Source organism: Phyllopteryx taeniolatus, chromosome 5 (assembly GCF_024500385.1).
Source record: "Phyllopteryx taeniolatus isolate TA_2022b chromosome 5, UOR_Ptae_1.2, whole genome shotgun sequence".
NCBI lineage: Eukaryota > Metazoa > Chordata > Actinopteri > Syngnathiformes > Syngnathidae > Phyllopteryx > Phyllopteryx taeniolatus.
The window spans coordinates 4,170,483-4,241,731 of NC_084506.1; the positions used below are offsets into that span (position 1 = coordinate 4,170,483).

General features: G+C 45.2%; 3 protein-coding genes and 1 non-coding gene across 13 annotated transcripts in view; 1 reads left to right on the forward strand and 3 right to left on the reverse strand.

The window, feature by feature from the left end:
* Nucleotides 1–2,881: 2,881 nt before the first annotated feature.
* Nucleotides 2,882–22,384, reverse strand: cotl1 (coactosin-like F-actin binding protein 1). Of its 2 annotated transcripts, none has more exons than XM_061772912.1 (5): nt 22,253–22,384; nt 22,055–22,132; nt 21,454–21,536; nt 11,920–12,077; nt 2,882–9,031 (listed from the first exon to the last, which is right to left on the reverse strand). In XM_061772912.1, exons 1-5 carry the CDS (start codon nt 22,327–22,329, stop codon nt 8,921–8,923), a joined length of 507 nt encoding a protein of 168 aa, XP_061628896.1. In that variant the 5' UTR covers nt 22,330–22,384; the 3' UTR covers nt 2,882–8,920. The 2 variants fall into 2 exon arrangements, with proteins under 2 accessions (XP_061628896.1, XP_061628897.1); XM_061772913.1 differs by having other exon boundaries at nt 22,229–22,362.
* Nucleotides 22,385–25,527: 3,143 nt separating this feature from the next.
* Nucleotides 25,528–39,011, reverse strand: zgc:56622 (uncharacterized protein LOC326033 homolog). 5 transcript variants are annotated; one of them, XR_009788762.1, is made up of 11 exons: nt 38,752–39,011; nt 33,946–34,122; nt 33,407–33,523; nt 33,016–33,093; nt 32,590–32,706; nt 32,403–32,515; nt 32,089–32,170; nt 31,933–32,016; nt 30,246–31,504; nt 28,860–30,148; nt 25,976–26,058 (listed from the first exon to the last, which is right to left on the reverse strand). XR_009788762.1 is itself a non-coding variant. In XM_061775252.1 (10 exons), the coding sequence occupies exons 1-10, from the start codon at nt 38,839–38,841 to the stop codon at nt 25,727–25,729; spliced, it is 960 nt and encodes a 319-aa protein (XP_061631236.1). In that variant the 5' UTR covers nt 38,842–39,008; the 3' UTR covers nt 25,528–25,726. The 5 variants fall into 5 exon arrangements, 2 of the variants coding, with proteins under 2 accessions (XP_061631236.1, XP_061631237.1); XR_009788761.1 differs by having other exon boundaries at nt 28,860–29,134; nt 29,227–31,504; XM_061775252.1 differs by lacking the exons at nt 28,860–30,148; nt 30,246–31,504 and adding an exon at nt 25,528–25,745 and having other exon boundaries at nt 38,752–39,008.
* Nucleotides 39,012–41,794: 2,783 nt separating this feature from the next.
* Nucleotides 41,795–41,877, reverse strand: trnal-cag (transfer RNA leucine (anticodon CAG)). Its single transcript has one exon. It is a non-coding gene; the product is annotated as a tRNA-Leu (tRNA).
* Nucleotides 41,878–54,550: 12,673 nt separating this feature from the next.
* The window catches only part of wwp2 (WW domain containing E3 ubiquitin protein ligase 2), a 118,569-nt gene continuing 101,870 nt past the window's right edge, over nt 54,551–71,249 (forward strand). For 2 of the 5 annotated variants that reach the window (XM_061775243.1, XM_061775246.1), the window contains exons 1-5: nt 54,551–54,627; nt 55,726–55,804; nt 65,747–65,900; nt 66,122–66,243; nt 70,808–70,945. In XM_061775243.1, coding sequence (XP_061631227.1) covers nt 55,738–55,804; nt 65,747–65,900; nt 66,122–66,243; nt 70,808–70,945 — 481 coding nt within the window. In that variant the 5' untranslated portion in view covers nt 54,551–54,627; nt 55,726–55,737. Of the gene's footprint in view, nt 54,628–54,683; nt 54,815–55,079; nt 55,143–55,725; nt 55,805–65,746; nt 65,901–66,121; nt 66,244–70,807; nt 70,946–71,249 lie in introns of those variants that run through there. The other 3 variants (XM_061775245.1, XM_061775244.1, XM_061775247.1) reach the window with 3 other exon arrangements.

Sequence of the window (71,249 nt, forward strand, 5' to 3'; positions counted from 1 at the left end):
CGAATTGAAACAGTGTGGCGATGCAAATGGTCAAAAGTATCCTGCAGTTCACATTAGTTCTCGCAGCTAGCTGGCTGCCTTCTTCATCCATGCAAGTGCTGCTAATCCCAGTTTGGTTGTGTCAGGCTGAGCGGCGGCCTCACTGGCTCAGCGCAGGGCCATAGCTCGTTATTTGCCCCCCCACATCCACATTAACTGAAGATGTACTTTAGTTACATTTTGACCGAAGTTGAGTTGTGTAATTTCGACCAGTTTGCCCTACTTTTGAAATCTGTTACAATTGTCTGACAGTTTAAGTTAACCTACTAATATTTACCACTGATCTAGATAAAGTCCTCAAGATCCTTCTTGAAGATTATTACAAGGGAATTATCTCAACACGTTTACCGTAATTGATGAGAACATTAATCAACGTTTAGGATAGTTTACCATTTCAACCTCTTTGATACTCCCATGATGGTGATGAAAAACATCACTTGTGTCACGTTCCACTTAATGTACACAGCACCCCATATTGACAGAAAAAAAACAGAATTGTTGAAATTTTTGCAGATTTAAAAAAAAAGAAAAGCTGAAATATCACACAGCCATAAGTATTCAGACCCTTTGCTCAGTATTTAGTAGAAGCACCCTTTTGAGCGAATACAGCCATGAGCCTTTTGGGGAATTAAAATTTTTTTCACACCTGGATTTGGGGATCCTCTGCCATTCCTCCTTGCAGATCCTCTCCAGTTCTGTCAGGTTGGATGGTGAACGTTGGTGGGCAGCCATTTTCAGGTCTCTCCGGAGATGCTCAATTGGATTTATGTCAGGGATCTGGCTGGGTCATTCAAGAACAGTCACAGAGTTGTTCTGAAGCCACTCCTTTGTTATTTTAGCTGTGTGCTTAGGGACATTGTCTTGTTGGAAGGTGAACCTTCGGCCCAGTCTGAGGTCCTGAGCACTCTTGAGAAGGTTTTCGTCCAGGATATCCATGTACTTGGCCACATTCATCTTTCCTTCGATTGCAACCAGTCGTCCTGTCCCTGCAGCTGAAAAACACCCCCACAGCATGATGCTGCCACCACCATCCTTCACCCTTGTATTGGACAGGTGATGAGCAGTGCCTGGTTTTCTCTACACATACCGCTTAGAATTAAGGCATAAAAGTTCTAGCTTGGTCTCATCAGACCAGAAAATCGTATATCTCACCATCTTGGAGTCCTTCAGGTGTTTTTAGCAAACTCCATGCAGGCTTTCATGTGTCTTGCACTGAGGAGAGGCTTCCGTCGAGCCACTCGTCCTTAAAGCCCCGACTAGTGGAGGGCTGCACTGATGGTTGACTTTCTCGAACTTTTTCCCATCTCCCGACTGCCTCTCTGGAGCTCAGCGACAGTGATCTTTCGGTTCTTCTTTACCTCTCTCACCAAGGCTCTTCTCCCCCAATTGCTCAGTTTGGCTGGACGGCCAGCTCTAGGAAGGGTTCTGATTGTCCCAAACATCTTCCATTTCAGGATTATGGAGGCCACTGTGCTCTTAGGAACCTTAAGTGCAGCAGAATTTTTTTTATAACCTTGGCCAGATCTGTGCCTTGCACAATTCTGTTTCTGAGCTCTTCAGGCAGTTCCTTTGACCTCATGATTCTCATTTGCTCTTACATGCACTGTGAGCTGTAAGGTCTTATATAGACAGGGGTGTGGGTTTCCTAATCAAGTCCAGTCAGTATAATCAAACACAGCTGGACTACAATGAAAGTGTACAACCATCTCAAGGATGAGCAGAAGAAATGGACAGCACCCAAGTTAAATGTATGAGTGTCACAGCAACGGGTCTGAATATTTATGCCTCTGTGATATTTCAGTTTTTAATAAATCTGCAAAACTTTCAACAATTCCGTTTTTTTCTGTCAATATGGGGTGCCGTGTGTACATTCATGAGGAAAAAAATTAACTTAAATGATTTTAGCAAATGGCTGCAATATAACAAAGAGTGAAATATTTAAGGGGGTCTGAATATGTTCCATACCCACTGTACAGGGCGAATGACTGAGCTCGTACTATGAGCGTGAAATTAGTTGAATCATAGTGAGGGAGAATAAAGTTGGGACTCTTGTGAAAAATTTAAGGGGGTCTTAATACTTTCCGTACCCACTGTAGACCGGAACAGCAATTCGCGCTGACACCATCACTGAGTGGGAACTTAACCCATGCTGCCTGCACCAAAGTCAGGCAAATGTACCACTACACCATCAGTGACTTTACTAAAAAGATTTGTTATTACAATCAATTCATCATAACATTTAGGCCTGACCTCCAGGAAAGGGTTTGTTAGCTGTATCCAATGTCATGTTGGTCGTACATTATCATACAGAATTGCTTATTTCTTGCATTTAATGAATAATTCTGAGGATAACAAACATCCCCCCAAAAAGTTCATGCTAAATCAAAAAATGTTTAAACCTGAATTGATAGGTGTATTTCTGTAATTATTTTCCAGTCTTTAAATGTAAAATTGGATGTTAACAATACAATGCAAAAATCCCCACTGGAAGTTAAAAATAGTTTGAGTTAAAACAGAAAAGTTAAATAAATGAGACATTCAAACATCATAAAAAAATATGAATTAGATCTATACTGAAAATACCTTTTTAAAATATATTTTTAGAAGCTTTATTTGTCATTGGCCCTACAGCAAGGTGAGTGTGAATTTCTGCTTGAGGGATTGTAATGAGTATAATAAATTAAAATCATTAAAATAGACTAGTCACAAATGGGGATGTTCGACCTTCGGGTAAAATGTCTTTAAATGTTCTGTAACCGTTATGTCACGGTTGGTTGGCGAAGGCGAGGGAGGCAAGGCAAAAACATGGAGGACCCAAGTGCAGGGAAGCAGGGAGGCAAGGTAGAAGTCCCAAAAATGATATTTAATTCCAAATCAAAAGGTAAGCAAGGGTCATGGAAAAAGCAAACTAAACTGAGTCCCAAAAGTGATCATCAAAAAACAAAGAAACACTTTGAACAAACCTAAAACTGGAACAAGATATGACTACTGAAACTCCAGGCGACTTTGACATGTGACACAGACAGACTACAATGACAACTGATAATGACATACCACAAGGACAATGAACTGAACGAAACCGGGGAACTAAATACAAACAGATTGACGAGACGAGGAACAGCTGGACAAGACGCGAGTGGCTGGAGAGAGCTGATTGGTCGATACAAGGCAGAATATGACGACAACAGGTGGACACAATAACTAAAAGAGCACACCACAAACATGGAACAAAACTAAACACAAACCAAACCAAAACACAGACCATGACACTTTACAGAGTAAATTAATTTGACCTCTAAACTTTTAAATGTGCATGTCCAACGGTTCAATATTTCTTGCACAATTTACTGTTCTCTAACAAAACGTGTCGTTTGCTTTCATTTTCCAGTACAGTATCACAATGTGATGTCAGTTTAAGGTGTACTTTTAAGGAGGGGGTGGGGGGAGGGGAAACAAAACCCCACGAAGTGTTTAGATTTTTATTTTGAAATGACTTTTCCCACCAAAGTATAGAAATAAAGACTTCAAATTCCTAAACTCTGCAGACACAGTTTAATCCAAAAACATAGAAGACATAAAAGATGCTTTAACTGAGAGATGGCCAATCTCCTCAATTGGCTATGACCTTTATGTTGACGGAAGCGCTGCCAAACGTGAGGCGTCAACAATCGCAGTGTGCTGTGAACAAGGTTCCATGATGCCTCTTTCCAAGGGAGACAAAGGCAGTCAAATATGATGAGGAGAGGGGGGGGGAGGCCGTCGTTTTATGGAACATTACATTAAAACAAGAGCTGCTGTTGAATGAAAAATGACTCAATGTAATCATTGTATTTCTGTAGAATAGTATTTACAGATATCCCTCTAAATTACCACTTGTACTTCTTCCTAACAGATTAACAATATGGAAATACAATATGCAATTAAAAAACACAATACGAAGCACTAGTCAAAATGTAGAAGCAATTACAGATTGAGACTGCCCAAACTCTTAATTTGTGCTGAGTGGTCTGAGGCACACACAAAACAAGATGACAAACATCAGCAAGGATAATATTAGAAGACCTTTTTGTTATGATGTACATTGTATGATAACGAGTGGCATACTCGATATTTCAGACGTGCTTACATTTCACAATTTGTGGCATTATTCTGATATAACAGTGCTTAAGCCTTGATGTGCATTCACTTCTTCCTGGCCAACTGGATCCCAGCTGAGTATGAGCTTGAGATGACAATGCATAGTTAATTAAATAAGCAACCATGTGGTGGCTGGTGGCTCCCTCCCACCAACTAACTGTAGTAATTCTTAAATTAGACCATTTCAATCTTAAAATGTGTTTGTGTCAAGTCAAACAGAATAGTGAGAATTAGCATTTTGCGACCAACTCTTTAAAGTAGGGCTGCACATTATGGCCCCAAATCAATATCTTATTTTTAGGCTATATCGAGATACCCCATGTATGTCATTTAGGATGCTGTATCCCGGTAATTTAACTCTCTGTTTTAATCTGTAGACATTTCTGGACACTTGTATAATGTTTCTATAGACTAAAACAAATTTAAAGATTACTATATTGATTTTTAACCTCTTGGAACTAGACAGATGTTTGGCTAGTTGTTTCCGTTTGTAATTGTTACGCTATGCTATGCTAACAATTAATGTAATCCATCCTGTTTCTATACTTGTCCTTATTAGGGTTACGAGTCGGCAATGGACAATTTAGAATCTTCGATTTCTCAACGTGCATGTGTTCGGAATGTGGGTGGAACCATGACATTTGGTATCTCACCAAATTGCATGAGGATACTAAGAACGTGACTGGAAAGCCGCTGTTTAAAACAAGCCACAGTCAGTCAGTTTTATGAATTCACAAATACTAACCTTAGCCCAAGGAATGGCGAATGCGCACACACACACTCAAAACAATATTAGCAGAAACAAATGCAAGCAAAGAGCAACGTTTAGCCTGATTTTCTGTAACTCCAGTACTGTTGTTAAAAACACTGCCGCAATGAATTCTGGGTTCCCATAATGCTTTTCGTTGCCAGGACCTTCAGTGTGAGAATCGGTGCCAATATTTAAGGCAGGCAATCACTTTTTCACACCATGTCCATATAGCCTGTTGTACACATCACTCAAGCATAGCCTTTAATAGGCATGTGTTTGTGGATGGTGACCTCAAGTGAACAAAATAAAATACCTGCACCTCTCTGAAGTATCACGTATTCGCATTGAATTGCATATGAAATTTATATAATTGGTCCCTGCTTTCTTTTATGGTAGGGTTTTCTGAAATGTAACCCCTGCAATAAACGAGTTTACTGTACCAGGAGAATACAAGTAGAGGTGCAACAATTCATAATTAACCAATTATCAATTATTTGTATAATAATGAATCGTTTAGAGACCTTTTTGCACTGCAAAATTGTCCAAATCCTCAGAATTTTAGCTTCTCAACAGTAAATATTTTCTGATTTCTGGTGTACTCCATGAACGCAGACTGATTATTGTTGTTTAGTCAAAAAAAGACATTTGCAAACGTGCTTTTACTTTGGAAAACAATGATCAGCGTGTTTGCCCATTTTCTGTCATGTTACGCATCAAACCAGGAAGTGAATTATAATCAATTTCAGTTTGTGCACTGTCAATTTGCACTGTCAATTTGAAATAATGTTTTTTAAGAAAGTGATCGAAATTAACTGGCTCCAGGTACGTGGAATGTCACCTCTGTGGCAGGGAAGGAGCCCGAGCTGGTGTGTGAGGTTGAGAAGTTCAGACTAGATATAGTCGTGCTCGCCTCCACACATGGCTTGGGCTCTGGTACCAGTCCTCTTGAGAGGGGTTGGACTCTTTTCCACTCTGGAGTTGCCCACGGTGAGAGGCGCCGAGCAGGTGTGGGTATACGTATTGCCTTCCGGCTTGGTGCCTGTACATTGGGGTTCACCCCGGTGGACGAGAGGGTAGCCTCCCTCCGCCTTCGGGTGGGGGGACGGGTCCTGACTGTTATTTGTGCCGATGCACCAAACAGCAGTTCAGAGTACACACCCTTTTTTGAGTCCTTAGAGGGGGTGCTGGAGAGCGCTCCCGCTGGGGACTCCATCGTTCTGCTGCGGGACTTCAATGCTCATGTGGGCAATGACAGTGAGACCTGCAAGGGTGTGATTGGGAGGAACGCCCTCCCCCCGATCAGAACCCGAGTGGCGTTCGGTTATTGGACTTATGTGCTCACCACCGATTGTCCATAACGAACACCATGTTGAAGCATAAGGGTGTCCACACGTGCACTTGGCACCAGGACACCCAAGGTTGGCGTTTGATGATCGACTTTGTGGTCGTGTCATCGGACTTGCGGCCGCATGTCTTGGACACTCGTGTGAAGAGAGGGGCAGAGCTGTTAACTGATCACCGCCTGGTGGTGAGTTGGCTCCGATGGTGGGGGAAGATGCCGGGCCGACCTGGCAGGCCCAAACGTATTGTGAGGGTCTGCTGGAAACGTCTGGCAGAATCCGCTGTCAGAAGGAACTCCCACCTCGCGCAGAACTTCACCCACGTCTCGGGGGAGGCGGGGGACATTGAGTCTGAGTGGACCATGTTCCTTGGTGGTCGCTGAGGCAAAAACCCGGGCGTGGGAGGAGTTCGGTGAGGCCATGGAGAACAACTTCCGGACGGCTTCGAGGAAATTCTGGTCTACCATCCGGCGTCTCAGGAGGGGGAAGCAGTGCACCAGCAACACTGTGTATAGTGCGGATGAGGCGCTGCTGACTTCGACTCGGGACGTTGTGAATCGGTGGGGAGAATACTTCGAAGACCTCAATTCCACCGACACGCCTTCCCATGAGGGAGCAGAGTCTGGGGTCTCTAAGGCGGGCTCTCCTATCTCTGGGGTTGAGGTCACCGAGGTGGTTAAAAAGCTCCTCGGTGGCAAGGCCCCGGGGATGGATGAGATTAAGCCTGGAATTCCTAAACGCTCTGGATGTTTTAGGGCTGTCCTAGTTGACACGCCTCTGCAACATCACATGGACATCGGGGACAGTGCCTCTGGATTGGCAGACTGGGGTGGTGGTCCCCCTTTTTAAGAAGGGGGACCGGACGATGTGTTCCAACTACAGGGGGATCACACTCCTCAGCCTCCCTGGTAAGGTCTCTTCAGGGGTGCTGGAGAAGAGGGTCAGTCGGGAAGTCGAATATCAGATTCAGGAGGAGCAGTGTGTTTTTTTTCGTCCTGGCCGTGGAACAGTGGACCAGCTCTTCACCCTCGGCAGGGTCCTCGAGGGTGCATGGGAGTTCGCCCAACCAGTCTACATGTGTTTTGTGGACTTTGAGAAGGCCCTTGTGGAGTCCTGTGGGGGGTGCTTTGGCAGTATGGGGTACCGAACCCCCTGAATAGGGGCTGTTCGGTGCCTGTCATCAGGCCGTGATCTCCAACTCTCACTGGAGTGGTTCGCAGCCGAGTGTGAAGTTGCTGGGATGAGAATCAGTACCTCTAAATCTGAGACCATGGTCCTTAGTCGGAAAAGGATGGTGTGCCCTCTCCAGGTTGGAGATGAGATCCTGCCCCAAGTGGAGGAGTTCAAATATCTTGGGGTCTTGTTCACGAGTGAGGGAAGAATGGAACGGGAGATCGACAGGCGGATCGGTGCAGCGTCTGCAGTGATGCGGATTTTGTATCGGTCCGTTGTGGTGAAGGAGCTAAACCGAAAGGGGAAGCTCTCCATTTACCGGTCGATCTACGTTCCTACCCTCACCTATGGTCACGAGCTGTGGGTCGTGACTGAAAGAACAAGATCCCGGATACAAGCGGCCGAAATGAGTTTCCTCCGCAGGGTGTCAGGGCTCTGCCTTGGAGAGAGGGTGAGAAGCTCGGTTATCTGGGAGGGGCTCAGAGTAGAGCCGCTACTCCTCCCCATTGAGAGGAGCCAGATGAGGTGGCTCAGGCATCCTAAACAGATGCCTCCAGGACCCCTCCCTGGTGAGGTGTTCCGGGCACGTCCCACCGGGAGGAGACCCCGGGAACGACCCAGGATACGCTGGAGAGACTACGTCTCTCGGCTTCCCTGGGAACGCCTCGGGATCCCCTCGGAAGAGCTGGAGGAAGTGGCTGTGGAGAGGGAAGTCTGGGCTTCCCTGCTGAAGCTACTGCCCCTGCGACCTGACCTCGGATAAGCGGAAGAAAATGGATGGATGGATGGATGGATCGAACCTTGGTTGCAGCCCTAAACATAGGCAAGCACAGGGAAATCATGAAAACGCCATACACAGATTTTTCAACAGATTCAAACCCAGATGTCCTGACTGTGAGGCAGCTCTGCTAACCATTGTTTCACCGTGCTGCCGTACTGCTTTTATCTTCACACTTACATACATGCATGTTCCCGTTCTTTCACATTGCAACATTCTTTTCCAAACTGGATCTATGCATGAGTAGTATCTCGGAGATACTTTACAGTCTTCAAAGGAGAACTTCCAAGATTCTACACAATCTAATCACTATCTAAGTAAGCCAACAAGTATAGTATCGCAAATCTCGGTTTTTAACTCTTCCATAAAATTTTAAAGATCTTGAAATTGTATTCATGGCCTTGTAACGGAAAAAAGGGCCATCAGTACAGAAAGAACAGTGCTTGGTTTGTACTCTTGAACTGGATTTACATGTCACCTGGTATGAGTCCACTCTTTTGGATGACCCTGTACTCTTCAAAGTCCTTGCCGTGAGGCTTCTTTTGTGGGACTAATTTTAAAAGTTAAATTCTATGTTCTTTGTATGTTATTTGTGTAGGTGCTGTTGTCATTGCTGTTCGCCATCTTCAATCCCGAATCCTCTCTAAAAGAGATAGCAATTTTTAAAACCATTCCTTCTTCCATTTGAATTGTAGCACTTCTCTACTCGGCCTGAGCATCATAGTTGGCGCCGCCCGTCTTCTTCAGCTCTGTGCGAAGGTAGTCCTCATCCACTTCTTTTGGATCGCTGATCATGAACTCCTTGGCAAAGTTCTGTACAAATGGATAAGGAGCGGAAAAGTTGACTGTCGGAGTGAGTTTAGCAAAAAATACAGTACAAAATAGTAGTGTGTTTTAAAACAGTGAGTGATGCTTGAAATCCGGATAGTTTTTATTTTAATGCAATGCGAACCGGCATTAAATTTCAAAGAAAAAGATTAAGAATTAGGAATAGTTATTATAATTATTATTATACTGGGCTGCTAAAAACAGCAGTGTCTTCATTCTTCTTTCCAAACTATAACTGTATTAACTGAGAAAACTATGATTTAGCAGTCCTGTGGCTCACTAAACTAACAGTAAAACCAGTGTTTTTGCGAACTGCTTCACATCTGTGTTCCATGAAGTCGAACTTCTTGAACCTGTGACTTGCTATACAAGCCCACGATGGTTTGACAACATTCCACAATTCCTTCGCATGTGTTGGTTGTGCATCAGAAACAACATTACTGGATGTCACACTATAAGCTTTATATTGGCCCATTTTGTTGGTCTGGACCCAAGACATACAGTAAAATGAGGCTTCAAAATCATGAAAAATCATGCCATTCTCTGAACTCTGGTACGCTGTGGGCGTGTCCGGTGAAAGTGCTCAAACTGCGCCCTGTCTATGATCAGCTGTCAATCACATACCACTACAAGAAAAGTGTTCTTCTCCCTACCTGTTCAAGCCGAAAAAATATCTGCTTAAAGCCTCGAGTGGCTGGAATATATCACATATCTTTGCTTGGGTTGAAACACTCAAAGTAGACCGCCATTGGGTCATTTTGACTTAAGGCTTCGTAATTTGCAGTCTTTGCTTGCGGAAGACGTGACATCGTGGCGTCGCCACTTTGGGTCACTCCTTCGTGGCTTTGAGCAATCGTACAGGCTTCGGCTTGTCCTCGAGTGCCCCCTTGCGGACACTCATGCCATTACGCAGGTATTAGGTGTTAGCTCATCGAGACATCGTGTCCCCTCTTGATCGCTGCTGGTGAAATAATAAACTTCAGCTTGCCTCCAGCACCGCAGAGTGTTTTTTTTCTCCTGCTGGTTTTAAGCTTACATTGTGCGCTAATCTTCCATGAGTGCTCTGCTGCGAGTGACCGACCACCCCACGAGAGCACGGCTAACTCGCCACCTCCACCCACGTTCGCCATAAAGTGCTCTTATTAATTAAAGCCTCCATTTTCGCTCGCTTTTCGAAACGGCAACACCATGTCTGTGTTTTAAAGGTTTATGCCTGGTATTTTTAACCAGTTTTGCGATTTACAACGCGACGATTACAACAAGCTGTACCGACAAAAGGCGCTGCATTGCTAACGCAATAACGCCACCTTCCATTCACAGACGTTCCCAACACAACTTAACTTGATTTAAACACTGCCTCACGTTAATAGTAAACAATTACTTAACGGTTTCATTTCCTAAGGGGAGCTATTAATTAATTGCTTGTTTAATTTTGGTTTTGGTTTAATTTTTAAACTGGTTTTGTTATCCAATAATGAATATTTTATCCCACTGGTTTTAAAGCACAAATAATCCTAGGATGGAAAAGTAACATTAAGAGGCGGTATGTCCCCCTTTCGGCTGGGCATAAATGCCAGAGCCCCCCTTTTGGCTCTCGCTCGCTCGACCACTTTTAAACTGGTTTTGTTATCCAATAATTAATATTTTATCCCACTGGTTTTAAAGCACAAATAATCCTAGGATGGAAAAGTAACATTAAGAGGCGGTATGTCCCCCTTTCGGCTGGGCATAAATGCCAGAGCCCCCCTTTTGGCTCTCGCTCGCTCGACCACCTTTCCGAAGACTGGCTCAGCCAGGAAGCCACACCTCTCACTACGAGATGGCGAGGACACATCAGACCTTTTCCCGCAGAAGGTCATCCTGCCAGTGCCCGAGCTACCCTGCCGTGTGCTGAGGGGCATCTTACGGAAAAAGCTCCCTTAAGAGGGAAACGGGCGGCGCACGTGTGCTCCAAGCACTTCCAGGCTTCGGCCGCCTTGCGCTTGGAACTCTTCATCTCACTTCTTTTTTTCTTCCTCCTTGCAGAAGGGAGGATCTGTATTTCTTTTATGTCGGAACAGTTTTACTGTGTCACACTGGAGTTTTTAAGCTACCGCTGTGCTTTCTTAGTATTATAATTGATGTTTATTGAGAATCACAATCGATCAGTCGAACAGAACAAAATTTCTAGAGGGGGAAAAAGTAACGAAGACAAAAGACAAAGATGGGTGTGTGTGATGCATTAAAATCGAGGGTGGCAGGCAGGGCGGAGGGGCAGGGCGCCCGGACCGGGAAACAGCACAAACGTGCGGAAGCCCCATCAGACACCCACACCCTCCCAATTCCATACCAGTCCCCCAGGAACCCCTGGATCTGTGCCCAGATGTGACCCTAGTGAGAGTCTTCCCCCTTTTTCCACCAAATCCACCTGTTGCCCATATGGACCGGACAGGCCAAGCATTCGAGAGATCAACCAGCCTGCCTAAATTGTGTTCCACGTAACGTAAATCCAACTTGCGGTCTACTAAAGTACAGTTTGGTGCATATTTGGGTCTAGATTAACGAGAACAGGGAACCCCAGCTCTATGCATTGTCACCGCATGCTCTTTCCATCCTCACAGCACAAGTTCAATCTCCTTTACCAATGTTTGTCTGTCACTTGTTTTGCATTTGTATTTAAAAAATGCATTTTTTTTTAAATACAAGTGTCTTGTCTTTAGTGATCAAATTATATGAACATGATCCAAAAGCTTTAATTGGTTTCATAATTTCCATTCTACAAGTTAGTGGTATATTTAGGCTGTTTTACAGTTTCTAATTCCATCTTTTCTACTTTTTGTTTTTCACATTGTGTTGATTCGTGTCAGGTTTTATACCCACAATTCTGCACTGACCTGCACGATTTCTTTCACCAGCGCTTTGTCTATGCTGATCTTGGCACGCTGGAGCCCACCAATACTCTCCCCGATCCAAGTGATGAGGGTGAACTTGGCTCGTTTGCTCATTGCGTCTCCTGTCATAATCCGCAGGAAGCAAAACAGCCGTGCATCATCTAGAAAAAGGACAAACGTGAATAGGTCTGTACAATATTGAATTGGTCATGACCGAAAGAACAAGATCCCGGATACAAGCGGTCAAAATGAGTTTCCTCCGCAGGATGTCAGGGCTCTCCCATAGAGAGGGTGAAAAGCTCAGTCATCCGGGAGGGCCTCAGAGAAGAGCCCCTGCGCCTCCAGATTGAGCGGAACCAGATGAAGTGGTCTGATTAGGATGCCTTCTGGACGCCTCCCTGGTGAGGTTTTACGGGCACGTCTCACCAGGAGGAGACCGCGGGGACGACCCAAGACACGCTGGAGAGACTACGTCTCCCGCCTGGCCTGGGAACGCCTCGGGATCCCCTTGGAAGAGCTGGATTAAGTGGCTGGCGAGAGGGAAGTCTGGGCTTCCCTGCTAAAGCTGCTGCCCCTGCGACTTGACCTCGGATAAGCGGAAGAAAATGGATGGATGGAAGTATTGAATTGATCACTAAAATTAGCAAGACTGTATAAGGGTAGTGGCTGGAGTTTTCATGTTCTCCAATGGACCATGACTTAATCAGAGTTGCCTTCATTGTCATTGTATGCATTACAACGAAATTCCAGTTGGAGACTGCTTTGGTGCCTCTTAAAATATTTAGAACTTGTACAATAAAATAAGTACCAAAAAAGAAAGGAATTGGCCAAAAATAAGAATTACGCGAATAAAGTAAGAATAGGGCAATGTACATAAGAACAGTAAGACAAATATTTGGCGAGAGTGTAAATTATTCCAGGTTAAGTGCATAAAATTGCACAGAAAATCAGCATTACTGCATGTCTGGTTCATGTTAAGACAGTTCTTGTGGTTAGAATTTTGAATTGTTTATTGTGGTAATAGCCTCGGGAAAGAAGCTCTCAGTCTGTTTGTCCAAGCTCTGTGACCTGTAGCACCTGCCCGAGGGTGTCAGTTCAAACAGGTGGTTACTGGGGTGAGAGGAGCCCTTGATGATGTGGACAGCTCTCCTGAGGTAGCAAAAGGTAGCATAGCAACGATGTACAGCAGGCTCGGCAGAGAGCAACCAATGATCTTCTGGGCTGTGTTGATCACTCTGCAGCCCTCTTCTGTCCGCTGCCGAGCACCCCGTGTACCACGCTGTGATACAGTACGCCAGGATGCTCTCTATGGTGGCTCTGTAGAATGTCACCAGCAGGTTCTCCTCCAAGTTGTTTCTTCTAAGCACCCTCCGGAAGTCGAGTTGCTGCTGGGCTTTCTTCACCACCACTGAGGTGTTAGCAGTCCAGGAGAGGTCGTCAGAGATCTGCACACCCAGGAATAGGATGGAGTGGATCCTTTCCACTCAGTGCCCACTGAAGTAGAGCGACGCCAGGTCTAATCTCCCCTTCCTGAAATACATGCTAATCATCTGTGGTTTTGTGGTGTTCAGTGGGAGGTTGTTTTCTGAACACCATGCTGTCAGTCTGTTGATTTCATCTCTGTAGTCCGAGTTTCTCAGATTGTGGGGTGCTTGTTAATATGTCCTTAAACCACTGTCAGATGGGGGAGGACAAGCCCAGATACAGACGTTTCTGCATCAGGGATGATGTGGTTGAAGGCTGAGCTGAAGTCGAGGAAATGCAGCCTCGCATAGCTCCTTTGGTGTTCCAGGTGATTCAAGTGCAGTGTGGAGTGCTATGGTTATGGCATCATCTGTTGATCGGTTTTCCCTGTGAGCAAACTGGTGGGGGTCCAGAGTGGGTGCCAGACATGCTCTGATGTGTTGGAAAAATGTGTAGTCTTTCAAAACACCTCATGACTAAAGGCCTGTACTTGTTGAGGCTGTCGATTGATGACTTTTTGAGATTTTAAGGCAGGATGGGATGATGATATGTGGCAAGGACTAATTGAAGACTGTGGTGATAATAGAAAACTCCAGTCACTCCAAAATGTGCGCCGCAGATTGTAAACATGCAGACAATATGGCAAAGGAAGGCGATTTCCTTGGGCTATAAATCAGCAAACTAATGCTGCTTGAGTCCTCGCAGTCCACTTATATTTCGTGTTGGTACTGTGCGACCCTAAAAAGAAACTACCAAGAGGGCACAAAGCCAGGTATGTCCCGAAACTGAGACAACAATCGGCAGTTGAACTATGCTAGTCATCACGACTTAAAAGTTCCAAAAGTCAGTCAGCACTCAACCAAAATGTTTTTACATTTTTTTTTTAAAGCAGTGCATTGTGTGCAGAGGTGGTCCAAGCTTGAATGGCACGGTGTGCGAGACCCCCCATGGGCCTTTAAATACTGTTTTTGCAAGTTTGTGGAGAGAAAATCTTCCAAATTAATTAATTTGATATTTAAATAAAACAATATATAATTTAAAAGTTTTACAGTGCAATAAAGCAACAACGCTCAGGGTTAAGTGGTCTTTTGAAAATACGTTTGAAAATAAGGTTAGACAAATGTAATGTTATAGAATTGGGTTAAGTCAAGTCAAGGTTCTTTATGATTGGTGCGAATAACATTTTTTTTCTGCACCGAATCAAATATCATATGGCTCCCATACTGAATCGAATCGTATCGAATCATTCCACCCGTCAAGATATTGTTTTTTTTAATGGAATTGCTCCCTTTGTAACTAGATATATATCGAATCGGCCTCGTGCCAGAGATTCCCAAGCCTAATAATTACGTGCGCAGCGGATATCAAAGAGATGCGCTGGTGGCTGTAAATCCGATCCGCGGCGGCTCGATAAATGAACACAACACTAACTATCCATCCATCCATCCATTTTCTTTACCGCTTCTCCTCACTAGGGTCACGGGCGTGCTGGAGCCTATCCCAGCTATCTTCAGGCGAGAGGCGGGGTACACCCCGAACTGGTCGCCAGCCAGTTGCACGGCACATAAAAACAAACAATCACTCGCACTCGCATTCACACCTATGGGCAATTTAGAGTCTTCAATCAACCTACCACGCATATTTTTGGGATGTGGGAGGCACGGGGAGAACACGCAGGCACGGGGAGAACATGCAAACTCCACACAGGCGGGGCCGGGGATTGAACCCCGGTCCTCAGAACTGCGAGGTAGACGCGCTAACCAGTCGGCTACCGACAAGCACACATATTTAACATAAATGGAAATTAATAATAAATGTTTTTACGTACACATATACCTCTGTGTCTCTAATGCGATTATTAAAGCTTTTTATTTCTTAATATTAATAATAACAACACAAACTTCTATAGCGCTTCTCAAGACACTCAAAGACGCTTTCAGACGACAATAACAGAACGGCGAGTGAGCAGAAAGTCCGGCTGGCGTGGGCTGGCATCAGCGACGTTCCACCGCAGTGGAATGCAAAAAAGTCACGGTGGCGGAAGGATGGTCGGTAGCTGAGCTCGCTGCACATGTACACGAGTCACAACCGAAGCTGGGTGTTCGAGACCTTGCTGAGAGAGAGATAGGTCGGTGATCATTTAGCCGAAGTTGTTTTTTTTTTTTTAATAATCTCCCACCTTTCCTAGTTTACAATACATGACAACAACAACGTAGAGTCCTTCGGTGAATGTGTTGAGTGAACGTGAACCTCAGGGATGGATCATTAAATGAATGAGGAACCACTTGAACGATTTTGGGAAAAAGAACTGAACGATTCGGTCAACGAATCTTTTGAACAAATCTTTTTAATGAACTGATTCGAATGATTCACTACACTCAAAAGAACTGCCATCCGTGCCCATCACTAGTAAATTACTTGAAGTTTGCCAGTGAGCGAGCGAGCGAGCGGCTATCACAAGCTCGGTGCCCAAGTACTGCGGCAAGTGATTGGCTATCATAGGATTGGAATATACCGACCAACGTTCATTGACGATGTAATCGTGTTTTCCTCTGTGTGAAATGTTTTTGTTTTTTTTTAAATTAAAAAATACTAGCTTTAAACTCATCTGACTGGCAGCTGTGAGGCTCCGGCTGTCTAGCTATTAGCTGCTACTGTGGAAAACTTGGCGTGGGCGCTCCTCTTCTTCTTTTCCTTTGGGCTTGTCCCTTTATGGGTCGCCACACCGCGTCATCCTTTTCCATGTCAGCCAATCTCCTGCATCCTCCTCTCGAACACCAACTGTCCTCATGTCTTCCCTCACGACATCCATCAACCTTTTCTTTGCTCTTCCTCTCGCTCGCTTGCCTGGCAGCTCCATCCTCATCATCCTTCTACGAATATACTCACTATTTCTCCTCTGGACGTGACCAAACCATCGAAGTCTGCTCTCTCTAACTTTGTCTCCAAAACATCGAACCTCGGCTGTCCTTCTTATGAACTCATTTCTAATTTTATCCAACCTGGTCACTCCGAGAGCGAACCTCAACATCTTCATTTCCGCCACCTCCAACTCTGCTTCCTTCTCTAATCCGTCCATCATGGCTGGCCTCACCACTGTTTTATAAACTTTGCCCTTCATCCGAGCAGAGACTCTTCTGTCACATAACAGACCTGACACCTTCCTCCACCCATTCCAACCTGCTTGGACCCGTTTCTTCACTGCCTGACCACACTCACCATTGCTCTGGACTGGATACATTAAAAATGACTGCCTACTGACAGTGATTTATTTGCTTGAGTCCAAAAGCAATCACTAATTCACATTCACATCTATGGACACTTTAGAGTCTTCAATTATCCTACCATGAATGTTTTTGGAATGTGACGGAAAGCCAGAGCACCCAGAGAAAGCCCACGCAAGCAAATGAGAACATGCAAACTCCACACAGGAAGGCAGAAATTTGAACCTTGAACCCTACTACTGTGCGGCAGACGGGCTAATCACGAGCACCGTGCTGCCCATAGCTAATATCTACCTTTTCAATGCATTACTCCCTCCTTTATCGCAGGGATTAGGTTCTGGTCCACCCCCGCAATAGCTGAAATCCGACCACATATTTTTAGGGATTTATACATATTTTAAAGCTGTCCCCTGACTCTTATTAATGTTCCCCACAGGGTCCACACTCCTATTAACCTCTACTTCTTCCTTTCCTTTCGGCTTGTCCCGTTAGGGGTGGCCACAGCATGTCATCCTTTTCCATGTAAGCCTATTTCCTCTCTAACATCAACTGAATCATGTATTCCCTCACTACATTCATCAACCTTCTCTTTGGTCTTCCTCTAGCTCTCTTGCCTGGCAGCTCCATCCTCATCACCCTTCTAACAATATATTGACTCTCTCTCCTCTGGAAAAGTCCAAAGTGTGCTCACTCTAACTTTGTTTCCAAAACATCTAACCTTGGCTGTCTCTCTGATAAGATAATTTCTAATCCTATCCAACCTGCTCACTCCTAGAACCTCAACATCTTCCTTTCGCCACCTCCAGCTCTGCTTCCTGTTGTCTCTTCAGTGCCACTGTCTCTAATCCTTACATCATGGCTGACCTCACCTCTGTCTTAGAAACGTTGCTTTTCATCCAAGCAGAGACTCTTCTGTCAAACAACACACCTGACACCTTCCGCCACCCGTTCAAACCTGCTTGGACCCATTTCTTTACTTCCTGACCACACTCACCATTGCTCTGGACTGTTAACCCCAAGTATTTAAAGACCTCCACCCTTGCTATCTCTTCTCCCTGTGGCCTCACTGTTTCCTCTTATTCATGCACATATATTCTGTTTTACTTTGACTAATCTTCATCCCTCTCCTTTCCAGTGCATGCCTCCAACCTTTCTAACTGTTTCACAATGTCGTCTGCAAACATCATAGTCCACAGGGATTCCAGTCTAACCTCATTTGTCAACCTATCCATCACCACTGCAAACAGGAAGGCGCTCAGGGCTGATCCGTAATGCAGTCCCACCTCCACCTGATCAATGCAAACTAGAACTAGTAGACATTCCAACAGCTTCTTCCCTCTTGCGATCAACTTCTTAAACACCTAACCTATAATTCCATTACAACAAGCTGGCAATTTTTTGACTTGAGTTCGTTGTCACATTTCTGTGGGGCCAATTATGTATTACTCGTGCACTCACTGTAGTTGTCTTGCCATGCTGCACTATTTGAATATACTGGCCACTCATGCCAGAGTAGCATCTGCTCCATTTGCACACTGATTGAGGAGTATCTGTAACATTTGCACAACCAACATTGTCCCAGATTATCGCACTACTCGTCACTTTTTACGGCAGCCGTGGCCCAATGGTTAAGATCATCGCCTGCCACTGTGGGGGACCTAGGTTCAAAACCCTGACTGGACCATCCGCCAACATCCTCCGGACTCACGGCTGTGGTGTCCTTGAGCAAGACACTGATACCCCAAAAATGCTCCCCGGACGCTTCAGCTGCCCCCTGCTCCAGTGTGTTCCACTAACGTGTATGTGTTCACTGTGATGGGTTAAATGCAGAGAACAAATTTCGTGTGCATGTGTGCATGTTCATGACAATAAAAGATGATTCTTCTTCTTCTTTAAACCGCATACACTCCTTGAAGTCTCAGCGCCCTTTGCACAATGGTCATTGCACCGGACTATTGCATTATTAGTCATTTGAACTGCTCTAAGTGCTAGAGGACTCTGCATCTTTTTGCACAATTGTTTTTTGTCAATGTCTTTATGTCTCCAAAGTGTTCAGTAAATTGACTGTCTGTTGTACTAGAGCGGCTCCAACTACCGGAGAATAAATTCCTTGTGTGTTTTGGACATACTTGGCAAATAAAGATGCTTCTGACCTGAAGCTCCTCTGTCACACCTACAGCACACCTCACCACTGTTCTGCTGCCCTCGTACATGTCCTGTATTATTCTAACATACTTCTCTGCCACTCCAGACTTCTGCATGCAGTACCACAGTTCCTCTCTGGGTACTCTGTCATAGGCTTTCTCTAGATCCCTAAAGACACAATGTAGCTCCTTCTGACCTCTGTACTTTTCCATCAACATCCTCAAGACAAATAATGCATGTGTGGTACTCTTTCTAGGCATGAAACCATACGGTTGCTCGCAAATACATCTGTTCTGAGTCTAGCCTTCACTATTCTTTGCCATAATTTTCTTGTGTGGCTCATCAACTTCGTTCCTCTATAGTTCCCACAGCTCTGCACATCACCCTTGTTCTTAAAAATGGGCACCAGTACACTTTTCCTCCATTCCTCAGGCATCTTCTCACCTGCTAGAATTATGTTGAACAAGCTGGCCAAAAACTCCATAGCCATCTCTCCTCCACAGGAATGTCATCAGGACCAACTGCCATTTTTCATCCTCTTTAATGCCTTTCTAACTTCCCCCTTACTAATCATTGCCACTTCCTGGTCCACCACACTTCCCTCTTCCTTCGCTCATTTTCCTCATTCATTAACTCCTCAAAGTATTCTTTCCATCTATTCAGAACACTCCTGGCACCAGTCAACACATTTCCATCTCTATCCTTAATTACCTTAACCTGCTGCACATCCTTCACATCTCTCTCCCTCTGTCTGGCCAACCTGTATAGATCCTTTTCTTTAGTGTCCGACCTGCCATACATGTCATTATATGCCTCGTTTGGCCTTTGCCACCTCAACCTTTGCCCTACGTCACATCTCAAAGTATTTATTTCTCCTCTCCTCGGTCCTCTCAGTGTCCCACTTCTTAGCTAACCTCTTTCCTTGTATGATTTCCTGTACGGTGAGGTTCCACCACCAAGTCTCCTTCTCTCCTTTCCTACCAGAAGATACACCAAGTACTCTCCTGCCTGTCTCTCTGATCACCTTGGCTGTAGTGGTGCAGTCTTCTGGAAGCTCCTCCTGTCCACCGAGAGTCTGTCTCACCTCTTCTCAAACACTCTTCCTTTCTCAGCTTCCACCACATGGTTCTCTGCCTTCGTCTTCTTAATCTTCCGCCCCACCACCAGAGTCATCTTACACACCACCATCCTATGCGGTCTAGCCACACTCTCCCCTACCACTACTTTACAGTCGGTAACCTCCTTCAGATTACATCGTCTGCACAAGATGTAATCCACCTGCGTGCTTCTACCGCCACTCTTGTAGGTCACCCTATGTTCCTGCCTCTTCCGGAAAAAAACTGTTCACTACAGCCATTTCCATCCTTTTTGCAAAGTCTACCACCATCTGTCCCTCCAAGTTCCTTTCCTGGATGCCGTACTTACCCAACACTTCTTCATCACCCCTGTTTGCTCACCAACATGTCCATTAGAATTTGCACCAATCACGACTCTCTCTCTCTCTCTGTCTGGGATGCTCAGAACTACTTCATCTAGCTCCTGCCAGAATTTCTTTTTAACTCTCGGTCACATGCTACCTGTGGGGCATAGCCACTAATCACATTACACATAACACCCTCAATTTCAAGTTTCAACCTCATCACTCGATCTGATACTCTTTTCACCTCCAAGACATTCTTAGCCAACTCTTCTTTTAAAATAACCCCAACTCCATTTCTCTTCCCATCCACACCATGGTAAAATAATTGAAACCCTGCCCCTAAACTTCTAGCCTTACTGCCTTTCCACCTGGTCTCCTGGACACACAATAGATCATCCTTTCTCCTAATCATCATGTCAACCAACTCCCGAGATTTTTCTGTCATAGTCCTAACATACGAAGTCCCTACATTCAGTTCTAGGCTCTGTGCTTTCCTCTTCTCTTTCTGAAGAAGAACCCGCTTTCCACCGCTTCTTCTCGTTCGTCTTCGACCCACAGTAGCTGAATTTCCACTGGCACCCTGCATGTTAATGGTGCCGGGGGCGGACGTTGTTAACCCGGGGCACGACCAATCCGGTATGGAATTCTTCAGATGAACGCTCATATTTGTTTGGCAAAGTTTTAAGCCCGATGCCCTTCCTGACGCAACCCTCTGCATTTATCCGGGCTTGGGACCGACCTACAGTTTGCACTGGCTTGTGCCCCCCATGGGGGCAGCATTGTATTAGGGACAGTCAATAATCTTTATTATTGTACTGTGTAGGTGCGTGTTGTGTCAAGTAGTAGTTGTGGAAGAGGCTCACAGCTAGTTAATGCAATTCAGCTACATATTTTGCAACAAGAAACTTCCTTGTTCTGTTTTTGTCCAAGCAACTTTTGGAGTTAAAACTGATTGCATTCTGAATGGACTTCCTATGGGTGCATTGTTACTCAGTCATACAAAAAGCCAGCATGTTTCTGTTTTTTCTTGAAGCTCGGAATGGGCCATTGTAACCAGTCTTATGCAATGCAACACTGCTATGCCTGCATAGTTTCAAGTCTCAAGGCCAATGGGTTACAGAGGACAGAGTCTTAAAAGATTAGTGCACTACAGAGCCAAGCTGTTGGCCATACAGGCAGTTTCAAAACTGTACTGACTGACAATTTTTTTTAAAAGTTTCATGCAAGTACTGAAGTGTTTAGCATTAGATCGACCTCCATGTGCAAGTGGGTTGATCTACTAACCTGTGCACATCTTTTTTAACTCCTCGTAGTCAGTTCCTTGGTCGGCAAGTACGATCGTGGAGCCTTGATATTTAAACACAGCCCTGGAAGATGCAAAATATAATGCCAATTATTTCTCTGACCGCGGATCATTGTCATAAAATGTCGAGCCACAACAGCCACATTGTGTCAAGCAGAAGACCATGCCTCGGACGCCCATGCAAGGTGGCACACTTCTGTATCACAAGCAGAATGTCAGTCGCTCTGAATACCGAACAAAGGAAATGACTTGTACTCCTCGAGACCGGCTTTAACTGTGCTTTTACGACTGGAGCCGCAAAACAGACTTCATTCACCAGGGAGCAGTGGAACTAATGCTGCACTGCACATGGTTCGGTTTGCTAGTGACACAAAAGCATGTAACAGTCTTTACTCATGATTTATTTCTAATGGCAACGAGACATGACGTATCTCTTTTTTTTTTTTTTTTTTTTTTTAATAAAAAAATGTAGCCTCGCGGGCGGTAACGAGCTGGCGAATGATGAATTATTAACGGGACTCGGTTATTGTCATTTATTTTAAATTTTTTTGGTCAACGTAGACGTACATGCGATATGCTCACCAGTTAGTGTCCGTGTTGTCGTCTCTGACTTTGTTGTAAGCCTCTCTGCAAGCCTCTTTATCAATCTGGGTTGTCATTCTGCGGACGGAAAGGACAAAACAAAAAAGGGACAAGGGGGAGTTGTTGCAAGTCGACGTACCCGAAAAGTACCAAACGCATACAAGTGACGATTACAGATGTTGCCACAGAAGCCGTTACCCGACGGTCGCGCACACCGCACAAAATGAATGATCCGGATCGATTAATGGGGGAAGGGGGCGATGTTCTGGTGTCATTTCCTGTATATGGCCACGAAATGGGCGTTGATGATGCGAATGAGTCAATCGGTGCGCTGCCTCCTTCCCGTGAGTTTATTTTGAAAACTCACCGGAAATCTCGTAATACTCCAAATTTACGTTTGCTTGCAAAGTAAGTCGTGTCTGAGCGCGTGCGTGTGCGCGCGCGTGTGTGTGGGGGTCAAACTCTTTTTTTGATCTCGGGCCTCATTGTAGTTCTGATTTCCCTCAGAGGGCCGTGAGAACAGTGAAACCGTATACATGCGGAATCATCACCAAAACATATCATGACCATTGCAAAACAAATTGAGGGGTAACTAGTTTTGAAATCACAAGACAAGGATAATAGTTTGTTTGAGTTACTGTAGAAGAAGGGTTTGGTAACAGAAAAATGCAATATCTCAACGTTATTGTTTATTATTTAAACAATTTGGAATTTGGGTACAGATTTGAGCAAAAATCACGGAAGTTGACGAGCATGATTTGCTTGCACGGGCCACATAAAATGATGTGGCGGGCCGCATCTGGCACCTTGAGTTTGACACCTGTGGTCAACGGGATTGTTGAGAAAGTCGGCCGGAAGTTTAATATTCGCCTGACATTCAGTTCTCGCACGCTCGTACTCGGCCTCATTGCTACATTTTCGACGATATCACACGTGTAGAATTTGGAGCACAATTTCAGAAAATAGCTGTAAAAAAAAAAAAAACAAGCTTCTGGATTTGTTGTCACTATAAATGCACAGTCTGTGTTGGGGACCGTCTACAAATTAGACATACCAGGGTTACAAATGTGTAACAAATTATCCATCCATCCATTTTCATGACGGCTTCTCCTCACGCGGGTCGCGGGTGCGCCGGATCCCATCCCAGCTATCTTCGGGCGGGAGGCGGTGTACACCCTGAACTGGTCGCCAGCCAATCGAAGGGCACATACAAACAAACAACCGTGCACACTCACATTCACACCTCCGGGGCAATTTAGAGTCTTCAATCAAAAATAACATATTTCATCGATTTATTCAATGAATAAGACACGACTGTGATCGATTTGGACATTTGAACGAGCTTACATAATGAAGTCAAAAACAAATATTGGAAATAGATAAACATTGTGTCTCTATGAATTACCCGTAAAATGTTGTTGAAGCTTTGTAGGTGGAATTCATTCCCATTCTTGCTTCATGTACAGCTTCAGCTGTTCAACAGTCCGGGGTCTCCGTTGTCGTATTTTACGCTTCATAATGCGCCACACATTTTCAATGGGAGATAGGTCTGGACTGCTGGCAGGCCAGTCTAGTACCCGCATTCTTTTACTACAAAGCCACGCTGTTGTAACACGTGCAGAATGTGGTTTGGCATTGTCTGGCTGAAATAAGCGTCCATGAAAAAGATGTTGCTTGGATGGCAGCATATGTTTCTCCAAAACCTGTATGTACCTTTCAGCATTAATGGTGCCTTCACAGATGTGTAAGTTACCCATGCCATTGGCACTAACACAGCCCCATTTCCTCTTTGGCCCGGAGGACACAACGTCCAGAATTTCCAAAAACAATTTGAAATGTAGACTCGTCGGGCCACAGAACACTTTTCCACTTTGCGTCAGTCCATCTTAGATGAGCTCGGGCCCAGAGAAGCCGGCGGCGTTTCTGGGTGTTGTTGATAAATGGCTTTTGCTTTGCATAATAAGAGTTCCAAGTTGCACTTACGGATGTAGCACCAAACTGTATTTACTGACATACAGTTTTCTGAAGTGTTTCTGAGCCCATGTGGTGATATCCTTTACACAATGTTGGTTTTCGGCCTTGCCGCTTACATGCAGTTATTTCTCCACATTCTCTGAACCTTTTGATGATATTATGGACCTTTTGATGATATTATGGACCTTGCAATTGTACATTGAGGAACATTGTCCTTAAACTGTTCGACTATTTTCTCACGCACTTGTTCACAAAGAGGTGAACCTCGCCCCATCTTTGCTTGTGAATGACTGAGCAATTCAGGGAAGCTCCTTTTATACCCAATCATGGCACTCACCTGTTCCCAATTAGCCTGTTCACATGTGGGACATTCCAAACAGGTGTTTGATGAGCATTCCTCAACTTTCTCAGTTTTTTTTGCCACCTGTCCCAGCTTTTTTGGAGCGTGTTGCAGCCATACAATTCTAAGTTAATGATTATTTGCTAAAAACAATAAAGTTTATCAGTTTGAACATTAAATATCTTGTCTTTGAAGTGTATTCAATTAAATATAGGTTGAACATGATTTGCAAATCATTGTATTCTGTTTTTATTTAACACAACATCCCAACTTCATTGAAATTGGGTTTGTAGAACAAAATTTAACATGGAAACCCGGGTCGATAGCGGGACGGTGGACGACTGGTTAGAGCGTCAGCCTCACAGTTCTGAGGTGCAGGGTTCAATCCCCGTCCCCGCCTGTGTGGAGTTTGCATGTTCTCCCCGTGCCTGCGTGGGTTTTCTCCGGGCACTCCGGTTTCCTCCCACATCCCAAAAACATGCATTAATTGGAGACTCTAAATTGCCCGTAGGCATGACTGTGAGTGCGAATGGTTGTTTGTTTCTATGTTCCCTGCGATTGGCTGGCAACCAGTTCAGGTTGTACCCCGCCTCCTGCCCGATGACAGCTGGGATAGGCTCCAGCACGCCCGCGACCCTAGTGAGGAGAAGCGGCTCAGAAAATGGATGGATGGATGGACCCGGGTCGATGGGTGTGGTGTTTCCCCCCCGCCTCAGTTGGCACAAAAAGCCTCAACATCCCTTCTTCTCTCTGTCGCTCCTCCTGGCTAACATCTCGTCAGCTACGGCGCTCAGCTCCGGCCAAAACCTCCCCCTCCCCCTTCCCTCTTTTTCCATTGTTGCATCACCATGTAGCACAAGCGACCCCGGACCATGACCGAATCGAACATGTTCAATTTAATTGGAGAACTCCTCTATATGCTCCCTATAGAGAAAAACCTTTATGTAGCCTCATGTAAAAAAACAAAACAAAACAAAAAACTAATGTGCACATCTCTACATATGCCCACTTCAACCTCTGATCGCCCAAATATTTTTGATTTTATGGAGGTTAAAGCGTTTTCCTCATCAGAAGACTATCCTGGTGTCCACGCTGTGGTGGCTAAGCGCGGAGCACACACAAACACATATACACACAAACACACATAATATACATCATATATTGTTTTGAAGAATTTATATAGTGTATATAAGGCTACATCAGCGACCTCCGGGTCAATTGGTTGTCATGTTGTCTGGAGAAGTCTCCCAGACATCTTTCAGGTGTTTCCCGGGTCCCAGAGTCGCCGCGACTAATCAGTCTCGGCAGTCTCGACGACTTCTCCACCAGTAAAATTGGGGTTTAAGCTTTATTCGGGATTAGGGCTTAGTCTTGTTTCTGAAAGACAGGTAAAACAACAATAACAAAAGCATAATTGCACCATATGAAAACCAGAGTAACCAATAACCTTTTTACAATAAGATTCCCCTGATATTTTGGGTTCATTTTGACATTGAATTCTTAGCTATAAATGCATTTGAAAAAAAAAAAAAAAAAGTTCACGTGGTACCGATATGTATTTATGTAGATCTTAAGCCTGTGTAATTATGATTATGCTGTGGACTTACTCCTCAAGTTTGAGGCCCCTCAACCCTCGTTCCAATCCTCTCAGTGCTGTCATGTCTTCTTCTCTGAGACTGAAGTCAAAAATCTGCACATAACACCACCAGTATGGCAAGATTTTAATACGAGTACATACAATTGATGATTCTTATTGTTCTTTTTTGTAGTTTGAAAACAGGTTGAGCGTTTCTTTTGTCGGTGTTACCCCATATCTCCACACCATAAGTCAGTTATGGCAATAACAATGAGCAGTATAATGTGGACAATGATTTCTTGTTCAGGACATCCTTGGTTTTGTAAAGTATGCCAATGGTTTTTGACAATTTTCTTTTGATATTTTGTATGTGTGGCTTCCAGCAGCACATCTGCCTCACGGTTCTGAGGATCGGGGTTCGACACACACACGCACGAACGCACACACACACACAGACGCACACACACACACACACACACACACACACACACACACACACAGTGGTGCAAAAAAGTATTAGTAAAAGTAGTAAAAGTATCAGCCACCAATTGTGCAAGTTCTCCCACTTAAAAAGATGAGAGAGGTCTGTAATTTTTATCATAGGTATACCTCACCTATGAGAGACAAAATCAGAATTAAAAAATCCAGAAAATCACATTGTCTGATTTTTAAATAATTTATTAGCAAATTATGGTGGAAAATAAGTATTTGCTCACCTACAAAACAAGTAAGATTTCAGACCTGTAACTTCTTCTTTAAGAGGCTCCTCTGTCTTCCACTCGTTACCTGTATTCATGGCACCTGTTTGAACTCGTTACCAGTATAAAAGTCTCCTGTCCACAACCTCAAACAGACACACTTCAAACTCCAATATGGCCAAGACCAAAGAGCTGTCAAAGGATACCAGAAACAACATTGTAGACCGGCACCAGGGTGGGAAGCCTGAATCTACAATAGGTAAGCAGCTTGGTGTGAAGAAATCAACTGTGGGAGCAATTATTAGAAAATGGAAGACAAACAAGACCACTGATAATCTCCCTCGATCTGGGGCTCCACGCAAGGTCTCACCCCTTGGGGTCAAAATAATCACAAGAACGATGAGCAAAAATCCCAGAACCACACGGGGGGACCTAGTGAATGACCTGCAGAGAGCTGGGACCAAAGTAACAAAGGCTACCATCAGTAACACACTACGCTGCCAGGGACTCAAACTTGTCCCCCTGCTTAAGCCAGTACATGTCCACGCCCGTCTGAAGTTTGCTAGAGAGCATTTGGATGTTCCAGAAGAGGATTGGGAAAATGTCATATGGTCAGATGAAACCAAAATAGAACCTTTTGGTAAAAACTCAACTTATCGCGTTTGGAGGAGAAAGAATGCTAAGTTGCATCCAAAGAACACCATACCTACTGGGAAGCATGGGGATGGAAACATCATGTTTTGGGGCTGTTTTTCTGCAAAGGGACCAGGATGACTGATCCGTGTAAAGGACAGAATGAATGGGGCCATGTATCGTGAGATTTTGAGTGAATACATTGTATTGATAAAGTCAGTTGTTTTTCCATGTCTATTTGGATTTAATAAATCAACATTAAAATCCCCACACAGTATTTGCATTTTTTTTACCATTTGAGTTGCTGAGCATGTCCGCTAGTTTTTCATTAAATAAGTCAAGGCATGATTCTGCTGTTCAGTCTACGCATCTTACAATTACATTTGATGCTTTACTGAAATGTATTTCAAGGGTTAAATATTCCATCATCTACAGTGTTTGTTAGGCATTCAACCCTACTACATCAAAGAGCTTTATCCACATACAGTACATCCATCCGTCCATCCATCCATTTCCTTAACCGCTTATTCCTCACGGCATGCTGGAGCCTATCCCAGCTGACCTCGAGCGAAAGGCGAACTACACCCTGAACTGGTCGCCAGTCAGTCACAGGGCAACACGGACAACCACTCACATTCACACAGTCACTGAGTGGGAACCGAACCCACGCTGCCTGAACCAAAGTCAGGCAAGTGTAGCACTACACCGTCAGTGACACATACAGTACAGTATATTGCAATTCCCCCTACCTTCTGTTCTCCCTATTGATTACAAACAATTCATATCCTTCCTGTCCCATGTCACTTATTTTCTCAGTGGCAAGCCAAGTTGCCATCCATCCATCCATTTTCTACCGCTTATCCGAGGTCGGGTCGCGGGGGTAGTAGCTTTAGCAGGGATGCCCAGACTTCCCTCTCCCCAGCCACTTCATCCAGCTCTTTCGGGGGGATCCCGAGGCGTTCCCAGGCCAGCCAAAGGATGTAGTCTCTCCAGCGTGTCCTGGGTCGTTCCCGGGGTCTCGTCCCGGTGAGACGTGCCCGGAACACCTCACCAGGGAGGCGTCCGGGAGGCATCCGAATCAGATCTGGCTCCTCTCGATGTGGAGGATACCTGTGTGAGCATGTACCCTGTTGGGACTGCTTGACCCGAATCTGCATTCCAAACGACAAGGAACCCTGGAAACCTTCCTGCATCCATGATGATACCATATGTGACTTCCATGACATCACAGTCAAAGAAAAGAATTGTACCCTCTCCAGCAAGGAACAAATGATGCCAGGGACACTCTATGGACCTTCAGAGAGAGAGTCAGGAAAAGGTACAGGTTAAAGGAGCTCCAACAGACTCGACCTGCCTCCGATACATTCATAAGTCCCTCAACCTCTGCTTTTGGAACCTTGGTGCTCTATGTCAACGTCACTACCATGTCATAACATCAATGACAGAATCTCATCTCATCGTCCAGTAGGTAGCACAAGTAGGGCACGATATTTAAAAACCACAATAACGGATTACAAAAATGTGATCCGTGAACTGTGGCTTAATGAATCTTTGAACTGGGTATGGGCAAGATCAATACGTCACCTTACAGGCCCCCCTGTCGCTCCTCGGGCCTGGTTCCTCCTCTTCTCTCCGTTCCTTGCATCCCGCGGCGGTCGCCTCTTCCTCTTCCCGTGGGGGAGCCGGGCGGTCCCCTGCGGGCTGTGGGGACTGCTGTGTGGTTCTCTTCCCTGCCTGGTTTGGGGTGGGGGCACCTGCCACACTCATGGGCGGGTAGTGGGTGATCTGTCCATACTAAAAACGGAGTCTGAGTCGGAGTCGGAGTCTTCTAGCCAGTGCCTCCACTCCACCAAAGCCACCTTGACAGCCAGCAGTTCACGGTCACCTATGTCATAATTTCTCTCGGCTGGAGTCAGTTTTTTAGAAAGATAAGCACAAGGATGTGACTTACCATCCTTGAGACATTTCTGGGAGAGCACTGCTCCTATTCCGGCATCAGACACATCAACTTCCACAACAAACTGCTGTTTGGGATCTGGCAAAGTGAGGACGGGACCGGAGGTAAAGCTCGATTTTAGTTTCTGTAAAGCTGACTGACAAACCGGGTTACACACAAAGGGTCTGTGTGGCGAGGTAAGATCATGCAAAGGTGAGGCTATTGAACTGAAATTTCTAATGAGCTTTCTGTAGAAATTTGTGAACCCTAAGAACCTTTGTACATCCTTGCGTGACGTGGGAGTGGGCCAATTAGTCACCGCATCAACTTTGCAAGGGCCCATTTTGACTTCACCTTGAGCCAGCACGAAACCCAGAAAAGAAATGGACGTCTTGTGGAACTTACATTTCTCAGCCTTGACATATAGTTAATTCTGCAGTAACCGCTGCAACACAGAGCGGAATAATGTGAGTCTCCTCATCGAGGGAGAATATCAAAATATCGTCCAAATATACAAAAATATACACATTCAACATGTCACGCAAGACATCATTGACAAAGTTTTGGAAAACAGCTGGAGCGTTAGTGAGTCCAAAAGGCATCACCAAATACTCATAATGTCCCGTTGGTGTGTTGAATGCTGTTTTCCATTCACCCCCCTCCCTTATCCTGACTAGATGATACGGATTTCTTAAGTCCAGTTTGGTGAAAACCTTGGCTCCCTCCAGGAACTCAAAGGCGGTGGAGATGAGAGGAAGAGGGTACCTGTTTTTCACAGTTATTTCATTGCGACCCTGGTAATCGATACAGGGTCGCAGGGTCTTGTCCTTCTTGTCCACAAAGAAAAATCCTGCTCCCGCAGGGGATGAAGATGGGCAAATGATCCCGCCTGCCAGTGATTCTTCGACATACTCCTTCATAGCCTTGTGTTCTGGCGCTGAAAGAGAGAACAACCTCCCCCATTGAGGTGTGGTTCCAGGCAGCAAGTCAACTGCACAGTCATAAGGTCTTCCTTATATGATATTTAGACTCACCGCTCCCGTGCCCTTGTTACCGGCACTGGCAACTTTGACATGACAGTTGCTCACGGAATGACCCAACTGCCCGCAGTGAAGCACCGCCCTTCCCTCAGCCGGCGTTGATGTTCCTCAGGGGAGAGACGGAACCTGCCCAGTTGCATGGGTTCATCCGTGGTGACGCTAGCCAGTGGATTGAGTCTGGTACCAGGGGATCTGCCTCGGTTTGGCTGGTTCCGCTGATCTCTATCCAGCTATCCAAAAGCCTTTTGTCGATCTTTATGGCGAGAGCGATGATTGTCCCCAAGTCGGTCGGCAGGTCGAGTGGGACCAAATGATCTTTGACGGCGGGGGATAGTCCTTGAAAGAATGCATCGTGTAGTGCCCTGTTATTCCACTGACTCTCAGCTGCTAGAATGCAAAACTCAATCGCGTAATCTGACACCCTGCGCTTGCCTTATTGTAAGGTGACAAGGGAGCAAGCTGCCTCACGATCTGGTGTGGAATACTGAAAAACTTGCTCCATAGTCTTTACAAAAGAAGCCCACGAATGACACGCGGCGGAATTGTGGCTCCATTCAGCAGTAGCCCACGCCTCCGCATGGCCAGTCAGGTGGGAAATGACAAAAACGATCTTTTCCCGCTCGGTGGGGAAGGAGGCTGCCTGCAGCTCAAAGTGGAGTTCGTACTGAGTGATGAACAGCTTAATATTCCCAGAATCTCCAGAGAACCTCTCCGGTCGAGAGAGCCGTGGTCAGACAGCAGCGGAGGTGGCAGGTGGCGGCATGGTGACTGATTGGAAACGATGGTACAGTGGCGGCATCGGGTGCTGTGCCAGCTGGTTCCTTCTTATGAACCATATTCATTAGAACTTCAAACTGTGAGGCCACCTGTCTCATCATAGTGTCCTGATGCTCTGACAGTCCCTTTAGATGAAGGTGGAGTGCAGCAAACTGCTCATCCTCTTCGAGATGCGTTGACCCTGCGCTTGAAGAGCTTTGCCCACCGGGTCTGAGTCTGCTGGGTCCATGTTATGGCCAGTTTGTTCTGTCAGGAACGGAACAAAGGACAGGACCCAAAATGCACGACTCCAATTCAAATGGACAGTTCAAAAAGGTTTGTCATGAACGGAATAATGAGTAAATGTTACACATGCATGTACTGTTTAAAAAGTTCATCATTTGAGCTGTCCTCTGGAGCTGAGAGGGGTAAGTGTTGGGCGACAAGTTCCTTAAAACTGAAAGTCGTCTCCATAGTAACACAGGAAACACTGTGCGCTGAAATAGATGCATAGGGAAGTGGATGTAAGGTCTCTTGCCCTTTTAAGGTAGTCCATGTTTTGATAGTTATCCTGCTAGATTTAGCCTTTTAAGGATACAAACAAGGGTGAATCGACTGGTTCTGTAACGCCCTTGGCATCGGCAGTCCTATAAATGCGGAATACTCCTGCATTTTAACTCTCTTTGTTCCCGTCGGTTAGCGGCAAGGATGTTGACTTAGAAGCTGTTTACTATTTGCTATTGCTGTTTACTATTTCTAATGTCAAGAAGTACATATGGTTGTTTTTGGAGCACATCTGTGATGTCTTTTGTTTGAGTATGTTTTCTTTTGTAATATTGCAACAACACCAACAATCGTGATGACTTTGGTCATGATAATTGTGATATGAAATGTTCATATTGTTTCATCTTTACATGTGCTATACCTTTGTGTTTTCAAGAATATGGTGGGACTTGTGACTATTCGGGATGACTGCAATACCTTGCTGTACATGGTACCTCAGCAATACCTGTGGAAAATAACATGGTTACATCAAAATTTTATCATACATTCCCATAAAAATATTATACACCAAGCTGACCTGTGCAGGGCTGCGTTTGTATTTCCTTGCTATATCTGCAATTAATAGGTCATCTCGGAGTTGATGTGGATCGTTGTCTTTTCTGTATTTAATAAGATTAAAAGAACAACAGAAAAGTAAACAGTTCTCTTTGTATAACAATGAAGGCAGGTGTCCTGAGAAGCCATTTCTTCGCACAGTAAACTGAAGGAGACTTTTTGTTGGGTGTACTAAGTTTTCAATCATCACAAGCATTTTTTATGGGACCAGCTGTAAAGCCTTTGAACACGATTTTATTCATCAGTCTATGTCCAAGACTTAAAATGATGCCTTACAATGGTGGTGATCTTGCAGGTGAGCCAAATGGGTTGTGAGCTGTCATGGCAATTTTCCTGGATTTACAGAACTCAATCAGCTCAGGCTGTGTCAGGTGTGGATGTAACTCCACCTAGCTCAACAGAAATAAACGGATTCAATATAGCTCATTGAAAGTCCACTAAAATATAGCCATTCCTGATGTACCTGATTGACTACAGGAGGTACTTTGCAAAAAGGAAGAAGTCTCTTCAACTGCATAATATTGAAGTTGGATACACCGATGCTCCTTACTTTACCTGAAGCTTGCAGTGCTTCCATTCCCTAAAAACAGGACAAATTCAGGAAAGGTTTTGATGAGAAACAAATGTTTTATTTTGCATTCCTACTTGACTTGACTTGTACTAAGTACGACGTATGAAAATACTTTGTAGCAGGACTTGTCTGGTTGGCCTATTCTAAACATATACAGTACACGCGTACTGTATATTGATTGTAAACAGAACGTCTCAATTTTTCAGAAAAAAAAAAAAAAAAAAAAGCATTGCGCCATTAAATATTTCCTTTGATATTTTAAATGTTGGGAAAAGGCACGTGCAGTGTACATGCAGGCAAATAGCAAAGTGTTCTTACCCGCCATACATCTCTACAGTCAATTTCTGAAGTTTCAATGTGCCCATCCTTCCTTTGGAAATGTTCCTCACCCATTTTCTACGGAGAAATTACAGGGAATTTCCATTTACATTTAATGTTCACAATACAGTAGCTTTACCCTTTTCCTCATTTCCAACAATCGCTCAAATTTCAGTTAAATTCACAGTTATCTGTTTTGATGCCCCTTATTACATACAGTAGTTAATAGTTAATCTATTCTGTTAACTCAGAAAGTGTTGATAGGCATGTTCGATCTTTTTTCCTAATATTACACAATACACATCTATTCATATTCTGCTTTAAATTGTAGCCTCAGGCAAAAGATATTCTGAGATTTTGCATGACAAAAATTGGTCTCATTAATAACTACCTTGAGTCCAAAAGGGATATGCATGAGGTAGAGATCCAGGTAATCCAGCTGGAGGTCTGTCAAGGATTTATTGAGGCACAGTGGGATGTCTTCTGGTTTATAATGGGTACACCACAACTAAGGAAAAGTGCCAGACAGAAGGATTAACATTAAAAGTGAGGAAAATAAACACTTAAAAGGCTTAACTTAAAATGTATTTAAAATATAAACATACATGCCATTTGCTCATACTGCTTTAAAGTATACACCAAAAAAAAAAAAATATTAAATTAAAAAAAAATAATAATAATATATATATATATATATATATATATATATATATATATATATATATATATATATATATATATATATATATATTCTGCATATTCATAATATAAAATGAATAGTGATATTGAAAAAAAAAAAATACATCAAGTGATCTTACTAATTATGGCGTTAGTATTTAAAATGTTTAATTAACTCCAAAATGGCGAAAAAGGTAAATATTAGTTTACACATTGGCGCTGCTCCAGCACATCCATTCACAGGCCACCCACCTTACTGACAATAAACATGTCTTGGCGTCTGATGATGCCCTGCTGTATCTTTGAGCGGACAGCCTTGCCAATCTCCACGTCATTGCCATAACAGAAGGCAGTGTCAATGTGGCGATACCCAGCAGCAATGGCAGCTTCTACTGCACCCTGAAGTGAGGTATGGGGAAGATCGGAGGGCTGCAAGTATATTTAAAGTCAGCATTATTTTAAATTTTCTTCCACCAGTATTGGAATAAACTCCACATTTAATGTAGTTGCAGATCAAGAAGTATGCCTTGAGTATAAAATATTCCTACAGTATATTACAGGTTTATACACGATTATTTCTTTTGTTGCTGAATGCCCTATTAAACATTTATACATGCAGTTGAGGTATTAGGTCTATGATAGTCTTAAGTCTCAACTTCTTCATCAATCCGAACGAAAGGTGACAACACATTTGAGCTTGGTGTCCACAACATCCAAGGGGCATAGTCAGCTTCCAATTGTCTGTATTGGATTTTTTTTGTCCAATCAGATTTCAGCTTCTATGTGTTGCCATGTCAATGTAATCTGCCCGGGGGCTTCAGAATCTCGACCACTGGCGCAGCACACACTATAAAGACATTATAAACAATGGGTATATTTCTTGACCAATCGAGTGTCAGATTCACCACTTTCACATCACTCTTTGCCTTCAATCTGGTGCAGAGTCGTGGCTGAATTTTCCCATCCTCTGATTAGTTGATCACAACGAACTCATCACACAGAGTGTCCTGCCTTGAACTCAATGAGATTCATTGGAATTCGCACAGGTGCCTTAAAGACGGATGAATATTGGATATGATTAAAAATTAATATCAAAGCGTGACTTTTCAATAAAAAATGGCCATTGTGAGGACAGTGCATATGGTATGTTTCAACAAGGGTTTATTCGCTTCACTACTAGATCAGCAACAACTTGCTAGTTGTGACTGCTAGCTACAGGTAGCTCTGACTACCCAAAACAACTATAGGAGGAGCAAATGATTATTATTCAAATAAGATTAATTGACTCGCTCTCTCTATGCATAATTACATTGCATTTTACTACATTATTTTGTGCCGTGATAGTGGTGTAATTAAGATTTGGCTTTGGACACTTAAGCCCCCACTGAAGGCCCGTGTCCAAAATGCAATGCATGCCACTGATATACAGTAGGTATACAGTTGCATGAAAATGCATGTGAACCCTGTGGAAAATGATTGAATGATTGATTGACTGAAAAAAAAGAAGTTTTGACTTTTCTATTGTAAAGAAGCAGTGCCCAATGTGAACCATGTCTCGCACAAAAGAACACCTTTGATTAAGAATTGTTAACTTGGATGAAGGTGAAGGTCACAAAAGTATCTCGAAAATCTTTGATGTTTATCAGTCAATGGTAAGACAGATTGTCTATAAATGGACAAAGTTCAGCACAGTTGCTACTCGAGGAGCGGCTCTGACTGCAAGAGCACAGGGCTGAATGCACAATGAGGTGATAAAAAATCCTGTCATCTGTTCAAGACAGAAATTGTTGGCACATGCTAAAAACTCTGCTGACAAATCCAGGACAGGTAAAACATTAAACAAGAATGGATGTAATTGGAGGACACCACAAAGGAAGCCACTTCTGTCCAGTTTGAAGTTTACAAAGCAGCACATGGATGTTCCGCAGTGCTACTGACATACTATTGGAAGCTGGAGCTCAAATGGCGTGCAACAAAACTTGAGGTCTTCTGTAGGCATGGGACGACAGTTTACTGAAATAAAAACAAGGCTAAGGCTGATACCCGTCTGGCGACCCTCTCGCATACAGGATTCTGCTCCGACTGACCGAGCCAGGTCCTGAGGCAGACCCACTTTCCCAAAGGGCGGATACCTTTTCTCTTCAAATGGACTCATGCCATTTTAATGAACATTGTACAGCATCTTTGGCATTCAGTTAAAATACACGCATGCCTGTTTACCCACATACTATGTGATAAATATTGCCCACTGGACTTCCATTGCAATCTGGTCATCCTGAAAGGGGGATCCCTCCATCTGCGGTCCCTTCTCAAGGTTTCTTCCCTTCTCCCCAAATGTTTTTTTTCCCACTTGCCTAATTGGGGGGTTTAGTTCAGGGGATGTCATCAAGCTTTGTCAACTGTGGGCCTGTGAAGCCCTTTGAGAACTAACCTGTAATTAAGGGCTGTTCAAATAAACTTGACTTGACTATTGATCCAATTCAATCCATCCATCCATTTTCTGTACCGCTTATCGTCACTCGGGTCGCGGGCATGCTGGAGCCTATCCCAGCTATCTTCGGGCAAGAGGTAGGATACACCCTGAACTGGTCGCCAGCCAATCGCAGGGTACATATAAACAAACAACCATTCGCGCATGCATTCACACCTACGGGCAATTTAGAGTCCTCAATCAACCCACCATGCATGTTTTTGGGATGTGGGAGGAAACCGGAGTGCCTGGAGAAAACCCACGCAGGCACGGGGAGAACATGCAAACTCCACACAGGCGGGGCTTGATTTGAACTCCGGTCCTCAGAACTGTGAGGCGGATGTACTATCCAGTCGTCCACCGTGCCGCCAGGATAAAAACAATGAAATCAAATATAATGAGATGAAAACTACATAAAATGAAATGGGAAAAATCCAAATAAAACAAAATGCAATGCCCGCACAACACCTACATCGACACCTACAACACCTAGAGGACTGGAAGAAACCGGTTTTATCAGGGAAACATGGAAGGTGGGGTGAATCCGGAGAGAGGCAGGAAGCTTAAGGCATACCGCACATGGATTTTACCACAGCCACAATCTCTGTTTCAAACGCTCCACCATCATTCCAGTCCCCAAGAAACCTGCAATCTCGGGTCTGAATGACTACAGGGCTGTCGCTTTGACATCTGTGGTCATGAAGTCCTTTGAACGTCTGGTGCTGGACCACCTCAAGAGTGTCACAGGTCCCCTGCTGGACCCCCTGCAGTTTGCCTACCAAGCGAACAGATCTGCGGATGATGCAGTCAACATGGGACTGCACTTCATCCTAGAACACCTCGACAGTGCAGGGACCTACGCGAGGATCCTGTTCGTGGACTTCAGCTCAGCGTTCAACACCATCATCCCTGAACTCCTTTCATCCAAGCTTCTCCAGCTCAGCGTCTCACCTGCCATCTGCCAGTGGATTTAGAGCTTTCTGACGGGCAGGACACAGCAGGTCAGGCTGGGGGAGGCCACCTCATCCACACGCAGTATCAGCACTGGGGCGCCCCAAGGTTGTGTCCTCTCTCCGCTGTTCTCTCTCTACACGAACGACTGCACCTCAGCGAACCCGACTGTCAAACTCCTGAAGTTTGCAGATGACACCACTGTCATCGGCCTCATCAAGGACGGTGACGAGTCTGCATATCGACAGGAAGCGGAGTGGCTGGAGCTGTGGTGCGGCCGTCACAACCTGGAGCTGAACACGATCAAGACTGTAGAGATGATCGTGGACTTCAGGAGGCATCCTTCGCCACAGCTGCCCCTCACGTTGTCCAGCTGCCTTGTGTCAACCGTCGAGACCTTCAAGTTCCTGGGAATTACAATCTCTCAGGACCTGAAGTGGGCGACCAACATCAACTCCGTCCTCAAAAAGGCCCAGCAGAGGATGTACTTCCTGCGGCTTCTGAGAAAGCACGGCCTGCCACCGGAGCTGCTGAGACAGTTCTACACAGCGGTCATCGAATCAGTCCTGTGTTCTTCCATCACAGTCTGGTTTGGTGCTGCTACAAAAAAGGACAAACTCCGACTGCAACGGACAATCAAAACTGCTGAAAGGATTGTCGTACCCCCCTACCCACCCTTGAGGACTTGCACGCTGCCAGAACTAAGACAAGGGCGTGCAAAATCCTCTTGGACTCATTCACTTAAACATAACCAGTGCATGACGTTCATCGCTCGCTCACATTTTGTGACCACAAGCTTCACAATTTCATCCACAGTTACAATATAAATTACAAATATAGTGAAGTATTAACTTCAAAAACACCCAAAAATTATACTTTAAATATATTTATATATATTTGTATGCGTTACTTAGTAACGCGTTACCGGCAACACTGGTTACAAAATGCAACATCCTGTATACTTTATAGTCTGAGTTGAGTGGATGGGTACCAAAGTGAAGTGGACAAGTACTTGATTATTAATTGCAGAAATTATGTCACAACGACAGCTATTCCAAATCCACCTGTTTTGCAAGCCTTATGCAGTTTATTGCCTTTTGCATTCAATCGACATATACTGTATGTCAAACTTAAACCATGCCACAGACTCATTTTGACCTATGTTATGCATAAAAAAGTAGAAAATTGGTGATTTTGATGGAATGGGACATTTAAAGTCTATTATAGTAGCCATCCATTCATTTTCTGTACCGCTTATCCTCACTAGGGTCGCGGACGTGCTGGAGCCTATCCCGCGATAGGCAGGGTACACCCCTGAACTGGACACCAGCCGATTGCAGGGCACATATAGATAAACAACCATTTGCACTCACATTCACACCTACAGGCAAATGAGAGTCTTCAATTAACCAGTACAGTATAAATAAGGCAAAATGAAGGGTATCGTGTAAAATGTCCAACTCTTGGTACAGCTCACAAATGTCCATCTCACAACAGTGTATGCAGACATGCACACAATCTATACGCGAAGGAAAGAAAATAATTCAGCAAATGTTTTGATACAAATAACACATGCACCGAGAAAGCAAGGCAATGACAAATGCGCATGCTTTCTGTTGAGCGCAAGTTAAGGTTACCTTCCATGTCCCCAGACCCAACAGTGGCATTTCTGAACCATCATTCAGCTCTATAAACCTGGACACTTGTGATTCTTCTCTGTAGGTCATTTAACTGGCAGTTGTATGGCTCCACATACTGTACACTACAGTCAAAAGCTGCCTTCTTTCTTGTTGCTACTGCTGAGGCTATATCCTTCTGCTTTCTTGGCCGACGTCACTTCACTTTTTGTTTAGCAAACCTCTTTGCTACAGCTCAACATTATACAATATACTTTATCTGCCTTATCTGCAGAGTTAATAATTGCACAATACCATGCATACACTCAGTGTGTGTTTCAGCACATTACAAAGGTTACTCTTCACTCTGAATTACTAACAGGATTTGAACCAAAAAAAAGGAAATTTCTATGTTCAAAAAGGAGTAGCACAAAGAAAACAAAACTTATCGACTCCTACCCCGAGCTCTACTTCCTTATAATCCCATAGAACATCAATATTGCGCTATAATAATATGACAATATAATAACAATATGTCAGAAATATTAATATATACATGTCCTTATCCCTTTATACAGTACATTGACAATAATACAAGTGATTATATCAGTAAGAGCAGTATCTTGGATTTTAATAAGAAGAAAAGAAGATCAACTACATCAAACATAAGCAACCATTACAAACACCTAAATCTTTATAATATACTGTATATCCATCCATCCATCCATCCATCCATTTTCTGTACCGCTTATCCTCACTAGGGTCGCGGGCGTGCTGGAGCCTATCCCAGCTATCATCGGGCAGGAGGCGGGGTACACCCTGAACTGGTTGCCAGCCAATCGCAGGGCACATACAAACAAACAACTGTCATGAGTGTGTGTTCCGGGTTTTGTCTCCCCCCCTGTTTCACACACACCTGCGAGAGCGATGAGAGTGAAACCCTTTGGTTTTGGTTTTCAGGGTATCAAAATGTCGTCCAAATAGACAAAAACATTAACATTCAACATGTCACGCAGGACATCATTGGACTTGGAAAAGACATCTTTAATATCCTGGTAACAGGTGTGCACTTGAGATAAATCAGGATCCCCAGATGGGGTCTGTGGATTGTCCTTAGAAACATAGCCCTGAACATCACATGGCGGCTTGAAACAGTTCCGGGCGCAATTGCTGCCCCATGACATAACCTGCCCAGAGGACCACTCAATGTGGGGGTTATGTAATTTCAACCATGGGTTCCCTAAGATAAGGTCATGATTCATGGAGTCAAAAACATGAAAACTAATGCGTTCCGAGTGAGAATTAGGAAATGTCAATGTGAGTGTTTGGGTGCGGTGAGTGATCTTGCCCATAAAACTGCCGTCTGGAGCATAGTTGTTGCGGTGGCGTTTTATTTCAAAGTTTCTAAGGTGCATACGTCTAACAAGGAGGGAGTTAAGTAAGTTAGCGTCAGAACCAGAGTCAATTAATACAGGTGTATGAATTTCTTGATCAGGAGAGCATAGTGTCACTTTCGGAAGAACCCGTGTAGGGTCTTCCTTAATGAAATTCAGACTCACCTCTCCCGTGCCCTTGCTACCGGCATCGGCAACTTTGACGTGACAGTTGCTCACGGAATGACCCAACTGACCGCAGTAGAAGCACCGCCCTTCCCTCAGCCGGCGTTGACGTTCCTCAGGGGAGAGACGGAACCTGCCCAGTTGCATGGGTTCCTCCGTGGGGACGCTAGTCAGTGGGTTGAGACCGGAACCAGGGGATCTGCCTTGGTTTGGCTGGTCACCGAGGCTCGTCCTCCAAGTGCGCGGTGACGCAGCCCTCCGCCGATCTCCATCCAGCTCGCGATCCAAAAGCCTCTTGTCGATTTTTACGGCGAGAGCGATGAGAGTGTCCACAGTTCCAGCGGCATTGACCTTGGTGAGACGCTGCAGGAGGACCTGGGAGCGAGCCCGCCATATGCTGCTGCGCCAGGGGCGGTCCTACAAAGCCGCTGCTGACCGTCGGAGGACACCGGCCCCGAACTACAAAGTGGGTCAGCGAGTTTGGCTCTGGACCAAACATATTCCACTCCGGGTGGAGTCCAAGAAGCTCGCTCCCAGGTTCGTGGGGCCCTTCCCCATCACAAAGATCATCAACCCTGTCACCCTGAAGCTGAGGCTCCCAAGGTCAATGCGGGTCCACCCTGCTTTTCACGTCAGCCTACTCAAGCCAGCCCGGGAGTCCCCTCTGGTCCCGCCTTCCAGGCCCCCTCCTCCCCCCCGGTTTGTGGATGGAGGCCCTGTCTTCTCTGTGAAGCGGCTGTTGTCGTCTCGTCGGAGGGGGAGGGGGTTTCAATATCTGGTGGACTGGGAGGGCTATGGGCCTGAGGAACGTTCATGGGTGCCATCTGCATTTATCACGGATGATTCGCTCATTCGGGACTTCCACGTTGCGCATCCAGGGGCCCCAGGGCCGTCTGGGGCCGGCTGTTAAGGGTGGGGGGGGGGGGGGGGGTACTGTCATGGGTGTGTGTTCCGGGTTTTGTCTTCCCCCCTGTTTCACACACACCTGCTCCTGTGAGCATCTTCACCACCTGTGCCTCGTTCACCCTAATTACCTATTGTATGTAACCTCGTGTCTCATTCCGTCTCGTTGCCAGTTCGTTGTACCTTGTCGTCGCGTTCCAGCATTCCTTGTTTCCACGTCACAGACTCACAGTAACATTTGACCCTGTTCCGATTATCGACCTTGCCTCTTTGCCTCATGTTTTTGGATACTGTTGCCTTTCTTGGATTGCCTGCCTGTGTACCGACCTATGCCCGCCTATTCAACCTCTCTTTTTGGAAACTGTCCATTTGTTTTGGAGTCATGCATTTTTGGGTCCTATCCTCTGTTCCGTTCATGACAACAACCATTTGCACTCACATTCACACCTACGGGCAATTTAGAGTCGTCAATTAACCTAGCATGCATGTTTTTGGGATGTAGGAGGAAACCGGAGTGCCCGGAGAAAACCCACGCAGGCACGGGAAGAACATGCAAACTCCACACAGGCGGGGCCGGGGATGGACACATTGTCTTTAGACACTGTCAGGAGTGGGATTTTGAACCCACGCCTCCATAGAGACTGCAACCTGAATGCAGAGCCTCGGACCGCTCGGCCATCCTGACAGTTCTGTATATACATATAAATATAAAAATATCCATCCATCCATCCATCCATTTTCTACCGCTTATCCAAGGTCGGGTCGCGGGGACAGCAGCTTTAGCAGAGCCGCCCAGACTTCCCTCTCCCCAGTCACTTCATCCAGCTCTTCCAGGAGGATCCCGAGGCGTTCCCAGGCCAGTCTCTCCAGCGTGTCCTGGGTCGTCTCCTGGGTTTTCTCCCAGTGGGACGTGCCCGGAACTCCTCACCAGGGAATCCGATGCCCCAGCCACCTCTCGATGTGGAGGAGCAGCGGCTCTCCTCTGAGATCCTACCGGATGACCGAGCTTCTCACCCTATCTCTAAGGGAGAGCCCAGACACCCTGCGGAGGAAACTCATTTCGGCCGCTTGTATCCGGGATCTTGTTCTTTCAGTCACGACCCACAGCTCGTGACCATAGTTGAGGGTAGGAACATAGATCCACCGGTAAATTGAGAGCTTAGCTTTTCAGCTTAGCTCCTTCATTACCACAAAGGACCGATACAAAGTCTGCATCACTGCAGATGCTGCACCGATCCGCCTGTCAATCTCCCGTTCCATTCTTCCCTCACTCGTGAACAAGACCCCAAGACACTTGAACTCCTCCACGTGGGGCAGGATCTCATCCCTGACCCAGAGAGGGAACGCCGCCCTTTTCCGACTGAGGACCACGGTCTCAGATTTGGAGGTGCTGATTCTCATCCCAGCCGCTTTACACTCGGCTGCGAACTGCTCCAGTGAGAGTTGGAGATCACGGCTTGATGAAGCCAACAGAACCACATCATCTGCAAAAAGCAGAGATGCAATACTGAGGCCACCAAACCGGATCCCCTCTACACCTCGAAATTCTGTCCATAAAAGTTATGAACAGAATCGGTGACATTCCCTCCTGGAAGCCGTCACCTTATTGCGGTGGAGGGGTTTGTGTGTCCCAATGATCCTAGGAGCTAAGTTGTCTGGGGCTTCACGCCCCTGGTAGGGTTTATCAGTTTATCAGTTTATTTTTGAAAGGGGACAATGCAATTTCATAAAACACATGAAGTACACATGGTTAAAAAAGCCAGAATTAGCCAGAAGGCTAGTTTTCATCTGTAGTCCCCTGGCCATGATGTAAAAAAGCAGTAAAATACATCTACAAGACAATATAATACAGGATACATAATCAAACTATACTATTAAGAGAGAATAAAACCATAATTTTTTTGATCATAACAAAAAGACAACATAACATACTTGTCTTTTAGTGTTGGCAGCTATAGGTGTTAACTAGCCACATTTTCAGTTTTTTTGTGAAGGCCTTGTATGTTGTAAGCAGTTTAACCTCCTCAGGTACTGAGTTCCACTCACCAGCGCTCCTCACTGACCAGGCTGACTTACTGAAAGTGCTCCTGCGCAGAGGAATGAGACAGTCACCTCTGACAGAGCCTCGAGTGACACGCTCAGAGCTGTTTCTTTGGCTGATGAACTCAGCCAGAGGAGCTGGGGCCAAATCATGCAGTACTTTATAAATCAAATTTAAATCTGCAAATATGTGAAGACGGTCCCAGTTTAAAAGACTGTATTTTTTTAAAATTGCACAGTGATGATAGTGCCTTGGTTTTTTATCCATCACTTTAATTACTTGTTTGTACAAAACTTCCAATGGTTTTTTTGCATTCTGACCAGCCTGGGACCAACTGGTTATGCAATAGTTAAAGTGACTAAGAATCATCGAATGCAGGTAAATTTTTGTAGCTTCAGTTGACATTTCATTCCGAATTGCACGAAAATTTGCGAGGTTTAATTTAATATTTTTACACAATTTGTCAATATGGGCTTTAAAGGAAAGCTGTGAATCTATTATTAACCCAAGATATTTGTATTGGCTGACAATTTGCATTTTTTCTCCATTAACAAGTATGTCGGGGTCAGGTGATACTCTATTTGTTTTAGTGAAATACATGCCTACAGTTTTAGAAACGTTTAGCTGTAGACAGCACTCCTGCAACCAAGTTGTGACACAGGACATTGTATTAGTGAGTTTAGCAGCAACAGTATCTTTGGAGCGACCATGAACAAAGAAAACTGTGTCGTCTGCATACATTACGCACTCTGCTTCAGAGCAAACAGTGGGCAAATCGTTGATATAAAGACTAAATAAAAGGTGGCCCTATATTGATCCCTGAGGGACTCCAGATGTTAGCCTAAGAGACTCTGATCTGCAGTTGTTAACTGATACAGATTGTGTTCGGTCATGCAGATATGATTCAATCCAGCTCACAGCTTTGCGAGAGAAGTTAAATTTTGAGCGCTTGGTAAGAAGAACAGAGTGATTTACTGTATCAAAAGCTTTCCTGAGGTCCAAGAACACCGCCCCTACAACTCCACCCTTGTCGAGAGAAGATTTTATTTTCTCAATGAAGAGGCATGTAGCCATTTCAGTGGAATGCTTGGATCTGAAACCAAACTGCATGGCGTGGAGAGAGGGGGAGCTGCTGTTTAAATAATGGACAATCTGCTCTGACACCCATTTTTCTGCAACTTTGGAAATGGCCGGAAGAATGCTTATAGGTCGGTAGTTATTCAGAGAAGTTGAGTCACCGGATTTAAAGACAGGGGTAACAATAGCAGATTTCCAGGCCTTTGGAAAGTGACCAGATGAGATTGAAAGATTAATGATTGAGCCAATAGGAGGAGCAAGAGTTGAACCTAGATCTTTGAGCATGCTCGTGTCCATTCCAAAAACATCCTTTGCCTGAGATGGTTTGAGTGAATGAATTAAATCGATAACTTTGGTCTCAGTAATATTTGTAATAGTAAAGAACTGCGTTGTAGACAATGCAGGGTATTCCTTCATTTGTTTTACTGCAAACTTAGAAGAGATTTCTGACACAGATTCAATGAAGTAGTTGTTAAAAGCATCAGCCATCACTTGAGGTTCCGTCAGGATGTTTCCATTTAATTGAATTTGCATTAGTTTTGTTTTGTTATTTTGTGTATCACCCAATAGTTTTTTAATATAATTCCAGGTTATTTTTGAATTTCCCTTCGCACTATTCAGAGCAGTAATGAAAAAGTCAGCTTTAGATTTTCTTATTTCTTTCACTACCATATTTCTCAGTGAGATAAAGTGCTGTCTATTGTATCCTGATTTGACCGACAACTTCAAGGAATGATCGCGTTCTTTCATCAGTTTCAGAATAAATGTGTTTAACCAAGGCAGGCCATTCTTTCTAGCTTTTAGTTTAATTATCCGTGTAAATTGTATAATAATTTCTTGTATTTTGTTGGCAAATTTAGAACAATCCTCATCTAAATTTTTACCAGCGAGTAATACATCCCAGTTTACTTCTTGGATGGAATCTTGGAAATTTTGTTGTTCATGTTTTGGTATCCTATTGGATTCAGTGGTGGCCAAGGGTTTGAAGCGCTTTTTATTTAATTTTCTAGAAACCATTATAAGATTGTGATCAGACAATCCTGTGAGCATATTGTATGGCTTCAAGATCCTTTCTGGCCTATTAGTAAAGGCTAGATCAATCTGAGTTCGGGTGGAGTTTGTAATTCTCGTAGGGCCATTATTAACCTGAGTCATATCCATATCATCCATAACCCTTTTCAATTTTTTCCTAACTTTGTTAACTTCCCAATTAACATTTAGGTAACCCATTATTATCACCTCTTTTGCAAGATTGAGTTGTTTCAGTAACATTTCCAGCTTTTCATAGAAAGCGGCATTTGATGAGGGAGGCCTATAAATAACTACAAGAATAAAAGACATTTGCTGTGACAAAGAAACAGTTAGTCCAAGAAATTCTAATCCATTCTCATCTGTAACATGTATTTCATTACAATTAAAAGTGTCCTTGGCATAAATCATAACACCTCCTCCCTTAGAACCCTGTCTGTCGTTTCTAAACATTTTATAACCAGGTACAGATAGTATTGCTGAGGGCGAAGATTCATGGAGCCATGTCTCAGATAGGCAGAGGAAGTCAATATTTGAGTCAGTGAGAAGGTGATTGACCTGATCACTTTTCGTTAAAATGCTTCGTATATTTAAGTGTGCACAAAGAATTCCTTTTGGTTTACGTGTTGAGTCCCATATTAATTTAGAGTTATTAACGGTTTGGAACGCCCTCCATTTCCGGTGCTTTAGTATTGCGGGGTTTGGCAGCCCCCTGTTTCTTTTATTGGCAATGTTTGCATATAGCTTTACGCTGCCAGCTTCCGCATCAGCCGTCGGTGGTGGTGGTGGAGGCCCAGCCGTCGGTGGTGGTGGAGGCCCAGCCGTCGGTGGTGGTGGTGGTGGAGGCCCAGCCGTCGGTGGTGGTGGTGGTGGTGGAGGCCCAGCCGTCGGTGGTGGTGGTGGTGGTGGAGGCCCAGCCGTCGGTGGTGGTGGAGGCCCAGCCGTCGGTGGTGGTGGTGGTAGAGGCCCAGCCGTCGGTGGTGGTGGTGGTGGAGGCCCAGCCGTCGGTGGTGGTGGTGGTGGAGGCCCAGCCGTCGGTGGTGGTGGTGGTGGAGGCCCAGCCGTCGGTGGTGCTGGAGGAGGCCCAGCCGTCGGTGGTGGTGGTGGTGGAGGCCCAGCCGTCGGTGGTGGTGGTGGAGGCCCAGCCGTCAGTGGTGGTGGTGGAAGCCCAGCCGTCGGTGGTGGTGGTGGAAGCCCAGCCGTCGGTGGTGGAGGAGGCCCAGCCGTCCGTGGTGGAGGAGGTCCAGCCGTCAGAGGTGGAGGCCCATTGGCACACATGATAACACAGCAAGACAAGAAGAAACCGCGTCTTGCCTGTGCGCGGCTGGGCTTAGTCTTCGACGGAGCCGGCAGATTCAGTCACTTCGTCCTTCGTGCGCCGCCGACGAGGAGCTCCCTCCGCCGCGGTGTGACCAACTAGCTGGCGGCACGTTAGCTCGGCAGCTAGCGAGGTTAGCCGAGTAGACACGTTTCACATCGGCGGACTTCGCTGCCTCGCCAAAAGGTCCGCCGCGCCGGCCGGTTCCCTCACACCTGGGCGATGGGTTGTGCTCTTCGAAGAGGAAACCGACACTTCGAGTTTATCCAGACAGAAGCGCTGCAAGTTCCCGCCCGCAGGCTCAAACTCAAACCGCCTACGTCACTTCCGCCTACGTATCCTGGTGTGTGTGTGCGTCACCCATGGCAAACAGGTCCTAGGTGAGGGACCAAACAAAGCACGGCCAAAAGACTCCTATGATGAAAAATATAAGTGGATCGAGGTTTCCCTTGTCCGGACACGGGTCACCGAGGCCCCCCTCTGGAGCCAGGCCTCGAGGTGGGGCTCGAAGGCGAGCGCCTGGTGGCCGGGTCTGCACCCATGGGGCCCGGCCGGGTGCAGTGTGTGCTGGGCGGTGGCCGAAGGCAGGGACCTTGGCAATCCGATCCCCCGCTACAGAAGCTGGCTCTAGAGACGTGGAATGTCATCTCTCTGGCAGGGAAGGAGCCCAAGCTGGTGTGTGAGGTTGAGAAGTTCCGACTAGATATAGTCGGACTCGCCTCCACACACAGCTTGGGCTCTGGTGCCAGTCCTGCCGAGAGGGTTTGGACTCTCTTCCACTCTGGAGTTGCCCATGGTGAGAGGCGCAGAGCTCGGCACCTGTAGGTTGGGGTTCACCCCGGTGGACGAGAGGGTAGCCTCCCTCCGCCTTTGGTGGGAGGACGGGTCCTGACTTTTGTTTGTGCCTATGCATCAAACAGCAGTTCAGAGTACCCACCCTTTTTGGAGTCCTTGGAGAGGAAGCTGTGTCTTGACTCATACCTTGGCAATGAGACCTTTTTGTGGGCCATCAATTAGGACCATCTGATATTCATTTGCATTGACAAGGAGCTGGATTGCTGTTTGATGATTGATAGATTTTTGCTTTTGTCTTGGCTTTGCAGGCCTTTTTGCACCTCCCTTTCTTCATGTGTACAATACTTTTTCCATGTGTCATTTGACATTTTTACACAAAACTTAATTTCTTATTTTTTCTACTTTCTTTGTATGTATGGATTACTTGGGTTGTTCCCAACATCTGGTGAAATTTTCAGGTCAATAGCACCCTTGGAAGTATATTTAGTGAGAAAAATTGTTACGTGTTAAATACTTATTTCAGCTGCTGTGTGTGTATGAATATCAGAATCAGAATCAGAATCATCTTTATTTGCCAAGTATGTCCAAAACACACAAGGAATTTGTCTCCGATAGTTGGAGCCGCTCTAGTACAACAGACAGTCAATTTACAGAACACTTTGGAGACATAAAGACATTGACAAAAAACAACAACAAACAACAATGGTGCAAAAAGATGCAGAGTCCTCTAGCACTTAGAGCAGTTCGAATGGCTAATATCGCAATAGTCCGGGGCAATGACCATTGTGCAAAGGGCACTGAGACTTCAAGAGGTGTATGCGGTTTATAGTGACGAGTAGTGCGATAATCTGGGACAATGGTTGTGCAAATGTTACAGATACTCCTCAATCAGTGTGCAAATGGTGCAGATGCTACTCTGGCATGAGTGGCCACTATATGCAAATAGTGCAGCACGGCGAGACAACTACAGTGAGTGCACGAGTAATACATAATTGGCCCCACAGAAATGTGACAACGAACTCAAGTCAAAAAATTGCCAGCTTGTTGTAATGGAATTATAAGTTAGCTGTTTAAGAAGTTGATTGCAAGAGGGAAGAAGCTGTTGGAATGTCTACTAGTTCTAGTTTGCATTGATCGGTAGCGCCTACCTGAGGGAAGGAGCTGGAAGAGCTGGTGACCGGGGTGGGGAGGGTCCGAGAGGATTTTGCACGGCCTTGTCTTAGTTCTGGCAGCGTGCAAGTCCTCAAGGGTGTGTAGGGGGGTACCGACAATCCTTTCAGCAGTTTTGATTGTCCGTTGCAGTCGGAGTTTGTCCTTTTTTGTAGCAGCACCAAACCAGACTGTGATGGAAGAACATAGGACTGATTCGATGACCGCTGTGTAGAACTGTCTCAGCAGCTCCGGTGGCAGGCCGTGCTTTCTCAGAAGCCGCAGGAAGTAGATCCTCTGCTGGGCCTTTTTGAGGACGGAGTTGATGTTGGTCGCCCACTTCAGGTCCTGGGAGATTGTAATTCCCAGGAACTTGAAGGTCTCGACGGTTGACACAAGGCAGCTGGACAACGTGAGGGGCAGCTGTGGCGAAGGATGCCTCCTGAAGTCCACGATCATCTCTACAGTCTTGAGCGTGTTCAGCTCCAGGTTGTGTCGGCCGCACCACAGCTCCAGCCGCTCCGCTTCCTGTCGATATGCAGACTCGTCACCGTCCTTGATGAGGCCGATGACAGTGGTGTCATCTGCAAACTTCAGGAGTTTGACAGTCGGGTTCGCTGAGGTGCAGTCGTTCGTGTAGAGAGAGAAGAGCAGCGGAGAGAGGACACAACCTTGGGGCGCCCCAGTGCTGATGCTGCGTGTGGATGAGGTGGCCTCCCCCAGCCTGACCTGCTGTGTCCTGCCCGTCAGAAAGCTGTAAATCCACTGGCAGATGGCAGGTGAGACGCTGAGCTGGAGAAGCTTGGATGAAAGGAGTTCAGGGATGATGGTGTTGAACGCTGAGCTGAAGTCCACGAACAGGATCCTCGCATAGGTCCCTGCACTGTCGAGGTGTTCTAGGATGAAGTGCAGTCCCATGTTGACTGCATCATCCGCAGATCTGTTCGCTTGGTAGGCAAACTGCAGGGGGTCCAGCAGGGGACCTGTGACACTCTTGAGGTGGTCCAGCACAAGACGTTCAAAGGACTTCATGACCACAGATGTCAAAGCGACAGGCCTGTAGTCATTCAGACCCGAGATTGCAGGTTTCTTGGGGACTGGGATGATGGTGGAGCGTTTGAAACAGGATGGAACTTCGCACATTCCAGTGATCTGTTGAAGATCTGAGTGAAGACTGGAGCGAGCTGGTCCGCGACTTTGAGGCAGGATGGGGACACGTGGTCCGGGCCTGCCGCTTTGTTAATCTTTTGTTCTTTGAAGATGCGTCTCACATCCTGTTCATGGATGGTTAACGCAGAGGTCAGAGGTGTGATTGTGGTCGCGGGTGCGGCCGGGTTGGTGTGTGGTGTGAAACTGTCCTTTTCAAATCTGCAGTAGAAGGTATTCAAGTCATTTTCAAAGACACTCCAGTCTGTGCAGTCTGAACAGCTTTGAAGTTCCATCTTGGCTTCATTTGTCCACTTTTTGACTGTTTTCACTGTAGGCTTCGCACATTTAAGTTCTTGCCTGTACGTCGGTATTAAGTGAATTAAGCAGTGATCAGACGAGCCCAAGGCTGCACGAGGTATAGCACGGTATGCGTTTTTTACCGTGGTGTAGCAGTGGTCTAAAGTATTATTTTCCCTGGTAGGACAGTCGATGTGCTGCTTGTATTTAGGGAGTTCGTGGTTGAGTTTAGCTTTGTTAAAGTCCCAGAGAATAATGAGGGGTGAGTCTGGGTGTTTTTTTTTTCAATTTCGTTGACTTGATCGGCGAGCGTTAGCAATGCGGCGTTCGTGTTAGCTTAAGGCGGAATATAGACTCCAGCCAGTATGAATGATGCGAACTCACGTGGCGAGTAGAATGGTTTACAGTTTAAGAATAGCGACTCCAAATGCGGGCTGCAGTGTGTGCTGAGCACCGTGACGTCCGTACACCATTTTTCGTTGATATAGAGGCATATATCGCCACCCTTTGTTTTCCCCGATGATTCCATGTCGCGGTCCGCTCGATGAATGTGGAAACCGGGAAGCATAACGCCGCCATCGGGTACAGCGTCGTAGAGCCAGGTCTCCGTGAAGCACATGGCCGCGGAACGTCCGAAGTCTTTACTGGTCTTTAACAGAAGCTGAAGCTTGTCCATTTTGTTGGGTAGGGAGCGTACATTCGCGAGGTGGATCGACGGGAACGCCAGTCTGTATCCTCTCTTGCGGAGTTTCACCTGAATGCCGGCTCGCTTCCCTCTGTGGCGCCGCTTCCGTCTCCATGCGCCGAAAACCGCGGACGCCGCTCCGGTGAGTAACTCGGGGAAAAAACTGAGCGGATTTGCGAACGTTGGTGACAGAAAGTCTGGAGTAGACTCCTTGATGGTTAGCAGGTCTCCCCTTGTGTAAGTGAGTCGTGTAAGGTCTCCAAAGACGGACGAAAAACACAAAAACAAAGACAATACTAGAGAGCGCGTTACCGAGGCGACCACACTGGTAGGCGCCATACAGAGGGTACGGAAATTATTCAGACCCCCTTAAATTTTTCACTCTTTGTTATATTGCAGCCATTTGCTAAAAGTTGCATTTAAGTTATTTTTTTTCCTCATTAATGAAAAAAGTAAAACTTAAATATCAAACAGCCAGTAGTAGAAGCACCCTTTTGATCTAATACAGCCATGAGTCTTTTTGGGAATGATGCAACAAGTTTTTCACACCTGGATTTGGGGATCCTCTGCCATTCCTCCTTGCAGATCCTCTCCAGTTCTGTCAGGTTGGATGGTGAATGTTGGTGGACAGCCATTTTCAGGTCTCTTCAGAGATGCTCAAATGGGTTTAAGTCAGGGCTCTGCCTGGGCCATTCAAGAACAGTCACAGAGTTGTTCTGAAGCCACTCCTTTGTTATTTTGGCTGTGTGCTTAGGGTCATTGTCTTGTTGGAAGGTGAACCTTCGGTCCAGTCTGAGGTCCTGAGCACTCTGGAGAGTCCTGTCCCTGCAGCTGAAAAACACCCCCACAGCATGATGCTGCCACCACCATGCTTCACTGTTGGGACTGTATTGGACAGGTGATGAGCAGTGCCTGGTTTTCTCCACACATAGCGCTTAGAATTAAGGCCAAAAAGTTCTATCTTTGTCTCCTAAGACCAGAGAATCTTATTTCTCCCATCTTGGAGTCTTTCAGATGTTTTTTAGCTAACACATGTGGGCTTGCACCGATTGCTCAGTTTGGCCGGACGGCCAGCTCTAGGAAGGGTTCTGATCATTCCAAACGTCATCCACAATTCTGTCTCTAAGCTCTTCAGGCAGTTACTTTGACCATATGATTCTCATTTGCTCTGACATGCACTGTGAGCTGTAAGGTCTTATATAGACAGGTGTGTGGTTTTCCTAATCAAGTCCAATCAGTATAATCAAACACAGCTGGACTCCAATGATGGTGTAGAACCACAAGGATGATCAGAAGAAATGGACAGCACCTGAGTTAAATATACTGAACAAAAATATAAACACACTGGATGCGGGTCACCGAGGCCCCCCTCTGGAGCCAGGCCTCGAGGTGGTGCCTCGAGGTGGTGCTCGAAGGTGAACGCCTGGTGGCCGGGCCTGCACTCATGGGGCCCGGCCGGGCACAGCCCGAAAGGGTAACGTGGGTCCCCCTTCCCATTGGCTCACCACCTGTGGGAGGGGCCATAGGGGTCTGGTGCAGTGCGAGATGGGCGGTGGCCGAATTTTATTTTTTAGGTACTAGTCCTCTCGAGAGGGGTTGGACTCTCTTCCACTTTGGAGTTGTCCACGGTGAGAGGCGCCGAGCAGGTGTGGGTATACTCCATTGTTTTGGTGGGGGACTTCTATGCTCACGTAGGCAATGACAGTGAGACCTGGAAGGGCGTGATTGGGAGGAACGCCCCCCCCCCCCCTCGATCAGAAACCGAGCGGTGTTCTGTTATTGGACTTCTGTGCTCATCACGGATTGTCCATAACGAACACCATGTTCAAGCATAAGGGTGCCCACACGTGCACTTGGCACCAGGACACCCTCTGTCGCAGTTCGATGATCGACTTTGTGGTCGTGTCATCGGACTTGCAGCCACATGTCTTGTACACTCGGGTGAAGAGAGGGGCGGAGCTGTCAACTGATCACCACCTGGTGGTGAGTTGGTTCCGATGGTGGGGGAAGATGCCGGTCTGACGTGGCAGGCCCAAACGTATTGTGAGGGTCTGCTGGGAACGTCTGGCGGAATCCCCTGTCAGAAGGAGTTTCAACTCACACCCCCGACAGAACTTTGCTCATGTTCCGGGGGAGGCGGGGGACATCGAGTCCTAGTGGACCATGTTCCGCGTGTCATGAATGGAACAGAGGATTGGGCCCAAAAATGCATGACAGAACGCAGCATAAAAGCTCAACATCTTGCCTGCCATCTGCCAGTGGATTTACAGCTTTCTGACGGGCAAATCACAGCAGTTGACACTGGGGGACACCACCTCATCAACATGCACCATCAGCACCGCGGCCCCACAAGGATGTGTCTTCTCTCCGCTAATCTTCTCTCTCTTCACAAAATGACTACACCTCAATACACCCGGCCGTCAAACTTCTTAAGTTTGCAGGAGTAGGGGTTATTAGGTTGTTAGGAAGAGTTAGCTGAGAATGTCTTGGAGGCAAAAAGAGTATCAGATCGAGTGATGAGCCTGAAACTTGAAATTTAGGGTGTTATGCATAATGTGATTAGTGGCTATGCCCCAGAGGGTAAGATGTGACATAGAGGTGAAAGGAAGATAGGGATGGAGCTGCCAGGCAAGAGAGCTTGAGGAAGACCAAAGCTAAGGTTGATAGATGTAATGAGGGAAGACATGAGGGCAGTTGGCGTTTGAGAGAAGGATGCAGGACATAGATTTGCATGGAAAAGGATGACACGCTCTGACGACCCCTAACGGGACAAGCTGAAAGGAAAAGAAGAAAAGAGGATGTACTTCCTGCGACTTCTGAGGAAGCATGGCCTGCCACAGGAGCTGTTGAGGCAGTTCTATACCACAGTCATTTAATCGGTTCTGTGTTCATCCAATACAGTTTGGTGCTGCTGCAAAGAAGGACAAAATCACACTGCAACAGATAGTTAAGGCTGCTGAAAAAAATATATCGGTACCTACCTACCCACTCTTGAGAGGATTTGGGACTAGGACTAAGACAAGGGCATGCAAAATCCTTTTGGACTCCCCACATTCTTGCCACTACCGATTCCAGCTCCTTCCCTCAGGTAGGTGCTAATGATCAATGCAAACATTCCACCAGCTTCTTCCCTCTTGCCATTAACCTCTTAAACAGTTGACTTACAATTTCATTGTAACATCAATCAATCAATCAATCAATTTTTACACATTTCTGTCGGGACACTTCTACATTATTCGTACACTCACTGTTTTATTGTCACTGTACCAGTGCATTGCACTATTAGTCACTTTAAATTGCTCTAAATGCTTGAGGACTCAACATAATTTGCACAATTGCCATTATATCAGCATCACCACACTAGTGGTACACTTTCATTGCTCAATGACTCTCCAGACACGTGTCTATGTATATGTATATTTTGTCAGAGTGGCTATTTGTTGTCATACTCGAGTTGCTCCAATTACCGGCGACAATTTCCTTGTCTGTCTTGCAACATACTGGGCCAATAAAGCTGATTTTGATTCTGATCACGGAAGGAAACGGCATTTATGGATTTCATGTTGTAGCTCTCACTCGAACATCACGATACGACGGAAGACCATTCCCGCCAGTTAAATAAATAAATGTGTTTTTTTTTTTAAATAGATGGGAAGACCGTTTTTGCCGGTGATTTTTTTTTTTTTAACTAAAAAGCAATTATGTTTCAAATGTTGTAATTAAATAGCTATGTCAGCTATAATTTTCCATCGTAATGCATACCTGGCAATAAAATATAATTTTAAAATGCCAACGCGAGTTGTGCAATAAATACATATACGAGAGATCACGTGGTATTGTAACTGTGGCGGAAATGAAAGTTGACTCGCAACACCAGCGGATCGCCACCTAGAAGGTAATGAGAAAGTTTCCATTCTAATCATGGTTCGTGTGTGAATACGCGCACGTTATTCTGTAACAAGTGGGCAACCACTAGCTCAACTATCCCTCTTACCAGACGCTTAGTCAGAGCCGGTTTTAGGCACGTATTTTCTCTAAAGCCCTACAAAGCTTGCTGCTCGCTAACAGTTAGCTTCTTACAGGTAAATATTCGAACGTTAGTCATATATACCGGAAAGGCCTTTGATTTTCCCTTCAAAACAAATGTCAAGGTAGCGGTTACAGCAACATTATTTCAATTGTTCTGGAGCAAATGATATCGCTTTACTCAGAATACAATTATATATGTAACTATTTTTATATCTGAATAACATTCTTTACGGTAATATAAAACAAGTTCCATGTAAGAATACATATATGTTGTGATTTTTGAAAAACGTATCGGAAGTGTGTATGCCTTCTGAGCTTTCTCTTTATGCAAAGGAACGCCTTTATCGTCTTCCGTGTTTATTTTATGCGCAACAATCAAGGGTATTTAAATTACGCAGCATTGAATTCATGTTAGGTTGGATGGATCAGTCATCCCCGTAACATTTACTCCACACTGCGTATTTGGAGTCACTTAACACTGCGCAGTCGTTTAGCTTGTAATCACTTCGTAATCTAAAGAAGTGTGTTTTAGTTGCGTAAACGTTACCCTGTTCGTCCTAAACCAGGAATACACTGGAGGTAGTTGGTTTGGAACACAACTATTTTCAATTAGTTTTAGCAGCACATCATCCTGGCCTTTGTGGATGTGCCAGTCGCAGTCACCTTGGCACTGCAGCAAAAGATGTTTCACTGATATTGCAGCGTAATTCCTTTCTCACTTGTTGGGATTTTTTAAAAGTTCAACTAGACTGGCGATGTATTGATGTACCAGTTGTCCATATCAGTATGTTGCATATCTAGCTTTGCAAAATGGGATGTTGTAAACCTTGTCTCAAGGTTTTTACACTGTATCGCATAAGGTCAAACACGTGGTCTTTGCTTTTATGGAGATGAGTTAAGACATTTGGATGGTCTGCTTTCTTCTTTCCATGATCAAGTGAAAATGTGACCGTTTGTGTTTCAGTGCTGTGATGTCATGGCAGCTGCCATTGTGACCAGACCTGGTGTCCGCTCGACTGAAAAGTCGCAGTTGATTTTAAAAGGTAATAACCTCTTAATTTTTCTTCAAATTAAAATATGTAACACAAGAGAATTAGATAAAAGATGGGAGTTGTTGCTGTATAGATCCACATTCAGTGTTGTGTTTAAAAATGTTAGGTAGCAGGCAACCAGCTATCCATCAAGTAAGTTTACTTTGATCTTCCAACCAGTTTGTGGAAGAAGTAGGGATGACCAAATTTATATCACCAGCCACCTCCTCCAGTTCAACAGTGATACACTGAAGGTGTTTCTTGTCTAGCTCTCTTGAAACGGCTTTCTTGTCCTCCCTTCTTACGCCTTGTGGAGGAAACTTTTTGCGTTTCAGCTCATCAAGCCAATTTTAATATCTCACAATGACAATCCAAGTAAATACAAAATACATGTTTTTAAATGAAAATGTTTTCATTACCACTTACACGATCAGGATTTTTGGGGCCGATCACCGAGTTTAAAAAAAAAAAAAAAGGATCACCGATCCGATCACAAGATGGAGGAATGTGTCTATTTGAATGGCCTGTTCATTTACTGTATATACTTGTGTACTATTTATGCCAGTGAGGCATAGTGACGGACAGAACAAATGAATGGTCTTCTATCAGAATCATCTTTATTTGCCAAGTATGTCCAAAAAACACAAAAGGAATTTGTCTCCGGTAGTTGGAGCCGCTTTAGTACGACAACAGACAGTCAATTGACAGAGAATACTTTTGAGACATTGGGAAAAACTCACTCAGCAATAAAAGGTTACCAGTAATGTGGTAATGCCGGTACAATATATATATTTTTTTTCCTTGACAATTGTGCAAAAATATGTAGAGTCCTCTAGCAATTAGAGCAGTTTGAAATGACTAATAGAACAATAGTCCGGTGCAATGACCATTGTGCAAAGGGCGCCAAGACTTCAAGAAATTGATGCAGTTTAAAGTGACTTGTGGTGCGATAATCTGGGACAATGTTGATTGTGCAAATGTTGCAGATGCTATTCAGGCACATGAGTGGCCAGGATTGGTCAACAATAGATATTCAAATAGTGCAGCGTGGCGAGACTACTACAGTGAGTGCACGACTAATATATAATTGGCCCCACAGAAAGGTGACAACAAATTTTTCAATTGTAAAATCTGTTCCTTGGCTCCATAGAGGTTGGAAATCAGTGCTCTAGTCAGATCGTGTATTCTACTCAGTCAGGTCAAACCAACATTACATGACAGAAATAATGGGTGCTAACTTACTGTAATTAAATTACTTTATTTTTAATTAAATTACTTCACCCACACCAAAACTTTGGTACAGCTCAGATAGATGGAGTTCTACTTAAAGTACAACATCATATTTAAGAGATGATCAGCAGATTCTCGAATTAAAGTAGAACTTCTGACACCTGATTAAAAAAAGAAAACAGTGAAGTAAATCTAACTAATCTTGGCCGTTTTCCTTGCCTGACTGTAGATGATACGTTGTTAAGATGGGGTTGGGGGGGAGGGAGCTCTGGGTGACTAAATCACAAAACATGCATTATAAATTGGAGTTAACGCAACAAAAGTCTGCCGCACACCGAGCGATGGAGCTGAACCCGACTGAATTGTCGCCGCAGTGTGCGTAGTTTGGCAACTGTTTTTATGAGTGGCCGATCAGTTGGCCGCTGTTTTTGCATCGCCGGCGCACATCGTCGCAACGTCGCAGTTTACATCCAATCAAAATGAATACAAGCTTTCACTCACGCTGAAAATACATTTCCGGGTTTTTACGCAAGTGAGACACCAGACGGCCGCCGCGCTGCCCCAAGCCATATAATTGGTGTATATAAAGCATCAAATATTGTCTTTTACATCAATACTTAACAATATTCATCATGTATTATGTGCCAGTGGATGAAAAAGCGATTCCTGTGTATGCGAACGGCATGTACCTCGGTGGGTACGTTCAAATGAATGGAGTCAGCGAGACTCCTTTAAATTATCCACATGCACGGTTTTACTCTCACCTGTGTCCACTCTCTTCAGCAACCAGCCTCTTCCTTAACTACTAATCTAACTTTTTGTGCTTTAAGAAATGTGATGAAGTACAATATACTGTTTATAAAGCATCTAATGCCGATACAGGCTCGCTATTCAGGGCGTCCATATAGCCAATTGCTCAATCTGCGGGGCCACGTCCGCAACTCTGATTAGTTTTATGCGATGGCCCGGTAAAATTGGGTTCAACCTCATTGTGCAGTGTGCGGCAGGCCTAACATGGTTAGTCTGATTAGCGCACGAAGGTTCTGCTGCATAGAGTGCTAACAAATGGCAACATTTTGAAAAACTAATTTTTAACACATTTTTAGCAACATTTGCATTCCCAAAAACATGACTCGTAAACACCTTACATCTTTACAGGATGTGTTCTACCACAAATAATGACTTACAGCATGGGCCAAGACTTAACCAGACACTTGTAGTTCTTCAGCCATGTCATTGAACACTGAAATTAACTCAAGACAAGCTGACGTATAACACATTTCACCACTTGAGGGTGCTAAAGGTCAAGATAAATCAAATGCAAATGAAACATTACTACAACTAAACCATTACAGATATAAAGTGTTATCACTGAAATTGCTTACCGCTTGAGCAAATGACAGTTGAAGAGGCTGTGGCAGACATGAATTCAGTGTGGCACACACAACAATGGGGAAGTTTGACCCAACTAATTGGTTGGTCAGAAAAATAACCCAATAAATTTGACCCAAAGCAAACAACCCAGGAATTGGGTGAGAAAAGCAGACATATAACCCAAAAAAATGGTAAATCTCAGAATAAGAACCCAGAAATTTTACCCAACACAAACTACCCAGGAATTGGGTTAATGAAATAACCCTGCATGCATCAAATTAACTTGTAGCCGACATCTAACTAAGAGGCAAAGCAAATTTACTTATATAGCGTGTTTCATGCATAAGGTAACTCAGTGTGCGTTACGTGATTAAAAGCATTTAAAAACAAAGAAAAAATGGTGCATGACTTCGCCCAACCAGTCTGCATGTGCTTTGTGGACTTGAGGAAGGCCTTTGACCTTGTCCCTTGGGGAGTCCTGTGGGTCGTGTCGCGTGAGTATGGGGTTCTGGATCCCCTGATATGGGCTGTTCGGTCCCTGTATGACCGCTGTCAGAGTTTGGTCCACATTTCTGGCAGTAAATCAGATTGGATTCTAGTGACGGTTGGACTTCGCCAAGGCTGCCCTTTGTTGCAGGTTATGTTCATAACTTTATGGACACAATTTCGATGCGCAGCCGTGGCACTGAGGGTGTGATGATGAGATGTGGTATGTACTGTGTGTGCGTGGTATCCATCCATCCATTTTCTGTACCACCTATCCTCACAAGGGTCGCGGACGTGCTATAGCCTATCCCAGCTGACTTCGGGGGAGAGGCGGGGTACATCCTAAACTGGTCGCCAGCCAATCGCAGGGCACATATCAACAATCAACCATTCGCACTCACATTCAGACCCATGGGCAATTCAGCGTCTTCAATCAACCGACCACGCATATTTTGGGGATGTGGGAGGAAACCGGAGTACTCGGAGAAAACCTACGCAGGCACCGGGAGATCATGCAAACTCCACACAGGCGAGACCGGGATTTGAACCCCGGTCCTCAGAACTGTGAGGCGGATGTGCTAACCAGTTTACACTGTGCCGCCTGCATAGTGTGTGTGTGTGTTATTATATATATATATATATATATATATATATATATATAAAACTTTACAACAAAGAGGAATTTTCAAGTACAAAAGCATAGCATAAAAATTATGTAAATTATGTAAAAATTAGTTAAGAAATACATAAGGTGGGTGCTTTTTTTGTTTTTGAAAAAAATTGCATTGTGCATTTTCTTTCTATGGACCATGCATGTGAAGTGTTGTAAAACAGTAAAATGTTCTGCCAGTAATTCATGTCTTCTTTGTGGTAAGCATTAAGGTTCTGAAAAACGAAGTTATTCATGATCCATCAATCAATTTTCTGAACTGCTTATCCTCACTCAGGCTCATGTAGTGCCCAATTCTCCCAGCAGATGGTCTCAGCGCTACACCTCAGTTAAACAGCTGACCTGTTACATCACATGTCATGCCATATGCACTTGCTGTGCTGTGGATGTGTGTTCATTTCTACACATTTGAAACATACAAGTGAATAGTCTAGTGTGTAAAAGTGTTAATATGAAAACTACTGCAAACCTTTTATGTGTAAAAGACACAACCAACATTATACTTTTGAAATGTTCTGTTTATTATATCAGTCTTACAATATTAAAAGGAAAAAAAAATCAGGATAAATAAATACAACTGAGGAAGCAAAACGCTTCTCCATCTGGCAATCTAATGGATGAGTCTGGGTTTGGTGGTTTCCAGGAGAATGATACTGACTGACTGAATTGTGCCACTTGTAATGTAGGTTGGAGGAGGGATTATGGTGTGGGGGTTGTTTTTCAGGAGTGGGGTTTGGCCCCTTAGTTACAGTGAATGGCACCTTGAATGCTTCTGCATACCAACAGATTTTGGACTATTCCATGCACCCATGTTTGTGGGAACAGTTTGGAGCTGGCCCCTTCCTCTTCTAACAAGACCAGTGCACAAAGCAGGGTCCATAAAGACATGGATGACAGAGTCTGTTGTGGATGAAATTGACTGGCCTGCATAGAGTTACGACCACAACCCGACAGAAAACCTTTGGGATGAATTGGAGCTTCTCGCCCAACAAAAGTGTGTGACCTCAAATGCGCTTCTGAAAAAATCATGAATTCCCCAAAACACACTGCAAAACCTTGTGGAAAACCTTCACAGAAGAATTTAAGCTGTCATAGCTGCTGAGGGGGGGACCAATGTCATTTTAATGGGAGTATGTAACATCATTTAAATTCATATGAGTCAAGACAGGTGAGTGAAAGCCTTTGGGTATACACGCACACACACACACACAGTGCTATGCAAAGGTATTGGCCCCCTTCTCAAATTCTTATATTTTTACAAAGTTTCCCCACTTTGTTTAGATCATCAAACAAATGTAAATAAATACAAATATAACCCAAGTAAACTTAAAATGCTTATTTTAAATGGTGAATTCATTTATTAAGGTGGAAAAAAACTTTTAAGTTACCTGGAGTCCTTTGTGAAAAAGTAATGGCCCCCTAAACCTAATAACTGGTTGGGGCATCCTCACCACTAAAATCAAACATTTTCTATAACTGGCAATTAGTGTCTCACATCTATGGAGCTATTTTGGCCTACTCTTCCTTGCAGAATTGTTTGAATTCAGCATGAACGGCCTTTTTAAAGGTTATGCCACTGCATTTCAATCTGCTTCAAGTCTGGACTTTGACTATGCCACTCCAAAACCTTCACTTTCTTTTTTTAAGCCATTCAGAAGTTGACTTGCTGATGTCTTGTGGATCATTATCCTGCTGCAGAACCCAAGTGCGCTTCAGCTTGAGGTCGCAAACTGTTGGCTGAACATTCTCCTTCAGAATTTTCTCATATATACATATTTATACACACACACAGAGCGGCTGAAACAAGTATTTAACACGTCACCATTTTTCTCAAATATATTTCCAAAGGTGCTATTTACATTAACATTTCACCAGATGTTGGGAACAACCCAAGTAATCCATACATACAAAGAAAGTAGAACAAACAAGCTCAACAAACAAGCTCATAAATTAAGTTTTGAGCAATAATGTGAAATGACACAGGGAAAAAGTATTGAACACGCCAACTGGTATTTATTTAATACTTTGTACAAAAGCCTTTGTTTGCAATGACAGGTTCAAGACGCCTCCTGTATGGAGAAACTAGTCACATGCTTTGCTGTGGTGTGATTTTGGCCCTTTCCGGCGCACAAGCACTCTTCAAATCTTTGAAGGTTCCATGGGCTTCTTTTATGGACCTTGATTTTCTGTTCTTTCCATAGAATTTCGGTTAGATTCAAGTCAGGTGATTGGCTGGGCTATTCTAGCAGCTTTATTTTTTTCCTTTGAAACCAATTGAGAGTTTCCTTGGCAGTATGTTTTGGATCATTATCCTGCTGAAATGTCCACCCTCATTTCATTTTCATCCTCGTAGATTGCAGCAGATTCTCGTCAAGAATGTCTCGATACATTTGCCTATTCATCCATAATAGAAGTTTATTTAGTGAGAAAATGGTGACGTGTTAAATACTTATTTCAGATGCTGTATATGTGTGTGTGTGTGTGTGTGTGTGTGTACAGACCCTTTCCAAAAAAATTGAATATCATGGAAAAGTTTATTTATTTCCATAATTCTATTCACAATGTAAAACTTTCCTCGACATAATTTGTGCTTCCAGCTCATAAAACCCATGAAATCATTCAAAATAATAGAATACTGTGAAGAAATCAGCCCATAATTTGCAGGCCATAAATGTTTTAAACTGACTGTCAGACATTAATCAGTGACTAAACTCAAAGCACCTGCAGGTGTCATTAAATTGCTTCAGTTTGGTTCAATTGTCTCTGTTGGATTCAATAAGGGAGGAACGTTTGAAGTTTTGTCCTTTTTGGCGAGTCAGCAATATTCTTTCCATGAACAACAGCTATCTCACATGAACAAAAGCTAGCACCCCAAAATTGTGTGAAATCGCGAATTTAATATGCTGAAAAATCAGTAATCTTTTAGGGTGTCATCGATTAAAATGACAGAAGAAACAAAGGAAAAAGGTGGGCATGTTCCACATCCTTGCAAGCCTAATAAACCCATGCAGTCATATACCGTTGCTTTGCATTCTGAAATGAAAACAACAGCTATAGCACTCCAAAATTATGTTCCATTTAATATGCTGAAAACTCACTAATTTATTAGGGTATCACTGATTAAAATGGTAAGCACAGCGTGGTGGCTGCGAGACTCCTCGTCATAGCCAAGCAATCATATATGATTGCACTCTCACATGAACACATCGAAAGCACCCCAAAACTATGTTCAATCGCAAATTTATTTCGCTGTCGTAGATTGAAATGGGAGAATACGGTATGATGGCCTTTCGTGCCCATCGAAGTCCAGCCTTGCATATCAAGAGTCCCTAAGCGGTGCATAAAAGTCCTGGTCTGCCGAGCCCCATGACCGAACAAAACAAATGGCCGCAAATTCGCAAATCCGCTCAGTTTTCCCCCCCCCCTGAGTTACTCCCTGGGGTTGGTGGGGCGGATCCGGTCTATGGTGCATGGAGACAAAGGCGACGAAGGGGGAAGCGCGCCGGCATCCAAGTTAAGCTCCGTAAGAGAGGATACACAAATTAATTTTACCTTACTATTTTCACTTATTGTCTAAAAACATATCCAGCCTTTAATATAAGCAACAATTACACCCTAGGCGTGCTTGTGAGCCAACCAAGTATGTTAACTAGTATGGGGAAATCAGACCAGCTTCTGGTGTATATGTCACAGTTTGGTTTCGACCAAAATGTGAGTGGGCCAAGCTCTATTAAAAGCCATCATAAAAAAGGGCTTCAAATAGAAAATGTTTTTTGGGGGGAATTCTTTCTACATAAAATCTTTTTCACAACCACAACGTTCCAAGCAGACCCTCACAATACGTTTGGGCCTGCCAGGTCGGACCGGCATTTTCCCCGTCCATCGGCGCAAACTCACCACCAGGTGGGGATTGAGCCCGAGTTGATGTGTGATGGAGAGACGAGCCGACGAGATATAGTCTGGCTCGCCTCCACACACGGGTTGGGCTCTAGTACCAGTCCTCTTGAGAGGGGTTGGATTCTCTTCCACTCTGGAGTTGCCCACGGTGAGAGTAGGTGTGGGTATACTTATTGCTCCTCCGGCTCGGCGTCTGTACATTGGGGTTCACCCCGGTGGACGAGAGGGTAGCCTCCCTCCGCCTTCGGGTGGGGGGGACGGGTCCTGACTGTTGTTTGTGCCAATGCACCAAACAGCAGTTCAGAGTACCCTTTTTGTAGTCCTTGGAGTGGGTGCTGGAGAGCGCTCCCGCTGGGACTCCATCGTTCTGCTGGTGGACGTCAATGCTCACGTGGGCAATGACAGTGAGACCTGGAAGGGCATGATTGGGAGGAACGCCCCCGCCCCGATCAGAACCCGAGTGGTGTTCTGTTATTGGACTTCTGTGCTCATCACGGATTGTCCTTAATGAACACCATGTACAAGTATAAGGGTGTCCACACGTGCACTTGGCACCAGTATACCCTAGGTCGCAGCTCGATGATCGTCTTTGTGGTTGTGTCATTGGGCTTGCAAGCCGCATGTCTTGGACACTCGGGTGAAGAGAAACGCGGAGCTGTCAACGGATCACCACCTGGTTGGGAGTTGGCTCCTATGGTGGGGGAAGATGCTTGTCCGACGGTATTATGAGCGTCTGCTGGGAATGTCTTGAAGAATCCCATGTCAGAAGGAGTTTCAACTCCCACCTCGGGCAGAACTTCACCCACGTCCCAGGGGATGTGGGGGACATTGAATCCGAGTGGACCATGTTCCGTGCCTCCATTGCTGATGCGGCCGACCGGAGCTGTGGCCGTAAGGTGGTCAATGCCTCTCGTGGCGGCAATCTCCGAGCCTGTTGGTGTGGACGCCAGCGGTGAGGGATGCCGTCAAGCTGAAGGAGTCCTAATGCAACTTTGGTGGTCGCCGATGCAAAAACTTGGGAATGGGAGGATTTTGGTGAGGCCATGGAGAGAGGCTTCCGGGCCGCTTCGAGGAAATTCTGGTCCACCATCCGGTGTCTCAGGAGGGGGAAGCAGTGCACCATCAACATTGTATCTTGGGGATGGGGTGCTGCTGACCTTGACTCGGTGGGGAGAAGACCTCCTCAATTCCACTGACACGCTTACCCATGAGGATGCAGAGTTCCAGCTCTACACCCTCGGCAGGGTCCTCGAGGGTGAATGGGAGTTCGCCCAACCAGTCTACATTTACTTTTTTGGACTTGGAGAAGGCGTTCGACCGTGTCCCTCAGAGAGTCCTTTGGGGGCTTCTTCGAGAGTGTGGGGTACCGAAACCCCTGATATGGACTGTTCGGTCCCTGTACGACCATTGTCAGAGTTTGGTCCGCATTGCTGGCAGTATTTCTGATTTGTTTCCGGTGAGGGTTGGACTCTACCAAGATTCCCCTTTGTCACCGATTCCGTTCATTACTTTTACGGACAGAATCTCTCTGTGCAGCCGAGGCGCAGAGGGGGTCTGGTTTGGTGGCCTCAGTATTGCATCTCTGCTTTTTGCAGATGATGTGGTTCTGTTGGCTTCATCAAGCCGTGATCTCCAACTCTCAACTGGAGCGGTTCGCAGCTGAGTGTGAAGCGGCTGGGAGGAAAATCAGCCCCTCCAAATCTGAGACCGTGGTCCTCAGTCGGAAAAGGATGGCGTGCCCTCTCCAGGTTGGGGATGAGATGCTGCCCCAAGTGGAAGAGTTCAAGTATCTTGGGGGCCCTCACCTATGGTCACGCGCTGTGTCGTGACCGAAAGAACAAGATCCCAGATAAAAGTGGCCAAAATGATTTTCCTCCGCAGGGTGGCCGGGCTCTCCCTTAAAGATAGGGTGAGAAGCTTGGTCATCCGGGAGGGCCTCAAAAGTAGAGCTGATGGTCCTCCACATTGAGAGGAGCCAGATAAGGTGGCTGGGGCATCTAAATTAGGATGCCTCCCGGACGCCTCCCTGGTGAGGTGTGCACATCCCACCGGGAGGAGACCCCGGGGACGACCCAGGACACGCTGGAGTGACTGTCTCCCAGCTGGCCTGTGAATGCCTCGGGATCCCCCCAGAAGATCTGGATGAAGCGGCTGGGGAGAGGGAAGTCTGGACATCCCTGCTAAAGCTACTGCACCCTCGACCTGACCTCGGCTAAGCGGAAGCAGATAGATGGATGGAACTCTGGAATAAGTGCCAATGTTCACTGCAATAAAGTCCTCCTCTAATTTGTTCATAGTGGTGTCAGCGAAGCCTCAGTCTCCCAAGCTGCCAACCCGTCACTCTCGGCTCAGCTCCTTTGTAGAGGTGACTGCAGACGGCCTGTCCAGTGAAACCAAAAAGACAGCCAAACGCAGTGGACACGAGCTGCAGTGGAATGAAGACCTCACCCTGTAAGAAACTATAGATCATCAAACTCAAAGAGTTCAATAGATATAACAAAGCATTGTAAAAATTTGAAGAATCTTAAATTACCTTTAACTGACATTTCTTATTTGAAAAATACATTTATTTGCATGTTAATGCTTCTCAACCATTGCAAGTTACCACTGTGCTGTTCTATTTTGTACTGTCTTGACCTAATTTTGTTTTGTTTTTGTTTTACATTTTACAGAAATGTGACACCTCAGAGTCGTCTGGATCTGAAGCTGTGGAGCTGCCACACTCTGAGGAAAGAGTTACTGGGCAGTGCTACAATCGATATGCTGGACACATTGCGCATGCACAATGGAAAGAGTAAGGTCACAGTTATGAACTCATGTGCACACTTCAATTCTCACATAAATATGTGTATGTTTATCACTCACAATGCGCAACAAACACTCAAGGTCCAAGAGTGAGAGCAACAACTGGTCAGCATGAGCTATGGTCTTGTACCAAAAAATGGGAGCAACATTGCTCCACAAACTGGAATCTGCAATGCACTTTGAGAATAAGTAATGAAGCCCGTCAACTGCCATTACTGTTAATACGTATTCTTTTGCCTTACTTTCTAAAAAAAAATTATCGTGATTTTTAAGCCATATTGTTAATTCCTAATACACAATGTAGAACACACACACACACACACACAAAAACATCCAAAACTATAAAACAAAAGTGTGCCAGGAGATCACCTGCTCTGTCTTATACCTTTCTGTTCATATTTTGGATTGTGATGTGACTTTTGGGACCATATTTTTGTTTACATTTTAGATCAAATTCCGAATTCAACTGCCCAACTCTCCACCTTTCATCATCAGTGCCAAACATGCAGTATCCCAGAAATCCTTTTTTTCCCCTCACACATTACCTACCATCAAAACGGATCACAGATGAGAATGGTTACCTTTAGTTCAGGCTGCACGAAATTGGGAAAAAAAGATTGTCTTTAACCGAAAAATATTGTCCATCCATCCATTTTCTTCCGCTTACCCGAGGTCGGGTCACGGTGGCATTAGATTTAGCACGGACGCCCAGACTTCCCTCTCCCTAGCCACTTCATCCACCTCTTCTGGGGGTATCCCGGCGTGTTCAGAGACCAGCCGGGAGACATAGTCTCTCCAGCATGTCCTGGGTCGTCCCGGGGTCTCCTCCCGGTGGAGTGTGCCTGGAACACTTGACCATTGAGGCGTCCAGGAGGCATCCTAATCAGATGCCCCAGCCACCTCTTCAGGTCCACGGCAAGGACGAAAACGCCACTGCTCCTCCTGAATCTGAGATTAGACTTCCTGAGGGAAGGCGTGTCTGTGGAAATGAGGAGGTCTTCGGACCGGCATCTTCCCCCACTATCGGAGCCAACTCACCACCAGGTGGTGATCAGTTGACAGCTCTGGCCCCCTCTTCACCCAAGTGTCCAAGACATGCAGCTGCAAGTCCGATGACACAACCACAAAGTTGATCATTGAACTGTGACCAAGGGTGTCCTGGTGCCAAGTGCATGTGTGGACACAGTTATACTTGAACATGGTCTTCGTTTTGAAAAATCCATGAAGGGCACAGAAGTCCAATAATAGAACACCGCTCGGGTTCTGATCGGGGGGGGGGGCCCCCCGCTGATCACACCCTTCCAGGTTTCACTGTCATTGCCCAAGTGAGCATTGAAGTCCCCCAGCAGAACAATGGGAGTCCCCAGCGGGAGCGCTCTCCAGCACCCCTCCAAGGACTCCAAAAAGGTTTGGTACTCTGAACTGCTGCTTGGGTGCAGAGGCACAAACAACAGTCAAGACCCGTACCCCCACCCGAAGCCAGAGGGAGGCTACCCTCTCGTCCACCGGGGCGAACCCCAATGTACAGGTGCCGAGCCGGGGAGCAATAAGTATACCCACACCTGCTTGGCGTCTCTCACCATGGGCAACTCCAGAGTGGAAGAGAGTTCAACCCCTCTCAAGAGGACTATTACCAGAACCCAAGCCGTGCATGGAGGCAGGCTCAACTATATCTGGTTGGAACTTCTCAACCTCACACACCAGCTCGGGCTCCTTCCCTGCCAGAGAGGTAACATTCCACGTCCCTAGAGCCAGCTTCTGTAGCCGGGGATTGGCTCACCAAGGTCCCTACTTTCAGCCGCTGCCCAGGTCACACTGCACCCGACCCCTATGGTCCCTCCCATAGGTGGTGAGCCCATGGGAAGGGGGACCTATGTTACCCTTTCGGTCTGTGACCCATGGTTGCAGGCCCGGCCACCAGGCGCTCTGCTTTGAACCCCACTTCCAGGCCTGGCTCCAGAGGGGGGCCCCGGTGACCGGAAACCTACATCCATTTATATTATTCATCATCGTGGTCTTTTCGCCCTGCTTTGTCTGGTCCATCACCTAGGACATTTTTGCCATGGGTGACCCTACCAGGGGCGTGAAGCCCCAGACAACTTAGCTCCTTGGATCATTGGGACACACAAACCCCTCCACCACGATAAGGCTACGGGTCCAGGAGGGGATATACAGTGGTACGGAAAGTATTCAGACACTTAGATTTTTCACTTTTTTTAATATTGCAGCCATTTGCTAAAGTCATTTGTTTTTTTCCTCATTAATGTACACACATGACCCCATATTGATAGAAAAAAAACTAATTACTGAAATTTTTGCAGATTTATTAAAAAAGAAAAAGTGAACTATCACACAGCCATAAGTATTCCGAGCCTTTGCTGTGACACTCATATATTTAACTCGGGTGCTGTCCAAATCTGAGACCATGGTCCTCAGTCGGAAAAGGGTGGCGTGTCCTCTCCAGGTCGGGGATGAGATCCTGCCCCAAGTGGAGGAGTTCAAGTATCTTGGGGTCTTGTTCACGAGTGAGGGAAGAATGGAACGGGAGATCGACAGGCGGATCGGTGCAGCGTCTGCAGTGATGCAGACTTTGTATCGGTCCGTTGTGGTAAATAAGGAGCTAAGCCGAAAGGCGAAGCTCTCAATTTACCGGTCGATCTTCGTTCCTACCCTCACCTATGGTCATGAGCTGTGGGTCGTGACCGAAAGAACATGATCCCGGATACAAGCGGCCGAAATGAGTTTACTCCGCAGGGTGTCTGGGCTCTCCCTTAGAGAGAGGGTGAGAAGCTCGGTCATCCGGGAGGATCTCAGAGTAGAGCTGCTGCTCCTTCACATCGAGAGGAGCCAGATGAGGTGGCTGGGGCCTCTGATTCGGATGCCTCCCGGACGCCTCCCTGGTGAGGTGTTCCGGGCACGTCCCACCGGGAGGAGACCCCGGGGACGACCCAGGACACGCTGGAGAGACTACGTCCTTCGGCTGGCCTGGGAACGCCTCGGGATCCCCCCCGGAAGAGCTGGATGAAGTGGCTGGGGAGAGGGAAAAAAAACACCTGAAGGACTCCAAGATGGTGAGAAATAAGATTCTCCAGTCTGATGAGACCAAGATAGAACTTTTTGGCCTTAATTCTAAGCGGTATGTGTGGAGAAAACCAGGCACTGCTCATCACTTGCCCAATACAGTCCCAACAGTGAACCATGGTGGTGGCAGCATCATGCCGTAGGTGTGTTTTTCAACTGCAGGGGCAGGATGACTGGTTGCAATCGAAGGAAAGATGAATGTGGCCAAGTACAGGGATATCCTGGATGTAAAACCTCTCCAGAGTGCTCAAGACCTCAGACTGGGCCGAAGGTTCACCTTCCAACAAGACAATGACCCTAAGCACACAGCTAAAATAACAAATGAGTGGCTTCAGAACAACTCCATGACTGTTCTTGAATGGCCCAGCCAGAGCCCTGACTTAAACCCGGTTGAGCATCTCTGGAGAGACCTAAAAATGGCTGTCCACCAATGTTCACCATTCAACCTGACAGAACTGGAGAGGATCTGCAAGGAGGAATGGCAGAGGATCCTCAAATCCAGCTGTGAAAAACCTTTTGCATCATTCCCAAAAAGACTCATGGCTGTATTAGCTCAAAAGGATGCTCAAAAGGGTCTTAATACTTAGGGCCTTGTGATATTTCAGTTTTTCATTTTTAATAAATCTGCAAAAATATAAACAATATTTTTTTTAAATATGTGGTGCTGTGTGTACATTGAGGAAAAGAAATTAACTTAAATGATTTTAGCAAATGGCTGCAATATAACAGAGTGAAAAATTTAAGGGGCTCTGAATACTTTCCATACCCACTGTATATTGTGATGTTAAAAAAAATGGACGATAACACACATAATGTGAAAACCGCACACATTTCTCTTTTCCCTCTAGAAAAACTATCCACAGTAGAGCACATAGTCATTTGTATGAAATCTACCTGTACTTAAATGAACTGTAGTATTGCGCAATAGTCCAGTCAGACATGAAGTTAATATTTCATGCCCAGTTATACTGTCAAGTCATTAGCACATTCCAAACACTAGTCGTTTGTTTTCTTATTTTCACCCATGTTTTAACATTTGCATTTGTATTTCTATGTTTGAGTGCATTAGTTTCTGCAAAACCTGTTGTTGTGTACACCTGAAGTTTGTCCCTTCAATAATTCTGTGGCTCTCCCCCCTGCCCCCAAGTGTAATCTGTTGTGACATGCATTCATTTTCTGAAGAGAGATACAGTCAATGTAGGCGTTTAATAGTTTTCTGTGTCCTCATTAATAGTTATCATAAAAAAATAAGTATGTAACACTCTGGGCTGCTCCGTGTGTGTTGTTCGATGGGTTATGGGTACATAAATTGTAAACTTACTCCAATCTCTTACTAGCCATCATTTGAGACCTGCAATACTGTCACTGCGTCACTCAGTAATTACTTCAGACGACACAAATTTCTTCTCCTTACAACTCTTCTCTCTTGTAATAACCACTTCTCTGTTTGTGACTGTCTTTCCTCTTTTTAGTGGAGAATGTCCAACTAAGTCTGGTGCTACAGACTGAGAACAAAGGCTCAGTTGTCGTGGGAGGCGAGCTCAACATCTGTCTGGATGGCATGGTTGTTGATCTGGGCTCAGTGCCCAATGGTAGCACAGCAGCAGACAGTGAGTCCCGCCTTTTCCATACACACAAGCACAAACACCCTTACCCATTCTCACAGTGATAGAAATGTAATCATTTGCTCATAATCATCTGAATATAGTACATCTTAAAATGTATTAATTTACCCTTAGTCCGGCGCTGAGACTTCAAGGAGTGTATGCAGTTTAAGGTGACGAGTAGTGCGATAATCTGGGACAATGTTGATTGTGCAAATGTTGCAGGTACTCCTCAGTCAGTGTGCAAGTGGTGCAGATGCTACTCTGGCATGAGTGGCCAGTATCGGTCAACAACAGATATGCAAATAGT

Coding starts and splice junctions, on each gene's coding strand:
- cotl1 (XM_061772912.1), bottom strand. CDS start 22,329: ATGACACCAGAACATCGCCCCCTTCCCCCATTAATCGATCCGGATCAT. Junction 22,133..22,252: donor GCGGTGTGCGCGACCGTCGG/GTAACGGCTTCT, acceptor TTCCGTCCGCAG/AATGACAACCCAGATTGATA. Junction 12,078..21,453: donor GTTAAAAAAGATGTGCACAG/GTTAGTAGATCA, acceptor TCCTTTTTCTAG/ATGATGCACGGCTGTTTTGC.
- zgc:56622 (XM_061775252.1), bottom strand. CDS start 38,841: ATGACCTACAGAGAAGAATCACAAGTGTCCAGGTTTATAGAGCTGAAT. Junction 32,707..33,015: donor ACTGTAGAGATGTATGGCGG/GTAAGAACACTT, acceptor TCCTGTTTTTAG/GGAATGGAAGCACTGCAAGC. Junction 32,017..32,088: donor ACAAACGCAGCCCTGCACAG/GTCAGCTTGGTG, acceptor TATTTTCCACAG/GTATTGCTGAGGTACCATGT.